The sequence below is a fragment of the Pseudophryne corroboree genome, unplaced genomic scaffold, assembly GCF_028390025.1.
Source record: "Pseudophryne corroboree isolate aPseCor3 unplaced genomic scaffold, aPseCor3.hap2 scaffold_1158, whole genome shotgun sequence".
NCBI lineage: Eukaryota > Metazoa > Chordata > Amphibia > Anura > Myobatrachidae > Pseudophryne > Pseudophryne corroboree.
In genome coordinates this window covers 38473-109307 of record NW_026967783.1, presented here as the reverse complement: position 1 = coordinate 109307, position 70835 = coordinate 38473, and the positions used below count along the sequence as shown (strand labels likewise).

Sequence of the window (70835 nt, the reverse complement as noted above, 5' to 3'; positions counted from 1 at the left end):
AAGGCTAATAAGCATACATCTAGAACGTTTCCTAGAAAAACATTAAAAAATCAATAATCTGGAGAGTTTTTGTAAGATGTTTCTTCTATCAACCAACGAAGAAACACATTGGTACTTTCCCATGATGAGTGAGTGCTTCAGGATCTCTTGCACTTACATGTGCAGCAGAGTACAGCAATGGAAGCATGCTGGGCCCATAACCCAGAGGTAGGCAGATTGAAACTATCCTCTGCTATATGCATTTTTTTTGTTAATTAAAGTAATCCAAAACTGGGATTGATATTTTGGCTCTTTTATTTTTACTTAAAGTACAATAACTTTTACCATTTTAATTTGTTTTAATAGTATATTGACAGTATTGTTTTCTTTCAAAAATCCACTTCATTTTCTTTACCCTATTATTAAAATGGTAATTGACAAAAACAAACTACATTGTCACCAGAAGAGCAATACAAAATGTACAAGTGATATATTAAAATCATCTTTCCAGCTTGAATTTCAATGATGCATTGGGGCAACGATTTTGTGAGAAACATCTTCACCCTTAAATAAAGATTTTCTTAATTCCTTACCTGTGTGCTAATTAGATATCACCTTGTTTTCACATTAAACAGACTTCCACATGAGAAAGCAGCAAGGATGCAGTGGCGTTAATGTTTCCTGGTGTCAACCTGTATTATTTCAGTAGACATTGAAATGAGGATGCATCTTGCTGCCTTTCCAATGAAGCAAGTTTAATTTAGTAATAGGTGAAAAACCATCCTTACAAAGGTGTTAATCAGAGACTTGGCTTTGTGGACACTTTTCAGAGAACAAATTTGTTAGCATAAAAATAAAGCCAGAAAATAAAGAGCTGTTTAATCACTCAATTGGATTTTTCTGCCAGCATATTTTTTTTCTCTGCAACCCACTGCTAAATTGTGCTTCCTAGCTGTTTTTATAAAATCACTGAATCAAATCTAACTCTGATTACATCAGAGAAGGCCAGGTACCCTACACCATAACAGGGGGTTTGAAATTTTGACTTGTCTACTTAAAGATCACCAAAATCTGATAACAAGGTCAATTAGGTCCCTGGGTGGGATTGAACCACCAACCTTTTGGTTAATAGCCGTACATACTAACTGATTGCGCCACAGAGACACTTTGCAAAAGTACATACTGACAAAGGCTAATAAGCATTCATCTAAAACGTTTCCTAGAAAAACTTTAAAAAGTCAATAATCTGGAGAGTTTTTGTAAGATGTTTCTTCCATCAACCAACGAAGAAACACATTGGTACTTTCCCATGATGAGTGAGTGCTTCAGGATCTCTTGCACTTACATGTGCAGCAGAGTACAGCAATGGAAGCATGCTGGGCCCATAACCCAGAGGTAGGCAGATTGAAACTATCCTCTGCTATATGCATTTTTTTGTTTGTTAATTAAAGTAATCCAAAACTGGGATTGATATTTTGGCTCTTTTATTTTTACTTAAAGTACAACAACTTTTACCATTTTAATTTATTTTAATAGTATATTGACAGTATTGTTTTCTTTCAAAAATCCACTTCATTTTCTTTACCCTATTATTAAAATGGTAATTGACAAAAACAAACTACATTGTCACCAGAAGAGCAATACAAAATGTACAAGTGATATATTAAAATCATATTTCCAGCTTGAATTTCAATGATGCATTGGGGCAACGATTTTGTGAGAAACATCTTCACCCTTAAATAAAGATTTTCTTAATTCCTTACCCGTGTGCTAATTAGATATCACCTTGTTTTCATATTAAACAGACTTCCACATGAGAAAGCAGCAAGGATGCAGTGGCGTTAATGTTTCCTGGTGTCAACTTGTATTATTTCAGTAGACATTGAAATGAGGATGCATCTTGCTGCCTTTCCAATGAAGCAAGTTTAATTTAGTAATAGGTGAAAAACCATCCTTACAAAGGTGTTAATCAGAGACTTGGCTTTGTGGACACTTTTCAGAGAACAAATTTGTTAGCATAAAAATAAAGCCAGAAAATGAAGAGCTGTTTAATCACTCAATTGGATTTTTCTGCCAGCATATTTTTTTTCTCTGCAACCCACTGCTAAATTGTGCTTCCTAGCTGTTTTTATAAAATCACTGAATCAAATCTAACTCTGATTACATCAGAGAAGGCCAGGTACCCTACACCGTAACAGGGGGTTTGAAATTTTGACTTGTCTACTTAAAGATCACCAAAATCTGATAACAAGGGAAATTAGGTCCCTGGGTGGGATTGAACCACCAACCTTATGGTAAATAGCCGTACATACTAACTGATTGCGCCACAGAGACACTTTGCAAAAGTCCTTACTGACAAAGGCTAATAAGCATTCATCTAAAACGTTTCCTAGAAAAACTTTAAAAAGTCAATAATCTGGAGAGTTTTTGTAAGATGTTTCTTCCATCAACCAATGAAGAAACACATTGGTACTTTCCCATGATGAGTGAGTGCTTCAGGATCTCTTGCACTTACATGTGCAGCAGAGTACTGCAATGGAAGCATGCTGGGCCCATAACCCAGAGGTAGGCAGATTGAAACTATCCTCTGCTATATGCATTTTTTTTGTTAATTAAAGTAATCCAAAACTGGGACTGATATTTTGTCTTTTATTTTTACTTAAAGTACAATAACTTTTACCATTTTAATTTGTTTTAATAGTATATTGACAGTATTGTTTTCTTTCAAAAATCCACTTCATTTTCTTTACCCTATTATTAAAATGGTAATTGACAAAAACAAACTACATTGTCACCAGAAGAGCAATACAAAATGTACAAGTGATATTTTAAAATCATCTTTCCAGCTTGAATTTCAATGATGCATTGGGGCAACGATTTTGTGAGAAACATCTTCACCCTTAAATAAAGATTTTCTTAATTCCTTACCTGTGTGCTAATTAGATATCACCTTGTTTTCACATTAAACAGACTTCCACATGAGAAAGCAGCAAGGATGCAGTGGCGTTAATGTTTCCTGGTGTCAACCTGTATTATTTCAGTAGACATTGAAATGAGGATACATCTTGCTGCCTTTCCAATGAAGCAAGTTTAATTTAGTAATAGGTGAAAAACCATCCCTACAAAGGTGTTAATCAGAGACTTGGCTTTGTGGACACTTTTCAGAGAACAAATTTGTTAGCATAAAAATAAAGCCAGAAAATGAAGAGCTGTTGAATCACGCAATTTGATTTTTTTGCCAGCATATTTCTTTTTCTCTGCAACCCACTGCTAAATTGTGCTTCCTAGCTGTTTTTATAAAATCACTGAATCAAATCTAACTCTGATTACATCAGAGAAGGCCAGGTACCCTACACCATAACAGGGGGTATGAAATTTGACTTGTCTACTTAAAGATCACCAAAATCTGATAACAAGGTCAATTACGTCCCTGGGTGGGATTGAACCACCAACCTTTTGGTTAATAGCCGTACACACTAACTGATTGCGCCACAGAGACACTTTTCAAAAGTACATACTGACAAATGCTAATAAGCATTCATCTAAAACGTTTCCTAGAAAAACTTAAAAAAGTCAATAATCTGGAGCGTTTTTGTAAGATGTTTCTTCTATCAACCAACGAAGAAACACATTGGTACTTTCCCATGATGAATGAGTGATTCAGGATCTCTTGCACTTACATGTGCAGCAGAGTACAGCAATGGAAGCATGCTGGGCCCATAACCCAGAGGTAGGCAGATTGAAACTATCCTCTGCTATATGCATTTTTTTTTTGTTAATTAAAGTAATCCAAAACTGGGATTGATATTTTGGCTCTTTTATTTTTACTTAAAGTACAATAACTTTTACCATTTTAATTTGTTTTAATAGTATATTGACAGTATTGTTTTCTTTCAAAAATCCACTTCATTTTCTTTACCCTATTATTAAAATGGTAATTGACAAAAACAAACTACATTGTCACCAGAAGAGCAATACAAAATGTACAAGTGATATATTAAAATCATCTTTCCAGCTTGAATTTCAATGATGCATTGGGTCAACAAATTTGTGAGAAACATCTTCACCCTTAAATAAAGATTTTCTTAATTCCTTACCTGTGTGCTAATTAGATATCACCTTGTTTTCACATTAAACAGACTTCCACATGAGAAAGCAGCAAGGAAGCAGTGGCGTTAATGTTTCCTGGTATCAACTTGTATTATTTCAGTAGACATTGAAATGAGGATGCATCTTGCTGCCTTTCCAATGAAGCAAGTTTAATTTAGTAATAGGTGAAAAACCATCCTTACAAAGGTGTTAATCAGAGACTTGGCTTTGTGGACACTTTTCAGAGAACAAATTTGTTAGCATAAAAATAAAGCCAGAAAATGAAGAGCTGTTTAATCACTGGATTGGATTTTTCTGCCAGCATATTTTTTTTCTCTGCAACCCACTGCTAAATTGTGCTTCCTAGCTGTTTTTTTATAAAATCACTGAATAAAATCTAACTCTGATTACATCAGAGAAGGCCATGTACCCTACACCATAAGAGGGGGTTTGAAATTTTGACTTGTCTACTTAAATATCACCAAAATCTGATCACAAGTTTAATTACGTCCCTAGGTGGGATTGAACCACCAACCTTTCGGTTAATAGCCAAACACACTAACCGATTGCGCCACAGAGACACTTCGCAAAAAGTGCATACTGACAAAGGCTAATAAGCATACATCTAGAACGTTTCCTAGAAAAACATTAAAAAATCAATAATCTGGAGAGTTTTTGTAAGATGTTTCTTCTATCAACCAACGAAGAAACACATTGGTACTTTCCCATGATGAGTGAGTGCTTCAGGATCTCTTGCACTTACATGTGCAGCAGAGTACAGCAATGGAAGCATGCTGGGCCCATAACCCAGAGGTAGGCAGATTGAAACTATCCTCTGCTATATGCATTTTTTTTGTTAATTAAAGTAATCCAAAACTGGGATTGATATTTTGGCTCTTTTATTTTTACTTAAAGTACAATAACTTTTACCATTTTAATTTGTTTTAATAGTATATTGACAGTATTGTTTTCTTTCAAAAATCCACTTAATTTTCTTTACCCTATTATTAAAATGGTAATTGACAAAAACAAACTACATTGTCACCAGAAGAGCAATACAAAATGTACAAGTGATATATTAAAATCATCTTTCCAGCTTGAATTTCAATGATGCATTGGGGAAACGATTTTGTGAGAAACATCTTCACCCTTAAATAAAGATTTCTTAATTCCTTACCTGTGTGATAATTAGATATCACCTTGTTTTCGCATTAAACAGACTTCCACATGAGAAAGCAGCAAGGATGCAGTGGCGTTAATGTTTCCTGGTGTCAACTTGTATTATTTCAGTAGACATTGAAATGAGGATGCATCTTGCTGCCTTTCCAATGAAGCAAGTTTAATTTAGTAATAGGTGAAAAACCATCCTTACAAAGGTGTTAATCAGAGACTTGGCTTTGTGGACACTTTTCAGAGAACAAATTTGTTAGCATAAAAATAAAGCCAGAAAATGAAGAGCTGTTTAATCACTCAATTGAATTTTTCTGCCAGCATATTTTTTTTCTCTGCAAACCACTGCTAAATTGTGCTTCCTAGCTGTTTTTATAAAATCAATGAATCAAATCTAACTCTGATTACATCAGAGAAGGCCAGGTACCCTACACCATAAGAGGGGGTTTGAAATTTTGACTTGTCAATTTAAAGATCACCAAAATCTGATAACAAGATCAATTACATCCCTGGGTGGGATTTAACCACCAACCTTTTAGTTAATAGCCGTACACACTAACTGATTGTGCCACAGAGACACTTTGCGAAAGTGCATACTGACAAAGGCTAATAAGCATTCATCTAAAACGTTTCCTAGAAAAACTTTAAAAAGTCAATAATCTGGAGAGTTTTTGTAAGATGTTTCTTCCATCAACCAACGAAGAAACACATTGGTACTTTCCCATGATGAGTGAGTGCTTCAGGATCTCTTGCACTTACATGTGCAGCAGAGTACAGCAATGGAAGCATGCTGGGCTCATAACCCAGAGGTAGGCAGATTGAAACTATCCTCTGCTGTATGCTTTTTTTTTTAATTAAAGTAATCCAAAACTGGGATTGATATTTTGGCTCTTTTATTTTTACTTAAAGTACAATAACTTTTACCATTTTAATTTGTTTTAATAGTATATTGACAGTATTGTTTTCTTTCAAAAATACAGTTAATTTTCTTTACCCTATTATTAAAATGGTAATTGACAAAAACAAACTACATTGTCACCAGAAGAGCAATACAAAATGTACAAGTGATATATTAAAATCATCTTTCCAGCTTGAATTTCAATGATGCATTGGGGCAACGATTTTGTGAGAAACATCTTCACCCTTAAATAAAGATTTTCTTAATTCCTTACCTGTGTGCTAATTAGATATCACCTTGTTTTCGCATTAAACAGACTTCCACATGAGAAAGCAGCAAGGATGCAGTGGCGTTAATGTTTCCTGGTGTCAACTTGTATTATTTCAGTAGACATTGAAATGAGGATGCATCTTGCTGCCTTTCCAATGAAGCAAGTTTAATTTAGTAATAGGTGAAAAACCATCCCTACAAAGGTGTTAATCAGAGACTTGGCTTTGTGGACACTTTTCAGAGAACAAATTTGTTAGCATAAAAATAAAGCCAGAAAATGAAGAGCTGTTTAATCACTCAATTGGATTTGTTTTGCCAGCATATTTTTTTTCTCTGCAACCCACTGCTAAATTGTGCTTCCTAGCTGTTTTTTATAAAATCACTGAATCAAATCTAACTCTGATTACATCAAAGAAGGCCAGGTACCCTACACAATAAGATGGGGTTTGAAATTTTGACTTGTCTACTTAAATATCACCAAAATCTGATCACAAGGTCAATTACGTTCCTGGGTGGGATTGAACCACCAACCTTTTGGTTATTAGCCTTACACACTAACCAATTGCACCACAGAGACACATTGCAAGAAGTACATACTGACAAAGGCTAATAAGCATTCATCAAGAACGTTTCCTAGAAAAACTTTAAAAAGTCAATAATCTGGAGAGTTTTTGTAAGATGTTTCTTCCATCAACCAACAAAGAAACACATTGGTACTTTCCCATGATAAGTGAGTGCTTCAGGATCTCTTGCACTTACATGTGCAGCAGAGTACTGCAATGGAAGCATGCTGGGCCCATAACCCAGAGATAGGCAGATTGAAACTATCCTCTGCTATATGCATTTTTTTTTGTTAATTAAAGTAATCCAAAACTGGGATTGATATTTTGTCTCTTTTATTTTTACTTAAAGTACAATAACTTTTACCATTTTAATTTGTTTTAATAGTATATTGACAGTATTGTTTTCTTTCAAAAATCCACTTCATTTTCTTTACCCTATTATTAAAATGGTAATTGACAAAAACAAACTACATTGTCACCAGAAGAGCAATACAAAATGTACAAGTGATATATTAAATTCATCTTTCCAGCATGAATTTCAATGATGCATTGGGTCAACAATTTTGTGAGAAACATCTTCACCCTTAAATAAAGATTTTCTTAATTCCTTACCTGTGTGCTAATTAGATATCACCTTGTTTTCACATTAAACAGACTTCCACATGAGAAAGCAGCAAGGATGCAGTGGCGTTAATGTTTCCTGGTGTCAACTTGTATTATTTCAGTAGACATTGAAATGAGGATGCATCTTGCTGCCTTTCCAATGAAGCAAGTTTAATTTAGTAATAGGTGAAAAACCATCCTTACAAAGGTGTTAATCAGAGACTTGGCTTTGTGGACACTTTTCAGAGAACAAATTTGTTAGCATAAAAATAAAGCCAGAAAATGAAGAGCTGTTTAATCACTCAATTGGATTTTTCTGCCAGCATATTTTTTTTCTCTGCAACCCACTGCTAAATTGTGCTTCCTAGCTGTTTTTATAAAATCACTGAATCAAATCTAACTCTGATTACATCAGAGAAGGCCAGGTACCCTACACAATAAGAGGGGGTTTGAAATTTTGACTTGTCTACTTAAATATCACCAAAATCTGACCACAAGGTCAATTACGTCCCTGGGTGGGATTGAACCACCAACCTTTTGGTTAATAGCCGAACACACTAACCGATTGCGCCACAGAGACACTTTGTGAAAAGTTCATACTGACAAAGGCTAATAAGCATACATCTAGAACGTTTCCTAGAAAAACATTAAAAAATCAATAATCTGGAGAGTTTTTGTAAGATGTTTCTTCCATCAACCAACAAATAAACACATTGGTACTTTCCCATGATGAGTGAGTGCTTCAGGATCTCTTGCACTTACATGTGCAGCAGAGTACTGCAATGGAAGCATGCTGGACCCATAACCCAGAGGTAGGCAGATTGAAACTATTCTTTGCTATATGCATTTTTTTTTGTTAATTTAAGTAATCAAAACTGGGATTGATATTTTTGCTCTTTTATTTTTACTTAAAGTACAATAACTTTTACCATTTTAATTTGTTTTAATAGTATATTGACAGTATAGTTTTCTTTCAAAAATCCACTTAATTTTCTTTACCCTATTATTAAAATGGTAATTGACAAAAAAAACTACATTGTCACCAGAAGAGCAATACAAAATGTACAAGTGATATATTAAAATCATCTTTCCAGCTTGAATTTCAATGATGCATTGGGGCAACAATTTTGTGAGAAACATCTTCACCCTTAAATAAAGATTTTCGTAATTCCTTACCTGTGTGCTAATTAGATATCACCTTGTTTTCACATTAAACAGACTTCCACATGAGAAAGCAGCAAGGATGCAGTGGCGTTAATGTTTCCTGGTTTCAACCTGTATTATTTCAGTAGACATTGAAATGAGGATGCATCTTGCTGCCTTTCCAATGAAGCAAGTTTAATTTAGTAATAGGTGAAAAACCATCCCTACAAAGGTGTTAATCAGAGACTTGGCTTTGTGGACATTTTTCAGAGAACAAATTTGTTAGCATAAAAATAAAGCCAGAAAATGAAGAGCTGTTTAATCACGCAATTTGATTTTTTTGCCAGCATATTTCTTTTTCTCTGCAACCCACTGCTAAATTGTGCTTCCTAGATGTTTTTATAAAATCACTGAATCAAATCTAACTCTGATTACATCTGAGAAGGCCAGGTACCCTACACAATAACAGGGGGTATGAAATTTGACTTGTCTACTTAAAGATCACCAAAATCTGATAACAAGGTCAATTACGTCCCTGGGTGGGATTGAACCACCAACCTTTTGGTTAATAGCCGTACACACTAACTGATTGCGCCACAGATACACTTTGCAAAAGTACATACTGACAAATGCTAATAAGCATTCATCTAAAACGTTTCCTAGAAAAACTTAAAAAAGTCAATAATCTGGAGAGTTTTTGTAAGATGTTTCTTCTATCAACCAACGAAGAAACACATTGGTACTTTCCCATGATGAGTGAGTGCTTCAGGATCTCTTGCACTTACATGTGCAGCAGAGTACAGCAATGGAAGCATGCTGGGCCCATAACCCAGAGGTAGGCAGATTGAAACTATCCTCTGCTATATGCATTTTTTTTTGTTAATTAAAGTAATCCAAAACTGGGATTGATATTTTGGCTCTTTTATTTTTACTTAAAGTACAATAACTTTTACCATTTTAATTTGTTTTAATAGTATATTGACAGTATTGTTTTCTTTCAAAAATCCACTTCATTTTCTTTACCCTATTATTAAAATGGTAATTGACAAAAACAAACTACATTGTCACCAGAAGAGCAATACAAAATGTACAAGTGATATATTAAATTCATCTTTCCAGCATGAATTTCAATGATGCATTGGGTCAACAATTTTGTGAGAAACATCTTCACCCTTAAATAAAGATTTTCTTAATTCCTTACCCGTGTGCTAATTAGATATCACCTTGTTTTCACATTAAACAGACTTCCACATGAGAAAGCAGCAAGGATGCAGTGGCGTTAATGTTTCCTGGTGTCAACTTGTATTATTTCAGTAGACATTGAAATGAGGATGCATCTTGCTGCCTTTCCAATGAAGCAAGTTTAATTTAGTAATAGGTGAAAAACCATCCTTACAAAGGTGTTAATCAGAGACTTGGCTTTGTGCACACTTTTCAGAGAACAAATTTGTTAGCATAAAAATAAAGCCAGAAAATGAAGAGCTGTTTAATCACTCAATTGGATTTTTCTGCCAGCATATTTTTTTTCTCTGCAACCCACTGCTAAATTGTGCTTCCTAGCTGTTTTTTATAAAATCACTGAATCAAATCTAACTCTGATTACATCAGAGAAGGCCAGGTACCCTACACAATAAGAGGGGGTTTGAAATTTGACTTGTCTACTTAAATATCACCAAAATCTGACCACAAGGTCAATTACGTCCCTGGGTGGGATTGAACCACCAACCTTTTGGTTAATAGCCGAACACACTAACCGATTGCGCCACAGAGACACTTTGCGAAAAGTACATACTGACAAAGGCTAATAAGCATACATCTAGAACGTTTCCTAGAAAAACATTAAAAAATCAATAATCTGGAGAGTTTTTGTAAGATGTTTCTTCCATCAACCAACAAATAAACACATTGGTACTTTCCCATGATGAGTGAGTGCTTCAGGATCTCTTGCACTTACATGTGCAGCAGAGTACTGCAATGGAAGCATGCTGGACCCATAACCCAGAGGTAGGCAGATTGAAACTATTCTTTGCTATATGCATTTTTTTTTGTTAATTTAAGTAATCAAAACTGGGATTGATATTTTTGCTCTTTTATTTTTACTTAAAGTACAATAACTTTTACCATTTTAATTTGTTTTAATAGTATATTGACAGTATTGTTTTCTTTCAAAAATCCACTTCATTTTCTTTACCCTATTATTAAAATGGTAATTGACAAAAAAAACTACATTGTCACCAGAAGAGCAATACAAAATGTACAAGTGATATATTAAAATCATCTTTCCAGCTTGAATTTCAATGATGCATTGGGGCAACAATTTTGTGAGAAACATCTTCACCCTTAAATAAAGATTTTCGTAATTCCTTACCTGTGTGCTAATTAGATATCACCTTGTTTTCACATTAAACAGACTTCCACATGAGAAAGCAGCAAGGATGCAGTGGCGTTAATGTTTCCTGGTTTCAACCTGTATTATTTCAGTAGACATTGAAATGAGGATGCATCTTGCTGCCTTTCCAATGAAGCAAGTTTAATTTAGTAATAGGTGAAAAACCATCCATACAAAGGTGTTAATCAGAGACTTGGCTTTGTGGACACTTTTCAGAGAACAAATTTGTTAGCATAAAAATAAAGCCAGAAAATAAAGAGCTGTTTAATCACTCAATTGGATTTTTCTGCCAGCATATTTCTTTTTCTCTGCAACCCACTGCTAAATTGTGCTTCCTAGCTGTTTTTATAAAATCAATGAATCAAATCTAACTCTGATTACATCAGAGAAGGCCAGGTACCCTACACCATAAGAGGGGGTTTGAAATTTTGACTTGTCTACTGAAAGATCACCAAAATCTGATAACAAGATCAATTACATCTCTGGGTGGGATTGAACCACCAACCTTTTAGTTAATAGCCGTACACACTAACTGATTGCGCCACAGAGACACTTTGCGAAAGTGCATACTGACAAAGGCTAATAAGCATTCATCTAAAACGTTTCCTAGAAAAACTTTAAAAAGTCAATAATCTGGAGAGTTTTTGTAAGATGTTTCTTCCATCAACCAACGAAGAAACACATTGGTACTTTCCCATGATGAGTGAGTGCTTCAGGATCTCTTGCACTTACATGTGCAGCAGAGTACAGCAATGGAAGCATGCTGGGCTCATAACCCAGAGGTAGGCAGATTGAAACTATCCTCTGCTGTATGCTTTTTTTTTTTAATTTAAGTAATCCAAAACTGGGATTGATATTTTGGCTCTTTTATTTTTACTTAAAGTACAATAACTTTTACCATTTTAATTTGTTTTAATAGTATATTGACAGTATTGTTTTCTTTCAAAAATCCACTTAATTTTCTTTACCCTATTATTAAAATGGTAATTGACAAAAACAAACTACATTGTCACCAGAAGAGCAATACAAAATGTACAAGTGATATATTAAAATCATCTTTCCAGCTTGAATTTCAATGATGCATTGGGGCAACGATTTTGTGAGAAACATCTTCACCCTTAAATAAAGATTTTCTTAATTCCTTACCTGTGTGCTAATTAGATATCACCTTGTTTTCGCATTAAACAGACTTCCACATGAGAAAGCAGTAAGGATGCAGTGGCGTTAATGTTTCCTGGTGTCAACCTGTATTATTTCAGTAGACATTGAAATGAGGATGCATCTTGCTGCCTTTCCAATGAAGCAAGTTTAATTTAGTAATAGGTGAAAAACCATCCCTACAAAGGTGTTAATCAGAGACTTGGCTTTGTGGACACTTTTCAGAGAACAAATTTGTTAGCATAAAAATAAACCAGAAAATGAAGAGCTGTTTAATCACTCAATTGGATTTTTTTGCCAGCATATTTTTTTCTCTGCAACCCACTGCTAAATTGTGCTTCCTAGCTGTTTTTTATAAAATCACTGAATCAAATCTAACTCTGATAACATCAGAGAAGGCCAGGTACCCTACACAATAAGAGGGGGTTTGAAATTTTGACTTGTCTACTTAAAGATCACCAAAATCTGAACACAAGGTCAATTACGTCCCTGGGTGGGATTGAACCACCAACCTTTTGGTTAATAGCCTTACACACTAACCAATTGCGCCACAGAGACACTTTGCAAAAGTACATACTGACAAAATCTAATAAGCATTCATCTAGAACGTTTCCTAGAAAAACTTTAAAAAGTCAATAATCTGGAGAGTTTTTGTAAGATGTTTCTTCCATCAACCAATGAAGAAACACATTGGTACTTTCCCATGATGAGTGAGTGCTTCAGGATCTTTTGCACTTACATGTGCAGCAGAGTACTGCAATGGAAGCATGCTGGGCCCATAATCCAGAGGTAGGCAGATTGAAACTATCCTTTGCTTAATGCATTTTTTTTGTTAATTAAAGTAATCCAAAACTGGGATTGATATTTTGGCTCTTTTATTTTTACTTAAAGTACAATAACTTTTACCATTTTAATTTGTTTTGATAGTATATTGACAGTATTGTTTTCTTTCAAAAATCCACTTAATTTTCTTTACCCTATTATTAAAATGGTAATTGACAAAAACAAACTACATTGTCACCAGAAGAGCAATACAAAATGTACAAGTGATATATTAAAATCATCTTTCCAGCTTGAATTTCAATGATGCATTAGGGCAACGATTTTGTGAGAAACATCTTCACCCTTAAATAAAGATTTTCTTAATTCCTTACCTGTGTGATAATTAGATATCACCTTGTTTTCGCATTAAACAGACTTCCACATGAGAAAGCAGCAAGGATGCAGTGGCGTTAATGTTTCCTGGTGTCAACTTGTATTATTTCAGTAGACATTGAAATGAGGATGCATCTTGCTGCCTTTCCAATGAAGCAAGTTTAATTTAGTAATAGGTGAAAAACCATCCTTACAAAGGTGTTAATCAGAGACTTGGCTTTGTGGACACTTTTCAGAGAACAAATTTGTTAGCATAAAAATAAAGCCAGAAAATGAAGAGCTGTTTAATCACTCAATTGGATTTTTCTGCCAGCATATTTTTTTTCTCTGCAAACCACTGCTAAATTGTGCTTCCTAGCTGTTTTTATAAAATCAATGAATCAAATCTAACTCTGATTACATCAGAGAAGGCCAGGTACCCTACACAATAAGATGGGGTTTGAAATTTTGACTTGTCTACTTAAATATCACCAAAATCTGATCACAAGGTCAATTACGTCCCTGGGTGGGATTGAACCACCAACCTTTTGGTTAATAGCCTTACACACTAACCAATTGCGCCACAGAGACACTTTGCGAAAGTACATACTGACAAAGGCTAATAAGCAATCATCTAGAACGTTTCCTAGAAAAACTTTAAAAAGTCAATAATCTGGAGAGTTTTTGTAAGATGTTTCTTCCATCAACCAATGAAGAAACACATTGGTACTTTCCCATGATGAGTGAGTGCTTCAGGATCTCTTGCACTTACATGTGCAGCAGAGTACTGCAATGGAAGCATGCTGGGCTCATAACCCAGAGGTAGGCAGATTGAAATTATCCTTTGCTATATGCATTTTTTTTGTTAATTAAAGTAATCCAAAACTGGGATTGATATTTTTGCTCTTTTATTTTTACTTAAAGTACAATAACTTTTACCATTTTAATTTGTTTTAATAGTATATTGACAGTATTGTTTTCTTTCAAAAATCCACTTAATTTTCTTTACCCTATTATTAAAATGGTAATTGACAAAAACAAACTACATTGTCACCAGAAGAGCAATACAAAATGTACAAGTGATATATTAAAATCATCTTTCCAGCTTGAATTTCAATGATGCATTGGGGCAACGATTTTGTGAGAAACATCTTCACCCTTAAATAAAGATTTTCTTAATTCCTTACCTGTGTGCTAATTAGATATCACCTTGTTTTCACATTAAACAGACTTCCACATGAGAAAGCAGCAAGGATGCAGTGGCGTTAATGTTTCCTGGTGTCAACCTGTATTATTTCAGTAGACATTGAAATGAGGATGCATCTTGCTGCCTTTCCAATGAAGCAAGTTTAATTTAGTAATAGGTGAAAAACCATCCTTACAAAGGTGTTAATCAGAGACTTGGCTTTGTGGACACTTTTCAGAGAACAAATTTGTTAGCATAAAAATAAAGCCAGAAAATGAAGATCTGTTTAATCACTCAATTGGATTTTTCTGCCAGCATATTTTTTTTCTCTGCAAACCACTGCTAAATTGTGCTTCCTAGCTGTTTTTATAAAATCAATGAATCAAATCTAACTCTGATTACATCAGAGAAGGCCAGGTACCCTACACAATAAGATGGGGTTTGAAATTTTGACTTGTCTACTTAAATATCACCAAAATCTGATCACAAGGTCAATTACGTCCCTGGGTGGGATTGAACCACCAACCTTTTGGTTAATAGCCTTACACACTAACCAATTGCGCCACAGAGACACTTTGCAAAAGTACATACTGACAAAGGCTAATAAGCATTCATCTAGAACGTTTCCTAGAAAAACTTTAAAAAGTCAATAATCTGGAGAGTTTTTGTAAGATGTTTCTTCCATCAACCAATGAAGAAACACATTGGTACTTTCCCATGATGAGTGAGTGCTTCAGGATCTCTTGCACTTACATGTGCAGCAGAGTACTGCAATAGAAGCATGCTGGGCCCATAACCCAGAGGTAGGCAGATTGAAACTATCCTTTGCTATATGCATTTTTTTTGTTAATTAAAGTAATCCAAAACTGGGATTGATATTTTGGCTCTTTTATTTTTACTTAAAGTACAATAACTTTTACCATTTTAATTTGTTTTGATAGTATATTGACAGTATTGTTTTCTTTCAAAAATCCACTTAATTTTCTTTACCCTATTATTAAAATGGTAATTGACAAAAACAAACTACATTGTCACCAGAAGAGCAATACAAAATGTACAAGTGATATATTAAAATCATCTTTCCAGCTTGAATTTCAATGATGCATTGGGGCAACGATTTTGTGAGAAACATCTTCACCCTTAAATAAAGATTTTCTTAATTCCTTACCTGTGTGCTAATTAGATATCACCTTGTTTTCACATTAAACAGACTTCCACATGAGAAAGCAGCAAGGATGCAGTGGCGTTAATGTTTCCTGGTGTCAACCTGTATTATATCAGTAGACATTGAAATGAGGATGCATCTTGCTGCCTTTCCAATGAAGCAAGTTTAATTTAGTAATAGGTGAAAAACCATCCCTACAAAGGTGTTAATCAGAGACTTGGCTTTGTGGACACTTTTCAGAGAACAAATTTGTTAGCATAAAAATAAACCAGAAAATGAAGAGCTGTTTAATCACTCAATTGGATTTTTTTGCCAGCATATTTTTTTTCTCTGCAACCCACTGCTAAATTGTGCTTCCTAGCTGTTTTTTATAAAACCACTGAATCAAATCTAACTCTGATAACATCAGAGAAGGCCAGGTACCCTACACAATAAGATGGGGTTTGAAATTTTGACTTGTCTACTTAAATATCACCAAAATCTGATCACAAGGTCAATTACGTCCCTGGGTGGGATTGAACCACCAACCTTTTGGTTAATAGCCTTACACACTAACCAATTGCGCCACAGAGACACTTTGCAAAAGTCCATACTGACAAAGGCTAATAAGCATTCATCTAGAACGTTTCCTAGAAAAACTTTAAAAAGTCAATAATCTGGAGAGTTTTTGTAAGATGTTTCTTCCATCAACCAATGAAGAAACACATTGGTACTTTCCCATGATGAGTGAGTGCTTCAGGATCTCTTGCACTTACATGTGCAGCAGAGTACTGCAATGGAAGCATGCTGGGCCCATAACCCAGAGGTAGGCAGATTGAAACTATCCTTTGCTATATGCATTTTTTTTTGTTAATTAAAGTAATCCAAAACTGGGATTGATATTTTTGCTCTTTTATTTTTACTTAAAGTACAATAACTTTTACCATTTTAATTTGTTTTAATAGTATATTGACAGTATTGTTTTCTTTCAAAAATCCACTTAATTTTCTTTACCCTATTATTAAAATGGTAATTGACAAAAACAAACTACATTGTCACCAGAAGAGCAATACAAAATGTACAAGTGATATATTAAAATCATCTTTCCAGCTTGAATTTCAATGATGCATTGGGGCAACGATTTTGTGAGAAACATCTTCACCCTTAAATAAAGATTTTCTTAATTCCTTACCTGTGTGCTAATTAGATATCACATTGTTTTCACATTAAACAAACTTCCACATGAGAAAGCAGCAAGGATGCAGTGGCGTTAATGTTTCCTGGTGTCAACCTGTATTATTTCAGTAGACATTGAAATGAGGATGCATCTTGCTGCCTTTCCAATGAAGCAAGTTTAATTTAGTAATAGGTGAAAAACCATCCCTACAAAGGTGTTAATCAGAGACATGGCTTTGTGGACACTTTTCAGAGAACAAATTTGTTAGCATAAAAATAAAGCCAGAAAATGAAGAGCTGTTTAATCACTCAATTGGATTTTTCTGCCAGCATATTTTTTTTATCTGCAACCCACTGCTAAATTGTGCTTCCTAGCTGTTTTTTATAAAATCACTGAATCAAATCTAACTCTGATTACATCAGAGAAGGCCAGGTACCCTACACAATAAGAGGGGGTTTGAAATTTTGACTTGTCTACTTAAATATCACCAAAATCTGATCACAAGGTCAATTACATTCCTGGGTGAGATTGAACCACCAACCTTTTGATTAATAGCTTTACACACTAACTAATTGCGCCACAGAGACACTTTGCAAAAGTACATACTGACAAAGGCTAATAAGCATTCATCTAGAACGTTTCCTAGAAAAACTTTAAAAAGTCAATAATCTGGAGAGTTTTTGTAAGATGTTTCTTCCATCAACCAACGAAGAAACACATTGGTACTTTCCCATGATGAGTGAGTGCTTCAGGATCTCTTGCACTTACATGTGCAGCAGAGTACTGCAATGGAAGCATGCTGGGCCCATAACCCAGAGGTAGGCAGATTGAAACTATCCTTTGCTATATGCATTTTTTTTTGTTAATTAAAGTAATCCAAAACTGGGATTGATATTTTTGCTCTTTTATTTTTACTTAAAGTACAATAACTTTTACCATTTTAATTTGTTTTAATAGTATATTGACAGTATTGTTTTCTTTCAAAAATCCACTTAATTTTCTTTACCCTATTATTAAAATGGTAATTGACAAAAACAAACTACATTGTCACCAGAAGAGCAATACAAAATGTACAAGTGATATATTAAAATCATCTTTCCAGCTTGAATTTCAATGATGCATTGGGGCAACGATTTTGTGAGAAACATCTTCACCCTTAAATAAAGATTTTCTTAATTCCTTACCTGTGTGCTAATTAGATATCACCTTGTTTTCACATTAAACAGACTTCCACATGAGAAAGCAGCAAGGATGCAGTGGCGTTAATGTTTCCTGGTGTCAACTTGTATTATTTCAGTAGACATTGAAATGAGGATGCATCTTGCTGCCTTTCCAATGAAGCAAGTTTAATTTAGTAATACGTGAAAAACCATCCCTACAAAGGTGTTAATCAGAGACTTGGCTTTGTGGACACTTTTCAGAGAACAAATTTGTTAGCATAAAAATAAAGCCAGAAATGAAGAGCTGTTTAATCACTCAATTGGATTTTTTTGCCAGCATATTTCTTTTTCTCTGCAACCCACTGCTAAATTGTGCTTCCTAGCTGTTTTTATAAAATCACTGAATCAAATCTAACTCTGATTACATCAGAGAAGGCTAGGTACCCTACACAATAAGAGGGGGTTTGAAATTTTGACTTGTCTACTTAAATATTACCAAAATCTGATCACAAGGTCAATTACGTCCCTGGGTAGGATTTAACCACCAACCTTTTGGTTAATAGCCGTACACACTAACCAATTGCGCCACAGAGACACTTTGCAAAAAGTACATACTGACAAAGGCTAATAAGCATTCATCTAGAACGTTTCCTAGAAAAACTTTAAAAAGTCAATAATCTGGAGAGTTTTTGTAAGATGTTTCTTCCATCAACCAACAAAGAAACACATTGGTACTTTCCCATGATGAGTGAGTGCTTCAGGATCTCTTGCACTTACATGTGCAGCAGAGTACTGCAATGGAAGCATGCTGGGCCCATAACCCAGAGGTAGGCAGATTGAAACTATCCTTTGCTATATGCATTTTTTTTGTTAATTAAAGTAATCCAAAACTGGGATGGATATTTTTGCTCTTTTATTTTTACTTAAAGTACAATAACTTTTACCATTTTAATTTGTTTTAATAGTATATTGACAGTATTGTTTTCTTTCAAAAATCCACTTAATTTTCTTTACCCTATTATTAAAATGGTAATTGACAAAAACAAACTACATTGTCACCAGAAGAGCAATACAAAATGTACAAGTGATATATTAAAATCATCTTTCCAGGTTGAATTTCAATGATGCATTGGGGCAACGATTTTGTGAGAAACATCTTCACCCTTAAATAAAGATTTTCTTAATTGCTTACCTGTGTGCTAATTAGATATCACCTTGTTTTCACATTAAACAGACTTCCACATGAGAAAGCAGCAAGGATGCAGTGCCGTTAATGTTTCCTGGTGTCAACCTGTATTATTTCAGTAGACATTGAAATGAGGATGCATCTTGCTGCCTTTCCAATGAAGCAAGTTTAATTTAGTAATAGGTGAAAAACCATCCTTACAAAGGTGTTAATCAGAGACTTGGCTTTGTGGACACTTTTCAGAGAACAAATTTGTTAGCATAAAAATAAAGCCAGAAAATGAAGAGCTGTTTATTCACTCAATTGGATTTTTCTGCCAGCATATTTTTTTTTTCTCTGCAACCTACTGCTAAATTGTGCTTCCTAGCTGTTTTTATAAAATCACTGAATCAAATCTAACTCTGATTACATCAGGGAAGGCCAGGTACCCACACCATAACAGGGGGTTTGAAATTTTGACTTGTCTACTTTAAGATCACCAAAATCTGATCACAAGGTAAATTACGTCCCTGGGTGGGATTGAACCACCAACCTTTTAGATAATAACCGAACACGCTAACTGATTGCGCCACAGAGACACTTTGCAAACTTACATTCTGACAAACGCTAATAAGCATTCATCTAGAACGTTTCCTAGAAAAACTTTAAAAAGTCAATAATCTGGAGAGTTTTTGTAAGATGTTTCTTCCATCAATCAACGAAGAACATTCATGCTGATTTCTTGCAGCAGCTGGGCACTGTAACAGCTCCAGAGCTGCTCTGTAAGGCAACTAAAAGGGTGTGGGCCCTGCAGCACTACCTGTAGTTCGCATTGTGCGTTGGAAGGCACAAAGTAAGCAGACGGGAGAAGTCAGGATAGTGCGCAAGGGCATAGAAGGGAGCGGCTCAAGAAAAGAGAAGTGGAAACTGACAGCAAACTAGGCTGGAGAGAGACCTGAGACAAAGAGATCTGAATTATACGAGAGCCGACCAGGGGAAACACAAATTATGCAGTCGAGTTTCCCACATTTGGGGAAATAGCTGGAGCAGCACACACAGAGTGCAATGGGTGAGCCTTGCCCTGGGAGAAGCACCTTCATGATCATAGTATCTCACCTGGCAGGTAAGTAGGAGTTGGGCAAGAGCTGAGGAGGGTCGCTGCTCGGGCACCCCCCTGTCAAGTGAAGGAGATCCAACTGAGGCAGCACAAGAGAACTCTCGAAAGAAGAACAAGGCTAGAGGAAGATCTGAGACACAGAAATCTGGCTTTTACCAGAGCTGACCAGAGGAAAGCACAAACACAGTCCCCCACTACCACAAATAATGCAGTCGAGTTTCCCACATTTGGGGAAATCACAGGGGTCAGCATACCCAGAATGCAATGAATGAACCTCACCCTGGGAGAACAATCTTCATGACCATGGTATCTCCTATGCAAAATAAGTATGATTTGGGATAGGGCTGGGGAGGGCCGCTGCTCAGGCACATCTCTGTCAAGTAAAGGAGATTCAACTGAGGCAGCACAAGGGAACTCTCATCTGGGGACAACAACTGCAGGGAGAACACATATTTTCAGATGAACATGGGAGGGCAGAAGGCTGCCTAATACTGAAGCACCCCCAAACAACAAACCAAATGCAACAACTAGTGCAAGCATTCCTGGGGGAAGGCCTGCAGCAGATGGATTTGCATATGGTGATGTCATCCAAGCAGTGGGTCAAAGTTGGCTTCAACCCTCGTCTGCATATGAAAAGAAAAAAGGGATGTGCAGGGCATGGCGGCCTTTTGCGGCGCTTGCATGACCCCTAATTCGCATTAAACACCTCCACCCTCCTTAGGTGTGGGGCTCATGTTGGCTATGCCCCAGCACCTGAAGCATTCAAGCTGATTTCTTGCAGCAGCTGGGCACTGTAACAGCTCCAGAGCTGCTCTGTAAGGCAAGTAAAAGGGTGTGGGCCCTGCAGCACTACCTGTAGTTCGCATTGTGCGTTGGAAGGCACAAAGTAAGCAGACGGGAGAAGTCAGGATAGTGCGCAAGGGCATAGAAGGGAGCGGCTCAAGAAAAGAGAAGTGGAAACAGACAGCAAACTAGGCTGGAGAGAGACCTGAGACAAAGAGATCTGAATTATACGAGAGCCGACCAGAGGAAACACAAATTATGCAGTCAAGTGTCCCACATTTGGGGAAATCGCAGGAGCAGCACACCCAGAGTGCAATGGGTGAGCCTTGCCCTGGGAGAAGCACCTTCCTGATCATAGTATCTCACCTGGCAGGTAAGTAGGAGTTGGGCTAGAGCTGGGGAGGGTCGCTGCTCGGGCACCCCCCTGTCAAGTGAAGGAGATCCAACTGAGGCAGCACAAGGGAACTCTCGAAAGAAGAACAAGGCTAGAGGAAGATCTGAGACAAAGAAATCTGACTTTTACCAGAGCTGACCAGAGGAAAGCACAAACACAGTCCCCCTCTACCACAAATAATGCAGTCGAGTTTCCCACATTTGGGGAAATCACAGGGGTCATCATACCCAGAATGCAATGAATGAACCTCACCCTGGGAGAACAATCTTCATGACCATGATATCTCCTATGCAAAATAAGTATGATTTGGGATAGGGCTGGGGAGGGCCGCTGCTCAGGCACATCTCTGTCAAGTAAAGGCGATTCAACTGAGGCAGCACAAGGGAACTCTCATCTGGGGACAACAACTGCAGGGAGAACACATATTTTCAGATGAACATGGGAGGGCAGAAGGCTGCCTAATACTGAAGCACCCCCAAACAACAAACCAAATGCAACAACTAGTGCAAGCATTCCTGGGGGAAGGCCTGCAGCAGATGGATTTGCATATGGTGATGTCATCCAAGCAGTGGGTCAAAGTTGGCTTCAACCCTCGTCTGCATATGAAAAGAAAAAAGGGATGTGCAGGGCATGGCGGCCTTTTGCGGCGCTTGCATGACCCCTAATTCGCATTAAACACCTCCACCCTCCTTAGGTGTGGGGCTCATGTTGGCTATGCCCCAGCACCTGAAGCATTCAAGCTGATTTCTTGCAGCAGCTGGGCACTGTAACAGCTCCAGAGCTGCTCTGTAAGGCAACTAAAAGGGTGTGGGCCCTGCAGCACTACCTGTAGTTCGCATTGTGCGTTGGAAGGCACAAAGTAAGCAGACAGGAGAAGTCAGGATAGTGCGCAAGGGCATAGAAGGGAGCGGCTCAAGAAAAGAGAAGTGGAAACAGACAGCAAACTAGGCTGGAGAGAGACCTGAGACAAAGAGATCTGAATTATACGAGAGCCGACCAGAGGAAACACAAATTATGCAGTCAAGTGTCCCACATTTGGGGAAATCGCAGGAGCAGCACACCCAGAGTGCAATGGGTGAGCCTTGCCCTGGGAGAAGCACCTTCCTGATCATAGTATCTCACCTGGCAGATAAGTAGGAGTTGGGCTAGAGCTGGGGAGGGTCGCTGCTCGGGCACCCCCCTGTCAAGTGAAGGAGATCCAACTGAGGCAGCACAAGGGAACTCTCGAAAGAAGAACAAGGCTAGAGGAAGATCTGAGACAAAGAAATCTGACTTTTACCAGAGTTGACCAGAAGAAAGCACAAACACAGTCCCCCACTACCACAAATAATGCAGTCGAGTTTCCCACATTTGGGGAAATCACAGGGGTCAGCATACCCAGAATGCAATGAATGAACCTCACCCTGGGAGAACAATCTTCATGACCATGGTATCTCCTATGCAAAATAAGTATGATTTGGGATAGGGCTGGGGAGGGCCGCTGCTCAGGCACATCTCTGTCAAGTAAAGGAGATTCAACTGAGGCAGCACAAGGGAACTCTCATCTGGGGACAACAACTGCAGGGAGAACACATATTTTCAGATGAACATGGGAGGGCAGAAGGCTGCCTAATACTGAAGCACCCCCAAACAACAAACCAAATGCAACAACTAGTGTAAGCATTCCTGGGGGAAGGCCTGCAGCAGATGGATTTGCATATGGTGATGTCATCCAAGCAATGGGTCAAAGTTGGCTTCAACCCTCGTCTGCATATGAAAAGAAAAAAGGGATGTGCAGGGCATGGCGTCCTTTTGTGGCGCTTGGATGACCCTTAATTCGCATTAAACATCTCCACCCTCCTTCGGTGTGGGGCTCATGTTGGCTTTGCCCCAGCCCCTGAAGCATTCAAGATGATTTCTTGCAGCAGCTGGGCACTGTAACAGCTCCAGAGCTGTTCTTTAAAGCATGTAAAAGGGTGTGGGCCCTGCAGCACTACCTGTAGTATGCATTGTGCGTTGGAAGGCACAAAGTAAGCAGACGGGAGAGGTCAGGATAGTGCGCAAGGGCATAGAAGGGAGCGGCTCAAGAAAAGAGAAGTGGAAACAGACAGCAAACTAGGCTGGAGAAAGACCTGAGACAAAGAGATCTGAATTATACGAGAGCCGACCAGAGGAAACACAAATTATGCAGTCAAGTTTCCCACATTTGGGGAAATCGCAGTAGCAGCACACCCAGAGTGCAATGGGTGAGCCTTGCCCTGGGAGAAGCACCTTCCTGATCATAGTATCTCACCTGGCAGGTAAGTAGGAGTTGGGCTAGAGCTGGGGAGGGTCGCTGCTCGGGCACCCCCCTGTCAAGTGAAGGAGATCCAACTGAGGCAGCACAAGGGAACTCTCGAAAGAAGAACAAGGCTAGAGGAAGATCTGAGACAAAGAAATCTGACTTTTACCAGAGCTGAGCAGAGGAAAGCACAAACACAGTCCCCCACTACCACAAATAATGCAGTCGAGTTTCCCACATTTGGGGAAATCACAGGGGTCAGCATACCCAGAATGCAATGAATGAACCTCACCCTGGGAGAACAATCTTCATGACCATGGTATCTCCTATGCAAAATAAGTATGATTTGGGATAGGGCTGGGGAGGGCCGCTGCTCAGGCACATCTCTGTCAAGTAAAGGAGATTCAACTGAGGCAGCACAAGGGAACTCTCATCTGGGGACAACAACTGCAGGGAGAACACATATTTTCAGATGAACATGGGAGGGCAGAAGGCTGCCTAATACCGAAGCACCCCCAAACAACAAACCAAATGCAACAACTAGTGCAAGCATTCCTGGGGGAAGGCCTGCAGCAGATTGATTTGCATATGGTAATGCCATCCAAGCAGTGGGTCAAAGTTGGCTTCAACCCTCGTCTGCATATGAAAAGAGAAAAGGGGCGTGCAGGGCATGGCGGCCTTTTGCGGCGCTTGGGTGACCCTTAGTTCGCATTAAACACCTCCACCCTCCTTCGGTGTGGGGCTCATGTTGGCAATGCCCCAGCCCCTGAAGCATTCAAGCTGATTTCTTGCAGCAGCTGGGTACTGTAACAGCTCCAGAGCTGCTCTGTGAGGCAAGTAAAAGGGTGTGGGCCCTGCAGCACTACCTGTAGTTTGCATTGTGTGTTGGAAGGCACAAAGTAAGCAGACGGGAGAAGTCAGGATAGTGCGCAAGGGCATAGAAGGGAGCGGCTCAAGAAAAGAGAAGTGGAAACAGACAGCAAACTAGGCTGGAGAGAGACCTGAGACAAAGAGATCTGAATTATACGAGAGACGACCAGGGGAAACACAAATTATGCAGTCAAGTTTCCCACATTTGGGGAAATCACAGGGGCAGCACACCCAGAGTGCAATGGGTGAGCCTTGCCCTGGGAGAAGCACCTACATGATCATAGTATCTCACCTGGCAGGTAAGTAGGAGTTGGGCTAGAGCTGGGGAGGGTCGCTGCTCGGGTACCCCCCTGTCAAGTGAAGGAGATCCAACTGAGGCAGCACAAGGGAACTCTCGAAAGAGGAACAAGGCTAGAGGAAGATCTGAGACAAAGAAATCTGATTTTTACCAGAGTTGACCAGAAGAAAGCACAAACACAGTCCCCCACTACCACAAATAATGCAGTCGAGTTTCCCACATTTGGGGTAATCACAGGGGTCATCATACCCAGAATGCAATGAATGAACCTCACCCTGGGAGAACAATCTTCATGACCATGGTATCTCCTATGCAAAATAAGTATGATTTGGGATAGGGCTGGGGAGGGCCGCTGCTCAGGCACATCTCTGTCAAGTAAAGGAGATTCAACTGAGGCAGCACAAGGGAACTCTCATCTGGGGACAACAACTGCAGGGAGAACACATATTTTCAGATGAACATGGGAGGGCAGAAGGCTGCCTAATACTGAAGCACCCCCAAACAACAAACCAAATGCAACAACTAGTGCAAGCATTCCTGGGGGAAGGCCTGCAGCAGATGGATTTGCATATGGTGATGTCATCCAAGCAGTGGGTCAAAGTTGGCTTCAACCCTCGTCTGCATATGAAAAGAAAAAAGGGATGTGCAGGGCATGGCGGCCTTTTTCGGCGCTTGCATGACCCCTAATTCGCATTAAACACCTCCACCCTCCTTAGGTGTGGGGCTCATGTTGGCTATGCCCCAGCACCTGAAGCATTCAAGCTGATTTCTTGCAGCAGCTGGGCACTGTAACAGCTCCAGAGCTGCTCTGTAAGGCAACTAAAAGGGTGTGGGCCCTGCAGCACTACCTGTAGTTCGCATTGTGCGTTGGAAGGCACAAAGTAAGCAGACGGGAGAAGTCAGGATAGTGCGCAAGGGCATAGAAGGGAGCGGCTCAAGAAAAGAGAAGTGGAAACAGACAGCAAACTAGGCTGGAGAGAGACCTGAGACAAAGAGATCTGAATTATACGAGAGCCGACCAGAGGAAACACAAATTATGCAGTCAAGTGTCCCACATTTGGGGAAATCGCAGGAGCAGCACACCCAGAGTGCAATGGGTGAGCCTTGCCCTGGGAGAAGCACCTTCCTGATCATAGTATCTCACCTGGCAGGTAAGTAGGAGTTGGGCTAGAGCTGGGGAGGGTCGCTGCTCGGGCACCCCCCTGTCAAGTGAAGGAGATCCAACTGAGGCAGCACAAGGGAACTCTCGAAAGAAGAACAAGGCTAGAGGAAGATCTGAGACAAAGAAATCTGACTTTTACCAGAGTTGACCAGAAGAAAGCACAAACACAGTCCCCCACTACCACAAATAATGCAGTCGAGTTTCCCACATTTGGGGAAATCACAGGGGTCAGCATACCCAGAATGCAATGAATGAACCTCACCCTGGGAGAACAATCTTCATGACCATGGTATCTCCTATGCAAAATAAGTATGATTTGGGATAGGGCTGGGGAGGGCCGCTGCTCAGGCACAGCTCTGTCAAGTAAAGGAGATTCAACTGAGGAAGCACAAGGGAACTCTCATCTGGGGACAACAACTGCAGGGAGAACACATATTTTCAGATGAACATGGGAGGGCAGAAGGCTGCCTAATACTGAAGCACCCCCAAACAACAAACCAAATGCAACAACTAGTGTAAGCATTCCTGGGGGAAGGCCTGCAGCAGATGGATTTGCATATGGTGATGTCATCCAAGCAGTGGGTCAAAGTTGGCTTCAACCCTCGTCTGCATATGTAAACAAAAAAGGGATGTGCAGGGCATGGCGTCCTTTTGTGGCGCTTGGATGACCCTTAATTCGCATTAAACATCTCCACCCTCCTTCGGTGTGGGGCTCATGTTGGCTTTGCCCCAGCCCCTGAAGCATTCAAGATGATTTCTTGCAGCAGCTGGGCACTGTAACAGCTCCAGAGCTGTTCTGTAAAGCATGTAAAAGGGTGTGGGCCCTGCAGCACTACCTGTAGTATGCATTGTGCGTTGGAAGGCACAAAGTAAGCAGACGGGAGAGGTCAGGATAGTGCGCAAGGGCATAGAAGGGAGCGGCTCAAGAAAAGAGAAGTGGAAACAGACAGCAAACTAGGCTGGAGAAAGACCTGAGACAAAGAGATCTGAATTATACGAGAGCCGACCAGAGGAAACACAAATTATGCAGTCAAGTTTCCCACATTTGGGGAAATCACAGGAGCAGCACACCCAGAGTGCAATGGGTGAGCCTTGCCCTGGGAGAAGCACCTTCCTGATCATAGTATCTCACCTGGCAGGTAAGTAGGAGTTGGGCTAGAGCTGGGGTGGGTCGCTGCTCGGGCACCCCCCTGTCAAGTGAAGGAGATCCAACTGAGGCAGCACAAGGGAACTCTCGAAAGAAGAACAAGGCTAGAGGAAGATCTGAGACAAAGAAATCTGACTTTTACCAGAGCTGAGCAGAGGAAAGCCCAAACACAGTCCCCCACTACCACAAATAATGCAGTCGAGTTTCCCACATTTGGGGAAATCACAGGGGTCAGCATACTCAGAATGCAATGAATGAACCTCACCCTGGGAGAACAATCTTCATGACCATGGTATCTCCTATGCAAAATAAGTATGATTTGGGATAGGGCTGGGGAGGGCCGCTGCTCAGGCACATCTCTGTCAAGTAAAGGAGATTCAACTGAGGCAGCACAAGGGAACTCTCATCTGGGGACAACAACTGCAGGGAGAACACATATTTTCAGATGAACATGGGAGGGCAGAAGGCTGCCTAATACTGAAGCACCCCCAAACAACAAACCAAATGCAACTACTAGTACAAGCATTCCTGGGGGAAGGCCTGCAGCAGATGGATTTGCATATGGTGATGTCATCCAAGCAGTGGGTCAAAGTTGGCTTCAACCCTCATCTGCATATGAAAAGAGAAAAGGGGCGTGCAGGGCATGGCGGCCTTTTGCGGCGCTTGGATGACCCCTAGTTCGCATTAAACACCTCCACCCTCCTTCGGTGTGGGGCTCATGTTGGCTATGCCCCAGCCCCTGAAGCATTCAAGCTGATTTCTTGCAGCAGCTGGGCACTGTAACAGCTCCAGAGCTGCTCTGTAAGGCAAGTAAAAGGGTGTGGGCCCTGCAGCACTACCTGTAGTTCGCATTGTGCGTTGGAAGGCACAAAGTAAGCAGATGGGAGAAGTCAGGATAGTGCGCAAGGGCATAGAAGGGAGCGGCTCAAGAAAAGAGAAGTGGAAACAGACAGCAAACTAGGCTGAAGAGAGACCTGAGACAAAGAGATCTGAATTATATGAGAGCCGACCAGGGGAAACACAAATTATGCAGTCAAGTTTCCCACATTTGGGGAAATCAAAGGGGCAGCACACCCAGAGTGCAATGGGTGAGCCTTGCCCTGGGAGAAGCACCTACATCATCATAGTATCTCACCTGGCAGGTAAGTAGGAGTTGGGCTAGAGCTGGGGAGGGTCGCTGCTCGGGCACCCCCCTGTCAAGTGAAGGAGATCCAACTGAGGCAGCACAAGGGAACTCTCGAAAGAAGAACAAGGCTAGAGGAAGATCTGAGACAAAGAAATCTGACTTTTACCAGAGCTGACCAGAGGAAAGCACAAACACAGTCCCCCACTACCACAAATAATGCAGTCGAGTTTCCCACATTTGGGGAAATCACAGGGGTCATCATACCCAGAATGCAATGAATGAACCTCACCCTGGGAGAACAATCTTCATGACCATGATATCTCCTATGCAAAATAAGTATGATTTGGTATAGGGCTGGGGAGGGCCGCTGCTCAGGCACATCTCTGTCAAGTAAAGGCGATTCAACTGAGGCAGCACAAGGGAACTCTCATCTGGGGACAACAACTGCAGGGAGAACACATATTTTCAGATGAACATGGGAGGGCAGAAGGCTGCCTAATACTGAAGCACCCAAAAAACAACAAACCAAATGCAACAACTAGTGCAAGCATTCCTGGGGGAAGGCCTGCAGCAGATGGATTTGCATATGGTGATGTCATCCAAGCAGTGGGTCAAAGTTGGCTTCAACCCTCGTCTGCATATGAAAAGAAAAAAGGGATGTGCAGGGCATGGCGGCCTTTTGCGGCGCTTGCATGACCCCTAATTCGCATTAAACACCTCCACCCTCCTTCGGTGTGGGGCTCATGTTGGCTATGCCCCAGCACCTGAAGCATTCAAGCTGATTTCTTGCAGCAGCTGGGCACTGTAACAGCTCCAGAGCTGCTCTGTAAGGCAAGTAAAAGGGTGTGGGCCCTGCAGCACTACCTGTAGTTCGCATTGTGCGTTGGAAGGCACAAAGTAAGCAGACGGGAGAAGTCAGGATAGTGCGCAAGGGCATAGAAGGGAGCGGCTCAAGAAAAGAGAAGTGGAAACAGACAGCAAACTAGGCTGGAGAGAGACCTGAGACAAAGAGATCTGAATTATACGAGAGCCGACCAGAGGAAACACAAATTATGCAGTCAAGTGCCCCACATTTGGGGAAATCGCAGGAGCAGCACACCCAGAGTGCAATGGGTGAGCCTTGCCCTGTGAGAAGCACCTTCCTGATCATAATATCTCACCTGGCAGGTAAGTAGGAGTTGGGCTAGAGCTGGGGAGGGTCGCTGCTAGGGCACCCCCCTGTCAAGTGAAGGAGATCCAACTGAGGCAGCACAAGGGAACTCTCGAAAGAAGAACAAGGCTAGAGGAAGATCTGAGACAAAGAAATCTGACTTTTACCAGAGCTGAGCAGAGGAAAGCACAAACACAGTCCCCCACTACCACAAATAATGCAGTCGAGTTTCCCACATTTGGGGAAATCACAGGGGTCAGCATACCCAGAATGCAATGAATGAACCTCACCCTGGGAGAACAATCTTCATGACCATGGTATCTCCTATGCAAAATAAGTATGATTTGGGATAGGGCTGGGGAGGGCCGCTGCTCAGGCATATATCTGTCAAGTAAAGGAGATTCATCTGAGGCAGCACAAGGGAACTCTCATCTGGGGACAACAACTGCAGGGAGAACACATATTTTCAAATGAACATGGGAGGGCAGAAGGCTGCCTAATACTGAAGCACCCCCAAACAACAAACCAAATGCAACAACTAGTACAAGCATTCCTGGGGGAAGGTCTGCAGAAGACGGATTTGCATACAGTGATGTCATCCAAGCAGTGGGCCAAAGTTGGCTGGAACCCTCATCTGCATATGAAAAGAGAAAAGGGGTATGCAGGGCATGGCGGCCTTTTGCGGCGCTTGGATGACCCTCAGTTCGCATTAAACACCCCCACCCTCCTTCGGTGTGGGGCTCATGTTGGCAATGCCCCAGCCCCTGAAGCATTCCAGCTGATTTCTTGCAGCAGCTGGGCACTGTAACAGCTCCAGAGCTGCTCTGTAAGGCAACTAAAAGGGTGTGGGCCCTGCAGCACTACCTGTAGTTCGCATTGTGCGTTGGAAGGCACAAAGTAAGCAGACGGGAGAAGTCAGGATAGTGCGCAAGGGCATAGAAGGGAGCGGCTCAAGAAAAGAGAAGTGGAAACAGACAGCAAACTAGGCTGGAGAGAGACCTGAGACAAAGAGATCTGAATTATACGAGAGCCGACCAGAGGAAACACAAATTATGCAGTCAAGTGTCCCACATTTGGGGAAATCGCAGGAGCAGCACACCCAGAGTGCAATGGGTGAGCCTTGCCCTGGGAGAAGCACCTTCCTGATCATAGTATCTCACCTGGCAGGTAAGTAGGAGTTGGGCTAGAGCTGGGGAGGGTCGCTGCTCGGGCACCCCCCTGTCAAGTGAAGGAGATCCAACTGAGGCAGCACAAGGGAACTCTCGAAAGAAGAACAAGGCTAGAGGAAGATCTGAGACAAAGAAATCTGACTTTTACCAGAGCTGACCAGAGGAAAGCACAAACACAGTCCCCCACTACCACAAATAATGCAGTCGAGTTTCCCACATTTGGGGAAATCACAGGGGTCAGCATACCCAGAATGCAATGAATGAACCTCACCCTGGGAGAACAATCTTCATGACCATGGTATCTCCTATGCAAAATAAGTATGATTTGGGATAGGGCTGGGGAGGGCCGCTGCTCAGGCATATCTCTGTCAAGTAAAGGAGATTCAACTGAGGCAGCACAAGGGAACTCTCATCTGGGGACAACAACTGCAGGGAGAACACATATTTTCAAATGAACATGGGAGGGCAGAAGGCTGCCTAATACTGAAGCACCCCCAAACAACAAACCAAATGCAACAACTAGTACAAGCATTCCTGGGGGAAGGTCTGCAGAAGACGGATTTGCATACAGTGATGTCATCCAAGCAGTGGGCCAAAGTTGGCTGGAACCCTCATCTGCATATGAAAAGAGAAAAGGGGTATGCAGGGCATGGCGGCCTTTTGCGGCGCTTGGATGACCCTTAGTTCGCATTAAACACCCCCACCATCCTTCGGTGTGGGGCTCATATTGGCAATGCCCCAGCATTCAAGCTGATTTCTTGCAGCAGCTTGGCACTGTAACAGCTCCAGAGCTGCTCTGTAAGGCAAGTAAAAGGTTGTGGGCCCTGCAGCACTACCTGTAGTTTGCATTGTGCATTGGAAGGCACAAAGTAAGCAGACAGGAGTAGAAGTCAGGATAGTGCACAAGGGTATAGAAGGGAGGGGCTCAAAAAAAAAGAAGTGGAAACAGACAGCAAACTAGGCTGGAGAGAGACCTGAGACAAAGAGATCTGAATTATATGAAAGCCGACCAGTGGAAACACAAATTATGCAGTCAAGTTTCCCACATTTGGGGAAATCACAGGAGCAGCACACCCAGAGTGCAATGGATGAGCCTTGCCCTGGGAGAAGCACCTTCATGATCATAGTATCTCACCTGGCAGGTAAGTAGGAGTTGGGCTAGAGCTGGGGAGGGTCGCTGCTCGGGCACCCCCCTGTCAAGTGAAGGAGATCCAACTGAGGCAGCACAAGGGAACTCTCGAAAGAAGAACAAGGCTAGAGGAAGATCTGAGACAAAGAAATCTGACTTTTACCAGAGCTGACCAGAGGAAAGCACAAACACAGTCCCCCACTACCACAAATAATGCAGTCGAGTTTCCCACATTTGGGGAAATCACAGGGGTCAGCATACCCAGAATGCAATGAATGAACCTCACCCTGGGAGAACAATCTTCATGACCATGGTATCTCCTATGCAAAATAAGTATGATTTGGGATAGGGCTGGGGAGGGCCGCTGCTCAGGCACATCTCTGTCAAGTAAAGGAGATTCAACTGAGGCAGCACAAGGGAACTCTCATCTGGGGACAACAACTGCAGGGAGAACACATATTTTCAGATGAACATGGGAGGGCAGAAGGCTGCCTAATACTGAAGCACCCCCAAACAACAAACCAAATGCAACAACTAGTGCAAGCATTCCTGGGGGAAGGCCTGCAGCAGATGGATTTGCATATGGTGATGTCATCCAAGCAGTGGGTCAAAGTTGGCTTCAACCCTCGTCTGCATATGAAAAGAGAAAAGGGGCATGCAGGGCATGGCGGCCTTTTGCGGCGCTTGGATGACCCCTAGTTCGCATTAAACACCTCCACCCTCCTTCGGTGTGGGGCTCATGTTGGCTATGCCCCAGCCCCTGAAGCATTCAAGCTGATTTCTTGCAGCAGCTGGGCACTGTAACAGCTCCAGAGCTGCTCTGTAAGGCAAGTAAAAGGGTGTGGGCCCTGCAGCACTACCTGTAGTTCGCATTGTGCGTTGGAAGGCACAAAGTAAGCAGATGGGAGAAGTCAGGCTAGTGTGCAAGGGCATAGAAGGGAGCGGCTCAAGAAAAGAGAAGTGGAAACAGACAGCAAACTAGGCTGAAGAGAGACCTGAGACAAAGAGATCTGAATTATATGAGAGCCGACCAGGGGAAACACAAATTATGCAGTCAAGTGTCCCACATTTGGGGAAATCAAAGGGGCAGCACACCCAGAGTGCAATGGGTGAGCCTTGCCCTGGGAGAAGCACCTTCCTGATCATAGTATCTCACCTGGCAGGTAAGTAGGAGTTGGGCTAGAGCTGGGGAGGGTCGCTGCTCGGGCACCCCCCTGTCAAGTGAAGGAGATCCAACTGAGGCAGCACAAGGGAACTCTCGAAAGAAGAACAAGGCTAGAGGAAGATCTGAGACAAAGAAATCTGACTTTTACCAGAGCTGACCAGAGGAAAGCACAAACACAGTCCCCCACTACCACAAATAATGCAGTCGAGTTTCCCATATTTGGGGAAATCACAGGGGTCATCATACCCAGAATGCAATGAATGAACCTCACCCTGGGAGAACAATCTTCATGACCATGATATCTCCTATGCAAAATAAGTATGATTTGGGATAGGGCTGGGGAGGGCCGCTGCTCAGGCACATCTCTGTCAAGTAAAGGCGATTCAACTGAGGCAGCACAAGGGAACTCTCATCTGGGGACAACAACTGCAGGGAGAACACATATTTTCAAATGAACATGGGAGGGCAGAAGGCTGCCTAATACTGAAGCACCCCCAAACAACAAACCAAATGCAACAACTAGTACAAGCATTCCTGGGGGAAGGTCTGCAGAAGACGGATTTGCATACAGTGATGCTGGGCCCATAACCCAGAGGTAGGCAGATTGAAACTATCCTCTGCTATATGCATTTTTTTTGTGTTAATTAAAGTAATCCAAAACTGGGATTGATATTTTGTCTCTTTTATTTTTACTTAAAGTACAATAACTTTTACCATTTTAATTTGTTTTAATAGTATATTGACAGTATTGTTTTCTTTCAAAAATCCACTTCATTTTCTTTACCCTATTATTAAAATGGTAATTGACAAAAACAAACTACATTGTCACCAGAAGAGCAATACAAAATGTACAAGTGATATATTAAAATCATCTTTCCAGCTTGAATTTCAATGATGCATTGGGGCAACGATTTTGTGAGAAACATCTTCACCCTTAAATAAAGATTTTCTTAATTCCTTACCTGTGTGCTAATTAGATATCACCTTGTTTTCACATTAAACAGACTTCCACATGAGAAAGCAGCAAGGATGCAGTGGCGTTAATGTTTCCTGGTGTCAACCTGTATTATTTCAGTAGACATTGAAATGAGGATGCATCTTGCTGCCTTTCCAATGAAGCAAGTTTAATTTAGTAATAGGTGAAAAACCATCCTTACAAAGGTGTTAATCAGAGACTTGGCTTTGTGGACACTTTTCAGAGAACAAATTTGTTAGCATAAAAATAAAGCCAGAAAATAAAGAGCTGTTTAATCACTCAATTGGATTTTTCTGCCAGCATATTTTTTTTCTCTGCAACCCACTGCTAAATTGTGCTTCCTAGCTGTTTTTATAAAATCACTGAATCAAATCTAACTCTGATTACATCAGAGAAGGCCAGGTACCCTACACCATAAAAGGGGGTATGAAATTTTGACTGTCTACTTAAAGATCACCAAAATCTGATAACAAGGTCAATTACGTCCCTGGATGGGATTGAACCACCAACCTTTTGGTTAATAGCCGTACACACTAACTGATTGCGCCACAGAGACACTTTGCAAAAGTACATACTGACAAATGCTAATAAGCATTCATCTAAAACGTTTCCTAGAAAAACTTAAAAAAGTCAATAATCTGGAGAGTTTTTGTAAGATGTTTCTTCTATCAACCAACGAAGAAACACATTGGTACTTTCCCATGATGAGTGAGTGCTTCAGGATCTCTTGCACTTACATGTGCAGCAGAGTACAGCAATGGAAGCATGCTGGGCCCATAACCCAGAGGTAGGCAGATTGAAACTATCCTCTGCTATATGCATTTTTTTGTTTGTTAATTAAAGTAATCCAAAACTGGGATTGATATTTTGGCTCTTTTATTTTTACTTAAAGTACAATAACTTTTACCATTTTAATTTGTTTTAATAGTATATTGACAGTATTGTTTTCTTTCAAAAATCCACTTAATTTTCTTTACCCTATTATTAAAATGGTAATTGACAAAAACAAACTACATTGTCACCAGAAGAGCAATACAAAATGTACAAGTGATATATTAAAATCATCTTTCCAGCTTGAATTTCAATGATGCATTGGGGCAACGATTTTGTGAGAAACATCTTCACCCTTAAATAAAGATTTTCTTAATTCCTTACCTGTGTGCTAATTAGATATCACCTTGTTTTCACATTAAACAGACTTCCACAAGAGAAAGCAGCAAGGATGCAGTGGCGTTAATGTTTCCTGGTGTCAACCTGTATTAATTCAGTAGACATTGAAATGAGGATGCATCTTGCTGCCTTTCCAATGAAGCAAGTTTAATTTAGTAATAGGTGAAAAACCATCCTTACAAAGGTGTTAATCAGAGACTTGGCTTTGTGGACACTTTTCAGAGAACAAATTTGTTAGCATAAAAATAAAGCCAGAAAATAAAGAGCTGTTTAATCACTCAATTGGATTTTTCTGCCAGCATATTTTTTTTCTCTGCAACCCACTGCTAAATTGTGCTTCCTAGCTGTTTTTATAAAATCACTGAATCAAATCTAACTCTGATTACATCAGAGAAGGCCAGGTACCCTACACCATAACAGGGGGTTTGAAATTTTGACTTGTCTACTTAAAGATCACAAAAATCTGATAACAAGGTCAATTAGGTCCCTGGGTGGGATTGAACCACCAACCTTATGGTTAATAGCCGTACATACTAACTGATTGCGCCACAGAGACACTTTGCAAAAGTCCATACTGACAAAGGCTAATAAGCATTCATCTAAAACGTTTCCTAGAAAAATTTTCAAAAGTCAATAATCTGGAGAGTTTTTGTAAGATGTTTCTTCCATCAACCAACGAAGAAACACATTGGTACTTTCCCATGATGAGTGAGTGCTTCAGGATCTCTTGAACTTACATGTGCAGCAGAGTACTGCAATGGAAGCATGCTGGGCCCATAACCCAGAGGTAGGCAGATTGAAACTATCCTCTGCTATATGCATTTTTTTTTTTGTTAATTAAAGTAATCCAAAACTGGGATTGATATTTTGTCTCTTTTATTTTTACTTAAAGTACAATAACTTTTACCATTTTAATTTGTTTTAATAGTATATTGACAGTATTGCTTTCTTTCAAAAATCCACTTCATTTTCTTTACCCTATTATTAAAATGGTAATTGACAAAAACAAACTACATTGTCACCAGAAGAGCAATACAAAATGTACAAGTGATATATTAAAATCATCTTTCCAGCTTGAATTTCAATGTTGCATTGGGTCAACAATTTTGTGAGAAACATCTTCACCCTTAAATAAAGATTTTCTTAATTCCTTACCTGTGTGCTAATTAGATATCACCTTGTTTTCACATTAAACAGACTTCCACATGAGAAAGCAGCAAGGATGCAGTGGCATTAATGTTTCCTGGTGTCAACTTGTATTATTTCAGTAGACATTGAAATGAGGATGCATCTTGCTGCCTTTCCAATGAAGCAAGTTTAATTTAGTAATAGGTGAAAAACCATCCTTACAAAGGTGTTAATCAGAGACTTGGCTTTGTGGACACTTTTCAGAGAACAAATTTGTTAGCATAAAAATAAAGCCAGAAAATGAAGAGCTGTTTAATCACTCGATTGGATTTTTCTGCCAGCATATTTTTTTTCTCTGCAACCCACTGCTAAATTGTGCTTCCTAGCTGTTTTTTATAAAATCACTGAATCAAATCTAACTCTGATTACATCAGAGAAGGCCATGTACCCTACACCATAAGAGGAGGTTTGAAATTTTGACTTGTCAACTTAAATATCACCAAAATCTGATCACAAGGTTAATTACGTCCCTGGGTGGGATTGAACCACCAACCTTTTGGTTAATAGCCAAACACACTAACCGATTGCGCCACAGAGACACTTTGCAAAAGTCCATACTGACAAAGGCTAATAAGCATTCATCTAAAACGTTTCCTAGAAAAACTTTAAAAAGTCAATAATCTGGAGAGTTTTTGTAAGATGTTTCTTCCATCAACCAACGAAGAAACACATTGGTACTTTCCCATGATAAGTGAGTGCTTCAGGATCTCTTGCACTTACATGTGCAGCAGAGTACTGCAATGGAAGCATGCTGGGCCCATAACCCAGAGGTAGGCAGATTGAAACTATCCTCTGCTATATGCATTTTTTTGTTTGTTAATTAAAGTAATCCAAAACTGGGATTGATATTTTGGCTCTTTTATTTTTACTTAAAGTACAATAACTTTTACCATTTTAATTTGTTTTAATAGTATATTGACAGTATTGTTTTCTTTCAAAAATCCACTTAATTTTCTTTACCCTATAATAAAATGGTAATTGACAAAAACAAACTACATTGTCACCAGAAGAGCAATACAAAATGTACAAGTGATATATTAAAATCATCTTTCCAGCTTGAATTTCAATGATGCATGGGGGCAACGATTTTGTGAGAAACATCTTCACCCTTAAATAAAGATTTTCTTAATTCCTTACCTGTGTGCTAATTAGATATCACCTTGTTTTCACATTAAACAGACTTCCACATGAGAAAGCAGCAAGGATGCAGTGGCGTTAATGTTTCCTGGTGTCAACTTGTATTATTTTAGTAGACATTGAAATGAGGATGCATCTTGCTGCCTTTCCAATGAAGCAAGTTTTATTTAGTAATAGGTGAAAAACCATCCTTACAAAGGTGTTAATCAGAGACTTGGCTTTGTGGACACTTTTCAGAGAACAAATTTGTTAGCATAAAAATAAAGCCAGAAAATAAAGAGCTGTTTAATCACTCAATTGGATTTTTCTGCCAGCATATTTTTTTTCTCTGCAACCCACTGCTAAATTGTGCTTCCTAGCTGTTTTTATAAAATCACTGAATCAAATCTAACTCTGATTACATCAGAGAAGGCCAGGTACCCTACACCATAACAGGGGGTTTGAAATTTTGACTTGTCTACTTAAAGATCACCAAAATCTGATAACAAGGTCAATTAGGTCCCTGGGTGGGATTGAACCACCAACCTTTTGGTTAATAGCCGTACATACTAACTGATTGCGCCACAGAGACACTTTGCAAAAGTCCATACTGACAAAGGCTAATAAGCATTCATCTAAAACGTTTCCTAGAAAAACTTTAAAAAGTCAATAATCTGGAGAGTTTTTGTAAGATGTTTCTTCCATCAACCAACGAAGAAACACATTGGTACTTTCCCATGATGAGTGAGTGCTTCAGGATCTCTTGAACTTACATGTGCAGCAGAGTACTGCAATGGAAGCATGCTGGGCCCATAACCCAGAGGTAGGCAGATTGAAACTATCCTCTGCTATATGCATTTTTTTTTTGTTAATTAAAGTAATCCAAAACTGGGATTGATATTTTGTCTCTTTTATTTTTACTTAAAGTACAATAACTTTTACCATTTTAATTTGTTTTAATAGTATATTGACAGTATTGTTTTCTTTCAAAAATCCACTTCATTTTCTTTACCCTATTATTAAAATGGTAATTGACAAAAACAAACTACATTGTCACCAGAAGAGCAATACAAAATGTACAAGTGATATATTAAAATCACATTTCCAGCTTGAATTTCAATGATGCATTGGGGCAACGATTTTGTGAGAAACATCTTCACCCTTAAATAAAGATTTTCTTAATTCCTTACCTGTGTGCTAATTAGATATCACCTTGTTTTCATATTAAACAGACTTCCACATGAGAAAGCAGCAAGGATGCAGTGGCGTTAATGTTTCCTGGTGTCAACTTGTATTATTTTAGTAGACATTGAAATGAGGATGCATCTTGCTGCCTTTCCAATGAAGCAAGTTTAATTTAGTAATAGGTGAAAAACCATCCTTACAAAGGTGTTAATCAGAGACTTGGCTTTGTGGACACTTTTCAGAGAACAAATTTGTTAGCATAAAAATAAAGCCAGAAAATGAAGAGCTGTTTAATCACTCAATTGGATTTTTCTGCCAGCATATTTTTTTTCTCTGCAACCCACTGCTAAATTGTGCTTCCTAGCTGTTTTTATAAAATCACTGAATCAAATCTAACTCTGATTACATCAGAGAAGGCCAGGTACCCTACACCATAACAGGGGGTTTGAAATTTTGACTTGTCTACTTAAAGATCACCAAAATCTGATAACAAGGTCAATTAGGTCCCTGGGTGGGATTGAACCACCAACCTTTTGGTTAATAGCCGTACACACTAACTGATTGCGCCACAGAGACACTTTGCAAAAGCACATACTGACAAAGGCTAATAAGCATTCATCTAAAACGTTTCCTAGAAAAACTTTCAAAAGTTAATAATCTGGAGAGTTTTTGTAAGATGTTTCTTCCATCAACCAACGAAGAAACACATTGGTACTTTCCCATGATGAGTGAGTGCTTCAGGATCTCTTGCACTTACATGTGCAGCAGAGTACTGCAATGGAAGCATGCTGGGCCCATAACCCAGAGGTAGGCAGATTGAAACTATCCTCTGCTATATGCATTTTTTTTTTGTTAATTAAAGTAATCCAAAACTGGGATTGATATTTTGTCTCTTTTATTTTTACTTAAAGTACAATAACTTTTACCATTTTAATTTGTTTTAATAGTATATTGACAGTATTGTTTTTTTTCAAAAATCCACTTCATTTTCTTTACCCTATTATTAAAATGGTAATTGACAAAAACAAACTACATTGTCACCAGAAGAGCAATACAAAATGTACAAGTGATATATTAAAATCATCTTTCCAGCTTGAATTTCAATGTTGCATTGGGTCAACAATTTTGTGAGAAACATCTTCACCCTTAAATAAAGATTTTCTTAATTCCTTACCTGTGTGCTAATTAGATATCACCTTGTTTTCACATTAAACAGACTTCCACATGAGAAAGCAGCAAGGATGCAGTGGCGTTAATGTTTCCTGGTGTCAACCTGTATTATTTCAGTAGACATTGAAATGAGGATACATCTTGCTGCCTTTCCAATGAAGCAAGTTTAATTTAGTAATAGGTGAAAAACCATCCCTACAAAGGTGTTAATCAGAGACTTGGCTTTGTGGACACTTTTCAGAGAACAAATTTGTTAGCATAAAAATAAAGCCAGAAAATGAAGAGCTGTTTAATCACGCAATTTGATTTTTTTGCCAGCATATTTCTTTTTCTCTGCAACCCACTGCTAAATTGTGCTTCCTAGATGTTTTTATAAAATCACTGAATCAAATCTAACTCTGATTACATCAGAGAAGGCCAGGTACCCTACACCATAACAGGGGGTATGAAATTTGACTTGTCTACTTAAAGATCACCAAAATCTGATAACAAGGTCAATTACGTCCCTGGGTGGGATTGAACCACCAACCTTTTGGTTAATAGCCGTACACACTAACTGATTGCGCCACAGAGACACTTTGCAAAAGCACATACTGACAAATGCTAATAAGCATTCATCTAAAACGTTTCCTAGAAAAACTTAAAAAAGTCAATAATCTGGAGAGTTTTTGTAAGATGTTTCTTCTATCAACCAACGAAGAAACACATTGGTACTTTCCCATGATGAGTGAGTGCTTCAGGATCTCTTGCACTTACATGTGCAGCAGAGTACAGCAATGGAAGCATGCTGGGCCCATAACCCAGAGGTAGGCAGATTGAAACTATCCTCTGCTATATGCATTTTTTTGTTTGTTAATTAAAGTAATCCAAAACTGGGATTGATATTTTGGCTCTTTTATTTTTACTTAAAGTACAATAACTTTTACCATTTTAATTTGTTTTAATAGTATATTGACAGTATTGTTTTCTTTCAAAAATCCACTTAATTTTCTTTACCCTATTATTAAAATGGTAATTGACAAAAACAAACTACATTGTCACCAGAAGAGCAATACAAAATGTACAAGTGATATATTAAAATCATCTTTCCAGCTTGAATTTCAATGATGCATTGGGGCAACGATTTTGTGAGAAACATCTTCACCCTTAAATAAAGATTTTCTTAATTCCTTACCTGTGTGCTAATTAGATATCACCTTGTTTTCACATTAAACAGACTTCCACAAGAGAAAGCAGCAAGGATGCAGTGGCGTTAATGTTTCCTGGTGTCAACCTGTATTAATTCAGTAGACATTGAAATGAGGATGCATCTTGCTGCCTTTCCAATGAAGCAAGTTTAATTTAGTAATAGGTGAAAAACCATCCTTACAAAGGTGTTAATCAGAGACTTGGCTTTGTGGACACTTTTCAGAGAACAAATTTGTTAGCATAAAAATAAAGCCAGAAAATAAAGAGCTGTTTAATCACTCAATTGGATTTTTCTGCCAGCATATTTTTTTTCTCTGCAACCCACTGCTAAATTGTGCTTCCTAGCTGTTTTTATAAAATCACTGAATCAAATCTAACTCTGATTACATCAGAGAAGGCCAGGTACCCTACACCATAACAGGGGGTTTGAAATTTTGACTTGTCTACTTAAAGATCACAAAAATCTGATAACAAGGTCAATTAGGTCCCTGGGTGGGATTGAACCACCAACCTTATGGTTAATAGCCGTACATACTAACTGATTGCGCCACAGAGACACTTTGCAAAAGTCCATACTGACAAAGGCTAATAAGCATTCATCTAAAACGTTTCCTAGAAAAATTTTCAAAAGTCAATAATCTGGAGAGTTTTTGTAAGATGTTTCTTCCATCAACCAACGAAGAAACACATTGGTACTTTCCCATGATGAGTGAGTGCTTCAGGATCTCTTGAACTTACATGTGCAGCAGAGTACTGCAATGGAAGCATGCTGGGCCCATAACCCAGAGGTAGGCAGATTGAAACTATCCTCTGCTATATGCATTTTTTTTTTTGTTAATTAAAGTAATCCAAAACTGGGATTGATATTTTGTCTCTTTTATTTTTACTTAAAGTACAATAACTTTTACCATTTTAATTTGTTTTAATAGTATATTGACAGTATTGCTTTCTTTCAAAAATCCACTTCATTTTCTTTACCCTATTATTAAAATGGTAATTGACAAAAACAAACTACATTGTCACCAGAAGAGCAATACAAAATGTACAAGTGATATATTAAAATCATCTTTCCAGCTTGAATTTCAATGTTGCATTGGGTCAACAATTTTGTGAGAAACATCTTCACCCTTAAATAAAGATTTTCTTAATTCCTTACCTGTGTGCTAATTAGATATCACCTTGTTTTCACATTAAACAGACTTCCACATGAGAAAGCAGCAAGGATGCAGTGGCGTTAATGTTTCCTGGTGTCAACTTGTATTATTTCAGTAGACATTGAAATGAGGATGCATCTTGCTGCCTTTCCAATGAAGCAAGTTTAATTTAGTAATAGGTGAAAAACCATCCCTACAAAGGTGTTAATCAGAGACTTGGCTTTGTGGACACTTTTCAGAGAACAAATTTGTTAGCATAAAAATAAAGCCAGAAAATGAACAGCTGTTTAATCACGCAATTTGATTTTTTTTGCCAGCATATTTCTTTTTCTCTGCAACCCACTGCTAAATTGTGCTTCCTAGATGTTTTTATAAAATCACTGAATCAAATCTAACTCTGATTACATCAGAGAAGGCCAGGTACCCTACACCATAACAGGGGGATATGAAATTTGACTTGTCTACTTAAAGATCACCAAAATCTGATAACAAGGTCAATTAGGTCCCTGGGTGGGATTGAACCACCAACCTTTTGGTTAATAGCTGTACATACTAACTGATTGCGCCACAGAGACACTTTGCAAAAGTCCATACTGACAAAGGCTAATAAGCATTCATCTAAAACGTTTCCTAGAAAAACTTTAAAAAGTCAATAATCTGGAGAGTTTTTGTAAGATGTTTCTTCCATCAACCAACGAATAAACACATTGGTACTTTCCCATGATGAGTGAGTGCTTCAGGATCTCTTGCACTTACATGGGCAGCAGAGTACTGCAATGGAAGCATGCTGGACCCATAACCCAGAGGTAGGCAGATTGAAACTATCCTTTGCTATATGCATTTTTTTTGTTAATTTAAGTAATCAAAACTGGGATTGATATTTTTGCTCTTTTATTTTTACTTAAAGTACAATAACTTTTACCATTTTAATTTGTTTTAATAGTATATTGACAGTATAGTTTTCTTTCAAAAATCCACTTAATTTTCTTTACCCTGTTATTAAAATGGTAATTGACAAAAAAACTACATTGTCACCAGAAGAGCAATACAAAATGTACAAGTGATATATTAAAATCATCTTTCCAGCTTGAATTTCAATGATGCATTGGGGCAACAATTTTGTGAGAAACATCTTCACCCTTAAATAAAGATTTTCGTAATTCCTTACCTGTGTGCTAATTAGATATCACCTTGTTTTCACATTAAACAGACTTCCATGTGAGAAAGCAGCAAAGATGCAGTGGCGTTAATGTTTCCTGGTGTCAACCTGTATTATTTCAGTAGACATTGAAATGAGGATGCATCTTGCTGCCTTTCCAATGAAGCAAGTTTAATTTAGTAATAGGTGAAAAACCATCCTTACAAAGGTGTTAATCAGAGACTTGGCTTTGTGGACACTTTTCAGAGAACAAATTTGTTAGCATAAAAATAAATTCCAGAAAATGAAGAGCTGTTTAATCACTCAATTGGATTTTTCTGCCAGCATATTTTTTTTCTCTGCAACCCACTGCTAAATTGTGCTTCCTAGCTGTTTTTTATAAAATCACTGAATCAAATCTAACTCTGATTACATCAGAGAAGGCCAGGTACCCTACACAATAAGAGGGGGTTTGAAATTTTGACTTGTCTACTTAAATATCACCAAAATCTGATCACAAGGTCAATTACGTCCCTGGGTGGGATTGAACCACCGACCTTTTGGTTAATAGCCGAACACACTAACCGATTGCGCCACCGAGACACTTTGCAAACAGTACATACTAACAAAGGCTAATAAGCATACATCTAGAACGTTTCCTAGAAAAATATTAAAAAATCAATAATCTGGAGAGTTTTTGTAAGATGTTTCTTCCATCAACCAATGAATAAACACATTGGTACTTTCCCATGATGAGGGAGTGCTTCAGGATCTCTTGCACTTACATGTGCAGCAGAGTACTGCAATGGAAGCATGCTGGACCCATAACCCAGAGGTAGGCAGATTGAAACTATCCTTTGCTATATGCATTTTTTTTTGTTAATTTAAGTAATCAAAACTGGGATTGATATTTTTGCTCTTTTATTTTTACTTAAAGTACAATAACTTTTACCATTTTAATTTGTTTTAATAGTATATTGACAGTATAGTTTTCTTTCAAAAATCCACTTAATTTTCTTTACCCTATTATTAAAATGGTAATTGACAAAAAAAACTACATTGTCACCAGAAGAGCAATACAAAATGTACAAGTGATATATTAAAATCATCTTTCCAGCTTGAATTTCAATGATGCATTGGGGCAACAATTTTGTGAGAAACATATTCACCCTTAAATAAAGATTTTCGTAATTTCTTACCTGTGTGCTAATTAGATATCACCTTGTTTTCACATTAAACAGACTTCCACATGAGAAAGCAGCAAGGATGCAGTGGCGTTAATGTTTCCTGGTGTCAACCTGTATTATTTCAGTAGACATTGAAATGAGGATGCATCTTGCTGCCTTTCCAATGAAGCAAGTTTAATTTAGTAATAGGTGAAAAACCATCCCTACAAAGGTGTTAATCAGAGACTTGGCTTTGTGGACACTTTTCAGAGAACAAATTTGTTAGCATAAAAATAAAGCCAGAAAATGAAGAGCTGTTTAATCACGCAATTTGATTTTTTTGCCAGCATATTTCTTTTTCTCTGCAACCCACTGCTAAATTGTGCTTCCTAGATGTTTTTATAAAATCACTGAATCAAATCTAACTCTGATTACATCAGAGAAGGCCAGGTACCCTACACCATAACAGGGGGTATGAAATTTGACTTGTCTACTTAAAGATCACCAAAATCTGATAACAAGGTCAATTAGGTCCCTGGGTGGAATTGAACCACCAACCTTTTGGTTAATAGCCGTACATACTAACTGATTGCGCCACAGAGACACTTTGCAAAAGTTCATACTGACAAAGGCTAATAAGCATTCATCTAAAACGTTTCCTAGAAAAACTTTAAAAAGTCAATAATCTGGAGAGTTTTTGTAAGATGTTTCTTCCATCAACCAACGAAGAAACACATTGGTACTTTCCCATGATGAGTGAGTGCTTCAGGATCTCTTGCACTTACATGTGCAGCAGAGTACTGCAATGGAAGCATGCTGGGCCCATAACCCAGAGGTAGGCAGATTGAAACTATCCTCTGCTATATGCATTTTTTTTTGTTAATTAAAGTAATCCAAAACTGGGATTGATATTTTGGCTCTTTTATTTTTACTTAAAGTACAATAACTTTTACCATTTTAATTTGTTTTAATAGTATATTGACAGTATTGTTTTCTTTCAAAAATCCACTTCATTTTCTTTACCCTATTATTAAAATGGTAATTGACAAAAACAAACTACATTGTCACCAGAAGAGCAATACAAAATGTACAAGTGATATATTAAAATCATCTTTCCAGCTTGAATTTCAATGATGCATTGGGGCAACGATTTTGTGAGAAACATCTTCACCCTTAAATAAAGATTTTCTTAATTCCTTACCTGTGTGCTAATTAGATATCACCTTGTTTTCATATTAAACAGACTTTTACATGAGAAAGCAGCAAGGATGCAGTGGCGTTAATGTTTCCTGGTGTCAACCTGTATTATTTCAGTAGACATTGAAATGAGGATGCATCTTGCTGCCTTTCCAATGAAGCAAGTTTAATTTAGTAATAGGTGAAAAACCATCCTTACAAAGGTGTTAATCAGAGACTTGGCTTTGTGGACACTTTTCAGAGAACAAATTTGTTAGCATAAAAATAAAGCCAGAAAATAAAGAGCTGTTTAATCACTCAATTGGATTTTTCTGCCAGCATATTTTTTTTCTCTGCAACCAACTGCTAAATTGTGCTTCCTAGCTGTTTTTATAAAATCACTGAATCAAATCTAACTCTGATTACATCAGAGAAGGCCAAGTACCCTACACCTTAACAGGGGGTTTGAAATTTTGACTTGTCTACTTAAAGATCACCAAAATCTGATAACAAGGTCAATTAGGTCCCTAGGTGGGATTAAACCACCAACCTTTTGGTTAAAAGCCGTACATACTAACTGATTGCGCCACAGAGACACTTTGCAAATTTCCATACTGACAAAGGCTAATAAGCATTCATCTAAAACGTTTCCTAGCAAAACTTTAAAAAGTCAATAATCTGGAGAGTTTTTGTAAGATGTTTCTTCCATCAACCAACGAAGAAACACATTGGTACTTTCCCATGATGAGTGAGTGCTTCAGGATCTCTTGAACTTACATGTGCAGCAGAGTACTGCAATGGAAGCATGCTGGGCCCATAACCCAGAGGTAGGCAGATTGAAACTATCCTCTGCTATATGCATTTTTTTTTTGTTAATTAAAGTAATCCAAAACTGGGATTGATATTTTGTCTCTTTTATTTTTACTTAAAGTACAATAACTTTTACCATTTTAATTTGTTTTAATAGTATATTGACAGTATTGTTTTCTTTCAAAAATCCACTTAATTTTCTTTACCCTATTATTAAAATGGTAATTGACAAAAACAAACTACATTGTCACCAGAAGAGCAATACAAAATGTACAAGTGATATATTAAAATCATCTTTCCAGCTTGAATTTCAATGATGCATTGGGTCAACAATTTTGTGAGAAACATCTTCACCCTTAAATAAAGATTTTCTTAATTCCTTACCTGTGTGCTAATTAGATATCACCTTGTTTTCACATTAAACAGACTTCCACATGAGAAAGCAGCAAGAATGCAGTGGCGTTAATGTTTCCTGGTGTCAACTTGTATTATTTCAGTAGACATTGAAATGAGGATGCATCTTGCTGCCTTTCCAATGAAGCAAGTTTAATTTAGTAATAGGTGAAAAACCATCCTTACAAAGGTGTTAATCAGAGATTTGGCTTTGTGGACACTTTTCAGAGAACAAATTTGTTAGCATAAAAATAAAGCCAGAAAATGAAGAGCTGTTTAATCACTCGATTGGATTTTTCTGCCAGCATATTTTTTTTCTCTGCAACCCACTGCTAAATTGTGCTTCCTAGCTGTTTTTTATAAAATCACTGAATCAAATCTAACTCTGATTACATCAGAGAAGGCCATGTACCCTACACCATAAGAGGAGGTTTGAAATTTTGACTTGTCTACTTAAATATCACCAAAATCTGATCACAAGGTTAATTACGTCCCTGGGTGGGATTGAACCACCAACCTTTTGGTTAATAGCCGAACACACTAACCGATTGCGCCACAGAGACACTTTGCAAACAGTACATACTGACAAAGGCTAATAAGCATACATCTAGAACGTTTCCTAGAAAAACATTAAAAAATCAATAATCTGGAGAGTTTTTGTAAGATGTTTCTTCCATCAACCAATTAATAAACACATTGGTACTTTCCCATGATGAGTGAGTGCTTCAGGATCTCTTGCACTTACATGTGCAGCAGAGTACTGCAATGGAAGCATGCTGGACCCATAACCCAGAGGTAGGCAGATTGAAACTATCCTTTGTTATATGCACTTTTTTTGTTAATTTAAGTAATCAAAACTGGGATTGATATTTTTGCTCTTTTATTTTTACTTAAAGTACAATAACTTTTACCATTTTAATTTGTTTTAATAGTATATTGACAGTATAGTTTTCTTTCAAAAATCCGCTTAATTTTCTTTACCCTATTATTAAAATGGTAATTGACAAAAAAAACTACATTGTCACCAGAAGAGCAATACAAAATGTACAAGTGATATATTAAAATCATCTTTCCAGCTTGAATTTCAAAGATGCATTGGGGCAACAATTTTGTGAGAAACATCTTCACCCTTAAATAAAGATTTTCGGAATTTCTTACCTGTGTGCTAATTAGATATCACCTTGTTTTCACATTAAACAGACTTCCACATGAGAAAGCAGCAAGGATGCAGTGGCGTTAATGTTTCCTGGTGTCAACTTGTATTATTTCAGTAGACATTGAAATGAGGATGCATCTTGCTGCCTTTCCAATGAAGCAAGTTTAATTTAGTAATAGGTGAAAAACCATCCCTACAAAGGTGTTAATCAGAGACTTGGCTTTGTGGACACTTTTCAGAGAACAAATTTGTTAGCATAAAAATAAAGCCAGAAAATGAAGAGCTGTTTAATCACGCAATTTGATTTTTTTGCCAGCATATTTCTTTTTCTCTGCAACCCACTGCTAAATTGTGCTTCCTAGATGTTTTTATAAAATCACTGAATCAAATCTAACTCTGATTACATCAGAGAAGGCCAGGTACCCTACACCATAACAGGGGGTATGAAATTTGACTTGTCTACTTAAATATCACCAAAATCTGATAACAAGGTCAATTGGTGGGATTGAACCACCAACCTTTTGGTTAATAGCCGTACATACTAACTGATTGCGCCACAGAGACACTTTGCAAAAGTTCATACTGACAAAGGCTAATAAGCATTCATCTAAAACGTTTCCTAGAAAAACTTTAAAATGTCAATTATCTGGAGAGTTTTTGTAAGATGTTTCTTCCATCAACCAACGAAGAAACACATTGGTACTTTCCCATGATGAGTGAGTGCTTCAGGATCTCTTGCACTTACATGTGCAGCAGAGTACTGCAATGGAAGCATGCTGGGCCCATAACCCAGAGGTAGGCAGATTGAAACTATCCTCTGCTATATGCATTTTTTTTTGTTAATTAAAGTAATCCAAAACTCGGATTGATATTTTGTCTCTTTTATTTTTACTTAAAGTACAATAACTTTTACCATTTTAATTTGTTTTAATAGTATATTGACAGTATTGTTTTCTTTCAAAAATCCACTTCATTTTCTTTACCCTATTATTAAAATGGTAATTGACAAAAACAAACTACATTGTCACCAGAAGAGCAATACAAAATGTACAAGTGATATATTAAAATCATCTTTCCAGCTTGAATTTCAATGATGCATTGGGTCAACAATTTTGTGAGAAACATCTTCACCCTTAAATAAAGATTTTCTTAATTCCTTACCTGTGTGCTAATTAGATATCACCTTGTTTTCACATTAAACAGACTTCCACATGAGAAAGCAGCAAGGATGCAGTGGCGTTAATGTTTCCTGGTGTCAACCTGTATTATTTCAGTAGACATTGAAATGAGGATGCATCTTGCTGCCTTTCCAATGAAGCAAGTTTAATTTAGTAATAGGTGAAAAACCATCCCTACAAAGGTGTTAATCAGAGACTTGGCTTTGTGGACACTTTTCAGAGAACAAATTTGTTAGCATAAAAATAAAGCCAGAAAATGAAGAGCTGTTTAATCACTCGATTGGATTTTTCTGCCAGCAAATTTTTTTTCTCTGCAACCCACTGCTAAATTGTGCTTCCTAGCTGTTTTTTATAAAATCACTGAATCAAATCTAACTCTGATTACATCAGAGAAGGCCATGTACCCTACACCATAAGAGGAGGTTTGAAATTTTGACTTGTCTACTTAAATATCACCAAAATCTGATCACAAGGTTAATTACATCCCTGGGTGGGATTGAACCACCAACCTTTTGGTTAACAGCCAAACACACTAACCGATTGCGCCACAGAGACACTTTGCAAAAAGTACATACTGACAAAGGCTAATAAGCATACATCTAGAACGTTTCCTAGAAAAACATTAAAAAATCAATAATCTGGAGAGTTTTTGTAAGATGTTTCTTCCATCAACCAACGAATAAACACATTGGTACTTTCCCATGATGAGTGAGTGCTTCAGGATCTCTTGCACTTACATGGGCAGCAGAGTACTGCAATGGAAGCATGCTGGACCCATAACCCAGAGGTAGGCAGATTGAAACTATCCTTTGCTATATGCATTTTTTTTGTTAATTTAAGTAATCAAAACTGGGATTGATATTTTTGCTCTTTTATTTTTACTTAAAGTACAATAACTTTTACCATTTTAATTTGTTTTAATAGTATATTGACAGTATAGTTTTCTTTCAAAAATCCACTTAATTTTCTTTACCCTGTTATTAAAATGGTAATTGACAAAAAAACTACATTGTCACCAGAAGAGCAATACAAAATGTACAAGTGATATATTAAAATCATCTTTCCAGCTTGAATTTCAATGATGCATTGGGGCAACAATTTTGTGAGAAACATCTTCACCCTTAAATAAAGATTTTCGTAATTCCTTACCTGTGTGCTAATTAGATATCACCTTGTTTTCACATTAAACAGACTTCCATGTGAGAAAGCAGCAAAGATGCAGTGGCGTTAATGTTTCCTGGTGTCAACCTGTATTATTTCAGTAGACATTGAAATGAGGATGCATCTTGCTGCCTTTCCAATGAAGCAAGTTTAATTTAGTAATAGGTGAAAAACCATCCTTACAAAGGTGTTAATCAGAGACTTGGCTTTGTGGACACTTTTCAGAGAACAAATTTGTTAGCATAAAAATAAATTCCAGAAAATGAAGAGCTGTTTAATCACTCAATTGGATTTTTCTGCCAGCATATTTTTTTTCTCTGCAACCCACTGCTAAATTGTGCTTCCTAGCTGTTTTTTATAAAATCACTGAATCAAATCTAACTCTGATTACATCAGAGAAGGCCAGGTACCCTACACAATAAGAGGGGGTTTGAAATTTTGACTTGTCTACTTAAATATCACCAAAATCTGATCACAAGGTCAATTACGTCCCTGGGTGGGATTGAACCACCAACCTTTTGGTTAATAGCCGAACACACTAACCGATTGCGCCACCGAGACACTTTGCAAACAGTACATACTGACAAAGGCTAATAAGCATACATCTAGAACGTTTCCTAGAAAAATATTAAAAAATCAATAATCTGGAGAGTTTTTGTAAGATGTTTCTTCCATCAACCAATGAATAAACACATTGGTACTTTCCCATGATGAGGGAGTGCTTCAGGATCTCTTGCACTTACATGTGCAGCAGAGTACTGCAATGGAAGCATGCTGGACCCATAACCCAGAGGTAGGCAGATTGAAACTATCCTTTGCTATATGCATTTTTTTTTTGTTAATTTAAGTAATCAAAACTGGGATTGATATTTTTGCTCTTTTATTTTTACTTAAAGTACAATAACTTTTACCATTTTAATTTGTTTTAATAGTATATTGACAGTATAGTTTTCTTTCAAAAATCCACTTAATTTTCTTTACCCTATTATTAAAATGGTAATTGACAAAAAAAACTACATTGTCACCAGAAGAGCAATACAAAATGTACAAGTGATATATTAAAATCATCTTTCCAGCTTGAATTTCAATGATGCATTGGGGCAACAATTTTGTGAGAAACATCTTCACCCTTAAATAAAGATTTTCGTAATTTCTTACCTGTGTGCTAATTAGATATCACCTTGTTTTCACATTAAACAGACTTCCACATGAGAAAGCAGCAAGGATGCAGTGGCGTTAATGTTTCCTGGTGTCAACCTGTATTATTTCAGTAGACATTGAAATGAGGATGCATCTTGCTGCCTTTCCAATGAAGCAAGTTTAATTTAGTAATAGGTGAAAAACCATCCCTACAAAGGTGTTAATCAGAGACTTGGCTTTGTGGACACTTTTCAGAGAACAAATTTGTTAGCATAAAAATAAAGCCAGAAAATGAAGAGCTGTTTAATCACGCAATTTGATTTTTTTGCCAGCATATTTCTTTTTCTCTGCAACCCACTGCTAAATTGTGCTTCCTAGATGTTTTTATAAAATCACTGAATCAAATCTAACTCTGATTACATCAGAGAAGGCCAGGTACCCTACACCATAACAGGGGGTATGAAATTTGACTTGTCTACTTAAAGATCACCAAAATCTGATAACAAGGTCAATTAGGTCCCTGGGTGGGATTGAACCAACAACCTTTTGGTTAATAGCCGTACATACTAACTGATTGCGCCACAGAGACACTTTGCAAAAGTTCATACTGACAAAGGCTAATAAGCATTCATCTAAAACGTTTCCTAGAAAAACTTTAAAAAGTCAATAATCTGGAGAGTTTTTGTAAGATGTTTCTTCCATCAACCAACGAAGAAACACATTGGTACTTTCCCATGATGAGTGAGTGCTTCAGGATCTCTTGCACTTACATGTGCAGCAGAGTACTGCAATGGAAGCATGCTGGGCCCATAACCCAGAGGTAGGCAGATTGAAACTATCCTCTGCTATATGCATTTTTTTGTTTGTTAATTAAAGTAATCCAAAACTGGGATTGATATTTTGTCTCTTTTATTTTTACTTAAAGTACAATAACTTTTACCATTTTAATTTGTTTTAATAGTATATTGACAGTATTGTTTTCTTTCAAAAATCCACTTCATTTTCTTTACCCTATTATTAAAATGGTAATTGACAAAAACAAACTACATTGTCACCAGAAGAGCAATACAAAATGTACAAGTGATATATTAAAATCATCTTTCCAGCTATAATTTCAATGATGCATTGGGGCAACGATTTTGTGAGAAACATCTTCACCCTTAAATAAAGATTTTCTTAATTCCTTACCTGTGTGCTAATTAGATATCACCTTGTTTTCACATTAAACAGACTTCCACATGAGAAAGCAGCAAGGATGCAGTGGCGTTAATGTTTCCTGGTGTCAACCTGTATTATTTCAGTAGACATTGAAATGAGGATGCATCTTGCTGCCTTTCCAATGAAGCAAGTTTAATTTAGTAATAGGTGAAAAACCATCCTTACAAAGGTGTTAATCAGAGACTTGGCTTTGTGGACACTTTTCAGAGAACAAATTTGTTAGCATAAAAATAAAGCCAGAAAATAAAAAACTGTTTAATCACTCAATTGGATTTTTCTGCCAGCATATTTTTTTTCTCTGCAACCCACTGCTAAATTGTGCTTCCAAGCTGTTTTTATAAAATCACTGAATCAAATCTAACTCTGATTACATCAGAGAAGGCCAAGTACCCTACACCATAACAGGGGGTTTGAAATTTTGACTTGTCTACTTAAAGATCACCAAAATCTGATAACAAGGTCAATTAGGTCCCTGGGTGGGATTGAACCACCAACCTTTTGGTTAATAGCCGTACATACTAACTGATTGCGCCACAGAGACACTTTGCAAAAGTCCATACTGACAAAGGCTAATAAGCATTCATCTAAAACGTTTCCTAGCAAAACTTTAAAAAGTCAATAATCTGGAGAGTTTTTGTAAGATGTTTCTTCCATCAACCAACGAAGAAACACATTGGTACTTTCCCATGATGAGTGAGTGCTTCAGGATCTCTTGCACTTACATGTGCAGCAGAGTACTGCAATGGAAGCATGCTGGACCCATAACCCAGAGGTAGGCAGATTGAAACTATCCTCTGCTGTATGCTTTTTTTTTTTGTTAATTAAAGTAATCCAAAACTGGGATTGATATTTTGTCTCTTTTATTTTTACTTAAAGTACAATAACTTTTACCATTTTAATTTGTTTTAATAGTATATTGACAGTATTGTTTTCTTTCAAAAATCCACTTCATTTTCTTTACCCTATTATTAAAATGGTAATTGACAAAAAAAACTACATTGTCACCAGAAGAGCAATACAAAATGTACAAGTGATATATTAAAATCATCTTTCCAGCTTGAATTTCAATGATGCATTGGGGCAACAATTTTGTGAGAAACATCTTCACCCTTAAATAAAGATTTTCGTAATTTCTTACCTGTGTGCTAATTAGATATCACCTTGTTTTCACATTAAACAGACTTCCACATGAGAAAGCAGCAAGGATGCAGTGGCGTTAATGTTTCCTGGTGTCAACCTGTATTATTTCAGTAGACATTGAAATGAGGATGCATCTTGCTGCCTTTCCAATGAAGCAAGTTTAATTTAGTAATAGGTGAAAAACCATCCTTACAAAGGTGTTAATCAGAGACTTGGCTTTGTGGACACTTTTCAGAGAACAAATTTGTTAGCATAAAAATAAAGCCAGAAAATGAAGAGCTGTTTAATCACGCAATTTGATTTTTTTGCCAGCATATTTCTTTTTCTCTGCAACCCACTGCTAAATTGTGCTTCCTAGATGTTTTTATAAAATCACTGAATCAAATCTAACTCTGATTACATCAGAGAAGGCCAGGTACCCTACACCATAACAGGGGGTATGAAATTTGACTTGTCTACTTAAAGATCACCAAAATCTGATAACAAGGTCAATTAGGTCCCTGGGTGGGATTGAACCACCAACCTTTTGGTTAATAGCCGTACATACTAACTGATTGCGCCACAGAGACACTTTGCAAAAGTTCATACTGACAAAGGCTAATAAGCATTCATCTAAAACGTTTCCTAGAAAAACTTTAAAAAGTCAATAATCAGGAGAGTTTTTGTAAGATGTTTCTTCCATCAACCAACGAAGAAACACATTGGTACTTTCCCATGATGAGTGAGTGCTTCAGGATCTCTTGCACTTACATGTGCAGCAGAGTACTGCAATGGAAGCATGCTGGGCCCATAACCCAGAGGTAGGCAGATTGAAACTATCCTCTGCTATATGCATTTTTTTGTTTGTTAATTAAAGTAATCCAAAACTGGGATTGATATTTTGTCTCTTTTATTTTTACTTAAAGTACAATAACTTTTACCATTTTAATTTGTTTTAATAGTATATTGACAGTATTGTTTTCTTTCAAAAATCCACTTCATTTTCTTTACCCTATTATTAAAATGGTAATTGACAAAAACAAACTACATTGTCACCAGAAGAGCAATACAAAATGTACAAGTGATATATTAAAATCATCTTTCCAGCTATAATTTCAATGATGCATTGGGGCAACGATTTTGTGAGAAACATCTTCACCCTTAAATAAAGATTTTCTTAATTCCTTACCTGTGTGCTAATTAGATATCACCTTGTTTTCACATTAAACAGACTTCCACATGAGAAAGCAGCAAGGATGCAGTGGCGTTAATGTTTCCTGGTGTCAACCTGTATTATTTCAGTAGACATTGAAATGAGGATGCATCTTGCTGCCTTTCCAATGAAGCAAGTTTAATTTAGTAATAGGTGAAAAACCATCCTTACAAAGGTGTTAATCAGAGACTTGGCTTTGTGGACACTTTTCAGAGAACAAATTTGTTAGCATAAAAATAAAGCCAGAAAATAAAAAACTGTTTAATCACTCAATTGGATTTTTCTGCCAGCATATTTTTTTTCTCTGCAACCCACTGCTAAATTGTGCTTCCTAGCTGTTTTTATAAAATCACTGAATCAAATCTAACTCTGATTACATCAGAGAAGGCCAAGTACCCTACACCATAACAGGGGGTTTGAAATTTTGACTAGTCTACTTAAAGATCACCAAAATCTGATAACAAGGTCAATTAGGTCCCTGGGTGGGATTGAACCACCAACCTTTTGGTTAATAGCCGTACATACTAACTGATTGCGCCACAGAGACACTTTGCAAAAGTCCATACTGACAAAGGCTAATAAGCATTCATCTAAAACGTTTCCTAGCAAAACTTTAAAAAGTCAATAATCTGGAGAGTTTTTGTAAGATGTTTCTTCCATCAACCAACGAAGAAACACATTGGTACTTTCCCATGATGAGTGAGTGCTTCAGGATCTCTTGCACTTACATGTGCAGCAGAGTACTGCAATGGAAGCATGCTGGACCCATAACCCAGAGGTAGGCAGATTGAAACTATCCTCTGCTGTATGCTTTTTTTTTTGTTAATTAAAGTAATCCAAAACTGGGATTGATATTTTGGCTCTTTTATTTTTACTTAAAGTACAATAACTTTTACCATTTTAATTTGTTTTAATAGTATATTGACAGTATTGTTTTCTTTCAAAAATCCACTTAATTTTATTTACCCTATTATTAAAATGGTAATTGACAAAAACAAACTACATTGTCACCAGAAGAGCAATACAAAATGTACAAGTGATATATTAAAATCATCTTTCCAGCTTGAATTTCAATGATGCATTGGGGCAACGATTTTGTGAGAAACATCTTCACCCTTAAATAAAGATTTTCTTAATTCCTTACCTGTGTGCTAATTAGATAATTAGATATCACCTTGTTTTCACATTAAACAGACTTCCACATGAGAAAGCAGCAAGGATGCAGTGGCGTTAATGTTTCCTGGTGTCAACCTGAATTATTTCAGTAGACATTGAAATGAGGATGCATCTTGCTGACAGCCAACATCCCGAAGGCGAGTATTGGAGGGAGGGTTAGGACCGGGGGAGGGGGTGTTAGGGAAGGCACTAGGGGGGGGGGGTTAGTCCTAGCTGCCACCCCCTGAGGGTTAGCCCTATCCGCCACCCCCCCAGAGGGTTAGGATTAGGTATCATATGACTGCTGGAATCCCGAGCGCCGGATGCCATACCCAACCCCCTTTACTTTTTCAGGCATTTCTATCTCTCCTCTCTCTATGGTGTTCCGATTGCCCACTTTCCCTTGTGCTTTTCTCTCTCTCTCTCTCTCCTTTGTTTAGAGCATCAGTTTCTGTAGTCCACTTTATCCTTATTTTTTCCAGTGTTTCACTATCTCTCTGATGTAATGAGGATGTATGGTCTAGAGGGATCAGTAATGCATTGTACTGTATAGAGGCGTCAGGGATGTAGCGTAGGGTATAGAGGCGTCAGGGATGTAGCGTAGGTTATAGAGGCATCAGGAATGTAGCGTAGGGAATAGAGGCATCAGGGATGTAGCGTAGGGTATAGAGGCGTCAGGGATGTAGCATAGGGAATAGAGGCGTCAGGGATGTAGCGTAGGGAATAGAGGCGTCAGGGATTTAGCTTAGGAAATATAGGCATCAGGGATGTACTAGCAGGTATATAGAGGTCAGTGTACTGTATAGAGGGTAGAGATGAGCGGGTTCGGTTCCTCGGAATCCGAACCCGCCCGAACTTCAGGTTTTTTTACACGGGGCCGAGCGACTCGGATCTTCCCGCCTTGCTCGGTTAACCCGAGCGCGCCCGAACGTCATCATCCCGCTGTCGGATTCTCGCGAGGCTCGTATTCTATCGCGAGACTCGGATTCTATATAAGGAGCCGCGCGTCGCCGCCATTTTCACACGTGCATTGAGATTGATAGGGAGAGGACGTGGCTGGCGTCCTCTCCGTTTAGACTAGAGTACTAGAGAGAGACACAAATTTTGGGGAGCATATTATTAGGAGGAGTACTACTTGCTGCTGATAGTGTGACCAGTGACCACCAGTTTAATTAATCCGTTCTCTGCCTGAAAAAAAACGATACACAGTGTGACACAGTCACATACCATATCTGTGCTCAGCCCAGTGTGCTGCATTATATGTAATACTGTATATCATTATCTGACTGTGCTGAGTGCTCACTGCTCACACAGCTTAATTGTGGGGGAGACTGGGGAGCAGTTATAGCAGGAGTACATATTTTAAGTACAGTGCACACTTTTGCTGCCAGAGTGCCACTGCCAGTGTGACTGACCAGTGACCACTGACCACCAGTATTGTGATTGTCTGCTGACCACCAGTATATTGTGATTGTCTGCCTGAAAAAGTTAAACACTCGTCGTGTGGTGTTTTTATAAACGCATTCTGCAGACAGTGTCCAGCAGGTCCGTCATTACATAATATATACCTGTCCGGCTGCAGTACTAGTGTGATATATATATATATTTTAATTTTATCTCACTATCATCCAGTCTATATTAGCAGCAGACACAGTACGGTAGTCCACGGCTGTAGCTACCTCTGTGTCGGCAGTCGCTCGTCCATCCATAATTGTATACCACCTACCCGTGGTTTTTTTTTTCTATCTTCTTGATACTAGTAGCTTACTTTAGGAGTCTGCAGTGCTGAGTCTGACAGACAGTGTCCAGCAGGTCCGTCATTACATAATATATACCTGTCCGGCTGCAGTACTAGTGTGATATATAATATATATATATTTTAATTTTATCTCATTATCATCCAGTCTATATTAGCAGCAGACACAGTACGGTAGTCCACGGCTGTAGCTACCTCTGTGTCGGCAGTCGCTCGTCCATCCATAATTGTATACCACCTACCCGTGTTTTTTCTTTTCTTCTATCTTCTTGATACTAGTAGCTTACTTTAGGAGTCTGCAGTGCTGACAGACAGTGTCCAGCAGGTCCGTCATTACATAATATATACCTGTCCGGCGCCAGTACTAGTGTGATATATATATATATATATATATTTTAATTTTATCTCATTATCATCCAGTCTATATTAGCAGCAGACACAGTACGGTAGTCCACGGCTGTAGTAGCTACCTCTGTGTCGGCAGTCGCTCGTCCATCCATAATTGTATACCACCTACCCGTGTTTTTTTTTTTTTCTATCTTCTTGATACTAGTAGCTTACTTTAGGAGTCTGCAGTGCTGACAGACAGTGTCCAGCAGGTCCGTCATTACATAATATATACCTGTCCGGCTGCAGTACTAGTGTGATATATATATATATTTTAATTTTATCTCATTATCATCCAGTCTATATTAGCAGCAGACACAGTACGGTAGTCCACGGCTGTAGCTACCTCTGTGTCGGCAGTCGCTCGTCCATCCATAATTGTATACCACCTACCCGTGTTTTTTTTTTTTCTATCTTCTTGATACTAGTAGCTTACTTTAGGAGTCTGCAGTGCTGACAGACAGTGTCCAGCAGGTCCGTCATTACATAATATATACCTGTCCGGCTGCAGTACTAGTGTGATATATATATATATATATTAATTTTATCTCATTATCATCCAGTCTATATTAGCAGCAGACACAGTACGGTAGTCCACGGCTGTAGTTACCTCTGTGTCGGCAGTCGCTCGTCCATCCATAATTGTATACCACCTACCCGTGGTTTTTTTTTTTCTATCTTCTTGATACTAGTAGCTTACTTTAGGAGTCTGCAGTGCTGACAGACAGTGTCCAGAAGGTCCGTCATTACATAATATATACCTGTCCGGCTGCAGTACTAGTGTGATATATATATATATATTTTAATTTTATCTCATTATCATCCAGTCTATATTAGCAGCAGACACAGTACGGTAGTCCACGGCTGTAGCTACCTCTGTGTCGGCAGTCGCTCGTCATCCATAAGTATACTAGTATCCATCCATCTCCATTGTTTACCTGAGGTGCCTTTTAGTTGTGCCTATTAAAATATGGAGAACAAAAATGTTGAGGTTCCAAAAATAGGGAAAGATCAAGATCGACTTCCACCTCGTGCTGAAGCTGCTGCCACTAGTCATGGCCGAGACGATGAAATGCCAGCAACGTTGTCTGCCAAGGCCGATGCCCAATGTCATAGTACAGAGCATGTAAAATCCAAAACACCAAATATCAGTAAAAAAAGGACTCAAAAATCTAAAATAAAATTGTCGGAGGAGAAGCGTAAACTTGCCAATATGCCATTTACCACACGGAGTGGCAAGGAACGGCTGAGGCCCTGGCCTATGTTCATGGCTAGTGGTTCAGCTTCACATGAGGATGGAAGCACTCAGCCTCTCGCTAGAAAAATGAAAAGACTCAAGCTGGCAAAAGCACAGCAAAGAACTGTGCGTTCTTTGAAATCCCAAATCCACAAGGAGAGTCCAATTGTGTCGGTTGCGATGCCTGACCTTCCCAACACTGGACGTGAAGAGCATGCGCCTTCCACCATTTGCACGCCCCCTGCAAGTGCTGGAAGGAGCACCCGCAGTCCAGTTCCTGATAGTCAGATTGAAGATGTCAGTGTTGAAGTACACCAGGATGAGGAGGATATGGGTGTTGCTGGCGCTGGGGAGGAAATTGACCAGGAGGATTCTGATGGTGAGGTGGTTTGTTTAAGTCAGGCACCCGGGGAGACACCTGTTGTCCGTGGGAGGAATATGGCCATTGACATGCCTGGTGAAAATACCCCAAAAATCAGCTCTTCGGTGTGGAAGTATTTCAACAGAAATGCGGACAACAGGTGTCAAGCCGTGTGTTGCCTTTGTCAAGCTGTAATAAGTAGGGGTAAGGACGTTAACCACCTCGGAACATCCTCCCTTATACGTCACCTGCAGCGCATTCATAATAAGTCAGTGACAAGTTCAAAAACTTTGGGCGACAGCGGAAGCAGTCCACTGACCAGTAAATCCCTTCCTCTTGTAACCAAGCTCACGCAAACCACCCCACCAACTCCCTCAGTGTCAATTTCCTCCTTCCCCAGGAATGCCAATAGTCCTGCAGGCCATGTCACTGGCAATTCTGACGAGTCCTCTCCTGCCTGGGATTCCTCCGATGCATCCTTGCGTGTAACGCCTACTGCTGCTGGCGCTGCTGTTGTTGCTGCTGGGAGTCGATGGTCATCCCAGAGGGGAAGTCGTAAGCCCACTTTTACTACTTCCACCAAGCAATTGACTGTCCAACAGTCCTTTGCGAGGAAGATGAAATATCACAGCAGTCATCCTGTTGCAAAGCGGATAACTGAGGCCTTGACAACTATGTTGGTGTTAGACGTGCGTCCGGTATCCGCCGTTAGTTCACAGGGAACTAGACAATTTCTTGAGGTAGTGTGCCCCCGTTACCAAATACCATCTAGGTTCCACTTCTCTAGGCAGGCGATACCGAGAATGTACACGGACGTCAGAAAAAGACTCACCAGTGTCCTAAAAAATGCAGTTGTACCCAATGTCCATTTAACCACGGACATGTGGACAAGTGGAGCAGGGCAGGGTCAGGACTATATGACTGTGACAGCCCACTGGGTAGATGTATGGACTCCCGCCGCAAGAACAGCAGCGGCGGCACCAGTAGCAGCATCTCGCAAACGCCAACTCTTTCCTAGGCAGGCTACGCTTTGTATCACCGGTTTCCAGAATACGCACACAGCTGAAAACCTCTTACGGCAACTGAGGAAGATCATCGCGGAATGGCTTACCCCAATTGGACTCTCCTGTGGATTTGTGGCATCGGACAACGCCAGCAATATTGTGTGTGCATTAAATATGGGCAAATTCCAGCACGTCCAATGTTTTGCACATACCTTGAATTAGAGATGAGCGGGTTCGGTTCCTCGGAATCCGAACCCGCCCGAACTTCAGCTTTTTTTACACGGATCCGAGCGACTCGGATCTTCCCGCCTTGCTCGGTTAACCCGAGCGCGCCCGAACGTCATCATGACGCTGTCGGATTCTCGCGAGGCTCGGATTCTATCGCGAGACTCGGATTCTATATAAGGAGCCGCGCGTCGCCGCCATTTTCACACGTGCATTGAGATTGATAGGGAGAGGACGTGGCTGGCGTCCTCTCCATTTAGATTAGGGTTGAGAGAGAGAGAGAGAGATTGACCTGAGGCTGTGATACTGTAGAAGAGAGTGCAGAGTTTAGTGACTGACGACCACAGTGACCACCAGACAGTGCAGTTGTTTGTTTTATTTAATATATCCGTTCTCTGCCTGAAAAAAACGATACACACAGTGACTCAGTCACATACCATATCTGTGTGCACTGCTCAGCCCAGTGTGCTGCATCAATGTATATATATATCTGACTGTGCTCAGCTCACACAGCTTATAATTGTGGGGGAGACTGGGGAGCACTGCAGTGCCAGTTATAGGTTATAGCAGGAGCCAGGAGTACATAATATTATATTAAAATTAAACAGTGCACACTTTTGCTGCAGGAGTGCCACTGCCAGTGTGACTAGTGACCAGTGACCTGACCACCAGTATATATAATATTAGTAGTATACTATCTCTTTATCAACCAGTCTATATTAGCAGCAGACACAGTACAGTGCGGTAGTTCACGGCTGTGGCTACCTCTGTGTCGGCACTCGGCAGCCCGTCCATAATTGTATATACCACCTAACCGTGGTTTTTTTTTCTTTCTTTATAGTCATACTAGTTACGAGTATACTATCTCTTTATCAACCAGTCTATATTAGCAGCAGACACAGTACAGTGCGGTAGTTCACGGCTGTGGCTACCACTGTGTCGGCACTCGGCAGCCCGTCCATAATTGTATATACCACCTAACCGTGGTTTTTTTTTCTTTCTTTATACATACATACTAGTTACGAGTATACTATCTCTTTATCAACCAGTCTATATTAGCAGCAGACACAGTACAGTGCGGTAGTTCACGGCTGTGGCTACCTCTGTGTCGGCACTCGGCAGCCCGTCCATAATTGTATATACCACCTAACCGTGGTTTTTTTTTCTTTCTTTATACATACATACTAGTTACGAGTATACTATCTCTTTATCAACCAGTCTATATATTAGCAGCAGACACAGTACAGTGCGGTAGTTCACGGCTGTGGCTACCTCTGTGTCAGCTCAGCCAATTGCTGCGCGAACTACAGGTCATGCTGGAGGTATTCAGCGTGCCTATCGCACCAGAAAAACTGAGGGCCCAAGACAGTTTTAGCATCCAAGGGTTCAAAGCATCGATGTTGGTATACAATAGGAGGCTAGGAAGGTTTTTCCTAACTAACTGCTTTGAAGCGTTGGGCCACGGTCTGCCGGCAGCGGAGATGCATAGAGGCAGCTGGTTCCCGAGGGTTCGTAACCATTGAGGTTCGCATTTAGCGTGCTACTGGTTTTGTTAGCAGAAGTCAATGGAAATGCAGCAGGATCCAATGGGGGGCAACCATTGATGTTAGCATCAGATGTTAGGAGGATAGAACCGTTTGCCTCTTCTAGCTATTTCTCGTGAGTTAGGCCCGGGCGGGGGCAGGGAGATAAGCTGCGACAGCATGAAATTTATCACTGCGGTTTCTTAGTCAGGAACAGTGCAAGGCACATTCAGAAACAGCCAGGGCACCTGGTCAGGTTTGGCAGTTTGGTGACATTTGAAGCACAGGCAGCTGGCAGAGATGCAGGAATCAGGGAGTGTCCAGCAGGGGACAAAGCAGTTTATCTGGCCAAGAAGCTGGCCGGGAGAAGGCGGCATGATGGTGGCCGTCAACAGGCGGGCTGGCGGCATAAGGGGCCACAGGCTGGCCAGCTTGTATGGCGAAGCCAGACAGAGGAACAAGGGAGCCAAGTGCCAGCAAGCGAGGAGGGGGCTGGCGGCAGGGCGCCTGCGCAGCAGCATCAAGTTCAGTGTGAATCAAATACTTGAACTGGCAGGTTGGGAACCAGGGCAGTCGGAGTGTGTCCCCTTCCCCCCCCCCCCCATCCCGGGTAAGGAAACTGGACTCCCGCAGGAGAGAGCGCGGCGGTGCCAAGTAATGGGAATCCCACCCACCCCTTTTTTGAATGTATAATTTCTACATTATGCCAATCAATGAGCTAACCAAGGATGTGGCGATAGTAGATGTGTTCTCAGTAGCAGAGGCCATGGGAATATGGGCCCACAGGATGGCCAACAGGAATATCCAATTATGCTACAGGAGTGTGAGGGGAGTGCAGGTGGTAAACAAGCAGCGTGCATCACCCCGCCGGTAGGCAAACTGCTTAGAAGGCTAGCGTTGGTGCCACAGTATCACGATCAGGACAAAGTCCATTCAAGAGGACAGTAGGATACGGAAAAAGTATGCGACTCTGGAAAAGGCACCAGTTCCAATCTACGGGGAGGGTAAGCCCTGACCCCTCCCCTCCCAAAAAACAGCAGAGTACAGTCGAGCAACACGTGACTGCAGCAGCCATGTTGGTAGCTGGACACATCCAGCTGCCCAGGGACAATTGTCAGGTCATAATATGGTGCTCGATCGCTTGGGACTGAGGCTGCAATATCAGCAGCTAGAAAGGGATGCTAGGTAGAGGATTACAGCATTCGGGCGGAGTGCAATATTTACATAGCAGGCGACAGGTCCGCACCAAAGGTCCTGTGGCATGATTGCAAGGGGCTTTAGCGGTAGCGGTACAGGCAGAAAAAGGAGGTTATTGCTATACCTACGGGAGGCGACCTTAGGAGAGTCCCTGGACCTAATCGGTTATAAGGGGGGACCAGGATCGTGGGAAAAGAGTAAGGGCATGCTGCAAAATGGTTTACGGTGCACCATGACTCCAGGTTGCCTTGGCAGGGAGCCTGGAGAGGAGCGGGCTGAGAGGGAGCCCAGAAAAAAATAGGGGGTGCAGCCGTAAAATGAGGTGCAGCGCTGCCAGGAATGCAAAGGGGCGTACCGCACAAAGACATCAGAAATAAAACATAGGGCAGGTACAGGGGGGTCAGGGGGCATTTGTCAGATACTGGCACTGACAAGTAAAATAACCCGAGGCAGGAAGTGCAAGAAGGCAGAGGGGTAGGGCGGGTTGCAGGGTGGGGGCTTCGGTGCTCAGGCATGTCTGAGAACCTTGTGTGGCGGGAAAAAGCGGTGCGCAAGGCATGGTGAAGGGGGGAGCCAGCTGAGGTATGCAGATTCACCCTCGGTGAATGGACGCACGCCCGGCTCCAGCCGTGGACGGTTGGGCCCGTGGGCTGCACGCCAGGCGAGCGTGATATGCACCACAGGGGCTGGTTCCCAAGGGGGGCGTTGCCGCGGTGCCTACTGGGTAGGCAGGGCACGCCCCAGGAAAAATGGAATGAGTGGGTAACACATTCCACCTTGCCCACCACTTTCTGTCCATGCCCTGCAACCTAGTAAGGTGGTATATTAATAAACTGTGGCCAGTGATTTTACCCAAAGCTGGCACTGCAGTAGTGCTCCCCAGTCTCCCCCACAATTATAAGCTGTGTGAGCTGAGCAGTCAGACAGATATATATAATATTATATATAGATAATAGATGATGCAGCACACTGGCCTGAGCCTGAGCAGTGCACACAGATATGGTATGTGACTGACTGAGTCACTGTGTGTATCTCTTTTTTCAGGCAGAGAACGGATATATTAAATAAACTGCACTGTGTGTCTGGTGGTCACTCACTATATAATATATTATGTACTCCTGGCTCCTGCTATAACCTATAACTGGCACTGCAGTAGTGCTCCCCAGTCTCCCCCACAATTATAAGCTGTGTGAGCTGAGCAGTCAGACAGATATATATAATATTATATATAGATAATAGATGATGCAGCACACTGGCCTGAGCCTGAGCAGTGCACACAGATATGGTATGTGACTGACTGAGTCACTGTGTGTATCGCTTTTTTCAGGCAGAGAACGGATATATTAAATAAACTGCACTGTGTGTCTGGTGGTCACTCACTATATAATATATTATGTACTCCTGGCTCCTGCTATAACCTATAACTGGCACTGCAGTAGTGCTCCCCAGTCTCCCCCACAATTATAAGCTGTGTGAGCTGAGCAGTCAGACAGATATATATAATATTATATATAGATAATAGATGATGCAGCACACTGGCCTGAGCCTGAGCAGTGCACACAGATATGGTATGTGACTGAGTCACTGTGTGCTGTGTATCGCTTTTTTCAGGCAGAGAACGGATTATAAAGTAAACTGCACTGTCCTCACTAGTAAACTCTCTCCACTCAGTCTCTACACTTCTACAGTAACAGTACTCCTCCTAGTCAGCTCCAGTAAATCTCTCTCAGTCTCTTATAATCTAAATGGAGAGGACGCCAGCCACGTCCTCTCCCTATCAATCTCAATGCACGTGTGAAAATGGCGGCGACGCGCGGCTCCTTATATAGAATCCGAGTCTCGCGATAGAATCCGAGCCTCGCGAGAATCCGACAGCGTCATGATGACGTTCGGGCGCGCTCGGGTTAACCGAGCAAGGCGGGAAGATCCGAGTCTGCTCGGACCCGTGAAAAAAACCATGAAGTTCTGGCGGGTTCGGATTCAGAGAAACCGAACCCGCTCATCTCTAATACTAACACCGTTCTCTTGATGCATTCCATTTTGAAACATTGGGGCAGATCTATTAAGCCTGGTGAACTGATAAAGTGCAAGGTGATAAAGTACCAGCCAGTCAGCTCCTAACTGTCATTTTTCAAACCCAGCCTGTGACATGGCAATTAGGAGCTGATTGGCTGGTACTTTATCACCATGCAAATTATCATTTCACCAGGTTTAATAAATCGGCTGCTTACTCATTTATGTACGAGTAGTTAGAAGTAGAAGAACTCTAACAGAAACCACTAAGCTCATCTACAGCCACACCACACTGTATATGCCCAATATCACCTGATTTTAGGCCTGGTTTGTTCTTGGATGTGAGACCACCTGGGAATACCAGGTGCTGTAGGTAGTTTTATACTACCAACACCGTTCTCTTGATGCATTATATTTTGAAACTTATTCATTGATGTACCAGTAGTTAGAAGTAGAAGTTAGAAACAGCAAAAATCATCTACAGCCGCATCACACTGGATATGTCCAATCTCATCTGATGTTGGAAGCTAAGCAGTGTTGTGCCTGGTTAGTTTTTGGATTTCAGGTCCTGCCTTCTGGTTTGGCCATGGCACCTCGGAAATTCACCAAGGTCATGGCCGTGATGACGACCCTTCACCATCGGTGGACCAGGGAGGAATCTCTCCTCCCGATAAACATTCTGGAATTGCGGGCAGTGTTCAATTCATTGACACTGGCCCTGCCTCTAGTACAGAACAGGCCTGTTCAAGTACAATCGGACAACGACACCACGGTAGTGTACACAAATCATCAAGGCGGCACTCGAAATTGCATGGCAAAGCTGGAAGTATCAAAAATCCTCAGTTGGGTAGAACGTCATCTGCCAGCAATATCGGCAGTGTTCATTCCCGGAGTCCTCAACTGGGAAGCGGATTTCCTCAGTCGTCAGTACGTTCACGCTGGAGAGTGGAGAGGCCGCAGCAGAAATGTCTGCACTGGTGTCAGTAGGTGACTGAGGCAGGGATGACTGGGAGATAGTGGGTGACTGAAGCATGTATGACTGGGAGATAGTGGGTGACTGAGGCCGGGGTGACTGGGAGATAGTCAGTGACTAAGGCAGGGGTGATAGGGATATAGTGGATGACTGTGGCAGGGGTGACAGGGACAGTAGGAGACTGAGGCAGGGGTGACAGGGATAGTGGGTGACTGAGGCAGGGGTGATAGAGTGACAGTGGGTGACTGAGGCAGAGGTGACAGGGATAGTGGGTGACTGAGGTAGGGGTGATATGGAGATAGTGGTTGACTGAGGCAGGGGTGACAGAGATAGTGGGTGACTAAAGCAGGGGTGACTGGTATAGTGGGTGACTGAGGCAGGGGTCGCAGGTATAGTGGTTAACTGAGGCAGCGGTGACTGGGAGATAGTGGGTAACTGGGGCAGGGGTGACAGGGAAAGTGTGTGACTCAGGCAGGGGTGATAGGGAGATAGTGGGCAGCAGATCACTGCCTCGCTGACAGCAGCACATCCCTGCTTCACTGACAGCAGCACATCCCTGCCTCATTGACAGCAGCACATACCTGCCTCACTTATAGCAGCACATCCCTGCCTCACTGGCAGCAGCAGATCCCTGCCTCACTGGCAGCAGCAGATCACTGCTTCACTGACATCAGCACATCCCTGCCTCACTGGCAGCAGCAGATCCCTGCCTTACTGACAGCTGTATTCAGACCTGATCTCTGCTGTGCATATTCACACAACAGGAGATCAGGTCTGAAGTGTGTGTGTGTGTGCTGGTGCCGCAGTGCACCTGCACATGCCAGAGATGCGATCAGCATCTCTGCCCAGTGAGCGCCTCTGCCAACACATACTTATCTTGCATATGAGATCTCTTGATCATGAAGATAGTTCTCACAGGGTGAGGTTCATCCATTACATTTTAAAGTAGGAAGGTACAAATTACATATTCAAATTACATATATGTGCTGGATTCAAATGTTTTCCCCCCTTCCTTTCTCAATTGTGCCCATCAGCAGCTATTCTAATGTTGCTGCCAATGGGTGTGACACATTCATTTCTTCTGTGGGGTACACTGGACTCCGCAAGGATTCACATTGTGGTGTAGAGTAGGATCTTGATCTGAGGCACCAACAGGCTCAAAGCTTTTGACTGTTCCCAAGATGCTCAGCGCCCCCTGCTCTATAACCTCGCTTCCATGAACAGGGAGCTCAGTTTGTAGTTGGTGCCTTCAGTAGCAGGACACTTAACAGGGGGCTGCCTCAGGCAGCCTATACTTAGCTATTAATTTTGACAAGAAAAGAAGAACTTTTTTTATAAGAATGTACAAGGGCTGCAGCAGGCTAGGTCTAATAGACATCTTTACTGCAGCTCCGTCACTCCCAGCGGCGCAGTATACTCCCGTGCCCTGGTTGCTGGGTCACTGCAGCGGAGGCTCCGGTTTCTTCCTAAGGTCAGTCACACACACACCGCCCTCCGGGATCACGAGGCCGCTGATGAAAGGGAGGTAAGGGGCTTCTGTGCCCACACTATACCGTGATCCAGCATGGCTGTAGGGGGCGGGCCGTGTGCGCACTGGCGTGGACACTGATTACTGGGCAGCCGCTCCACTAGCCACCAGGGACAGTTAAGGAGCACAGCTCTGGGGGGTTTTCTCCTATATTAACCCCATTTTGTACTACCTGCAGTGCATTGTGATAGGTAATAGAGCCTGATTCAGGTTGGATTGCAATCACAATAAGCAATTCAACTGCAAAAATTGCTAAGAGCATACGCATGCGCCTGCATTTTCTGTGACTGTCAATCGGTGCGGGGGGGGGTCAGCAACACTCCATTTCAAAGTCGGAGATGGAGCGGTGCGGGGGCAGGGCTTCAACGGAGAAACAGGAGGCGTGGTCAGAGCGGCTGCATGACATCACATGCAGCCGTTGCGATCACAAAAATGGTGGCGGCTTCCTGCGCACACGTACAGTCTGCACCAACAGGAGGCTAACCCATTTTTTATGATCACGCTGAACTGCACTGGGACTGCAATTTCAGCGTGGTCAAGAAGGGAGGCGGCATGCTGGGTGGCCATGCCCTGTGATGGGTGGCCCCAGCATGCGAACCAAAGGATTGCAAATTCTGTTACTTAGCAGAATTTGCAGTTATAGGTTATAGCAGGAGCCAGGAGTACATAATATATTATATAGTGAGTGACCACCAGACACACAGTGCAGTTTATTTAATATATCCGTTCTCTGCCTGAAAAAAGCGATACACACAGTGACTCAGTCAGTCACATACCATATCTGTGTGCACTGCTCAGGCTCAGGCCAGTGTGCTGCATCATCTATTATCTATATATAATATTATATATATCTGTCTGACTGCTCAGCTCACACAGCTTATAATTGTGGGGGAGACTGGGGAGCACTACTGCAGTGCCAGTTATAGGTTATAGCAGGAGCCAGGAGTACATAATATATTATATAGTGAGTGACCACCAGACACACAGTGCAGTTTATTTAATATATCCGTTCTCTGCCTGAAAAAAGCGATACACACAGTGACTCAGTCAGTCACATACCATATCTGTGTGCACTGCTCAGGCTCAGGCCAGTGTGCTGCATCATCTATATATATTATATATCTGTCTGACTGCTCAGCTCACACAGCTTATAATTGTGGGGGAGACTGGGGAGCACTACTGCAGTGCCAGTTATAGGTTATAGCAGGAGCCAGGAGTACATATTATATTAAAATTAAACAGTGCACACTTTTGCTGCAGGAGTGCCACTGCCAGTGTGACTGACCAGTGACCTGACCACACTGACCACCAGTATAGTTAGTAGTATACTTATATTGTGATTGCCTGAAAAAGTTAAACACTCGTCGTGTGACTTCACTTGTGTGTTTTTTTTTTTTTATTCTATAAAAATAAAACTCATTCTGCTGACAGACAGTGTCCAGCAGGTCCGTCATTATATAATATATAATATATACCTGTCCGGCTGCAGTAGTGATATATATATATTTTTTATATCATTTATCATCCAGTCGCAGCAGACACAGTACGGTAGTTCACGGCTGTGGCTACCTCTGTGTCTCTGCACTCGGCAGGCAGTCCGTCCATAATTGTAATACCACCTAACCGTGGATTTTTTCCATTCTTCTTTATACATACATAGTTACATAGACATCTTCTCTTTATCAACCAGTCTATATTAGCTGCAGACACAGTACAGTACGGTAGTTCACGGCTGTGGCTACCTCTGTGTCTGCACTCGGCAGGCAGTCCGTCCATAATTGTATACCACCTAACCGTGGTTTTTTTTCATTCTTCTTTATACATACATAGTTACATAGACATCTTCTCTTTATCAACCAGTCTATATTAGCTGCAGACACAGTACAGTACGGTAGTTCACGGCTGTGGCTACCTCTGTGTCTGCACTCGGCAGGCAGTCCGTCCATAATTGTATACCACCTAACCGTGGATTTTTTTCAGTCTTCTTTATACATACATAGTTACATAGACATCTTCTCTTTATCAACCAGTCTATATTAGCTGCAGACACAGTACAGTACGGTAGTTCACGGCTGTGGCTACCTCTGTGTCTGCAGTCGGCAGGCAGTCCATAATTGTATACTAGTATCCATCTCCATTGTTTACCTGAGGTGCCTTTTAGTTGTGCCTATTAAAATATGGAGAACAAAAATGTTGAGGTTCCAAAATTAGGGAAAGATCAAGATCCACTTCCACCTCGTGCTGAAGCTGCTGCCACTAGTCATGGCCGAGACGATGAAATGCCAGCAACGTCGTCTGCCAAGGCCGATGCCCAATGTCATAGTACAGAGCATGTCAAATCCAAAACACCAAATATCAGAAAAAAAAGGACTCCAAAACCTAAAATAAAATTGTCGGAGGAGAAGCGTAAACTTGCCAATATGCCATTTACCACACGGAGTGGCAAGGAACGGCTGAGGCCCT

At 40.3% G+C, this 70835-nt stretch overlaps 23 non-coding genes and 2 pseudogenes across 23 annotated transcripts; all 25 read right to left on the bottom strand.

The window, feature by feature from the left end:
• Positions 1 to 20196: 20196 nt before the first annotated feature.
• On the bottom strand, positions 20197 to 20359 carry LOC134990296 (U1 spliceosomal RNA). Its single transcript, XR_010195149.1, has one exon. It is a non-coding gene; the product is annotated as a U1 spliceosomal RNA (small nuclear RNA).
• A 152-nt stretch (positions 20360 to 20511) lies between these two features.
• On the bottom strand, positions 20512 to 20675 carry LOC134990277 (U1 spliceosomal RNA). The gene has a single exon (XR_010195132.1). It is a non-coding gene; the product is annotated as a U1 spliceosomal RNA (small nuclear RNA).
• Positions 20676 to 21346: 671 nt separating this feature from the next.
• On the bottom strand, positions 21347 to 21509 carry LOC134990289 (U1 spliceosomal RNA). The gene has a single exon (XR_010195143.1). It is a non-coding gene; the product is annotated as a U1 spliceosomal RNA (small nuclear RNA).
• A 152-nt stretch (positions 21510 to 21661) lies between these two features.
• LOC134990282 (U1 spliceosomal RNA) lies at positions 21662 to 21825 on the bottom strand. The gene has a single exon (XR_010195137.1). It is a non-coding gene; the product is annotated as a U1 spliceosomal RNA (small nuclear RNA).
• Positions 21826 to 22496: 671 nt separating this feature from the next.
• LOC134990292 (U1 spliceosomal RNA) lies at positions 22497 to 22659 on the bottom strand. Its single transcript, XR_010195146.1, has one exon. It is a non-coding gene; the product is annotated as a U1 spliceosomal RNA (small nuclear RNA).
• Positions 22660 to 22811: 152 nt separating this feature from the next.
• LOC134990280 (U1 spliceosomal RNA) lies at positions 22812 to 22975 on the bottom strand. The gene has a single exon (XR_010195135.1). It is a non-coding gene; the product is annotated as a U1 spliceosomal RNA (small nuclear RNA).
• Positions 22976 to 23646: 671 nt separating this feature from the next.
• LOC134990291 (U1 spliceosomal RNA) lies at positions 23647 to 23809 on the bottom strand. Its single transcript, XR_010195145.1, has one exon. It is a non-coding gene; the product is annotated as a U1 spliceosomal RNA (small nuclear RNA).
• Positions 23810 to 23961: 152 nt separating this feature from the next.
• LOC134990276 (U1 spliceosomal RNA) lies at positions 23962 to 24125 on the bottom strand. Its single transcript, XR_010195131.1, has one exon. It is a non-coding gene; the product is annotated as a U1 spliceosomal RNA (small nuclear RNA).
• Positions 24126 to 24796: 671 nt separating this feature from the next.
• LOC134990294 (U1 spliceosomal RNA) lies at positions 24797 to 24959 on the bottom strand. The gene has a single exon (XR_010195148.1). It is a non-coding gene; the product is annotated as a U1 spliceosomal RNA (small nuclear RNA).
• Positions 24960 to 25111: 152 nt separating this feature from the next.
• LOC134990284 (U1 spliceosomal RNA) lies at positions 25112 to 25275 on the bottom strand. The gene has a single exon (XR_010195139.1). It is a non-coding gene; the product is annotated as a U1 spliceosomal RNA (small nuclear RNA).
• Positions 25276 to 25946: 671 nt separating this feature from the next.
• On the bottom strand, positions 25947 to 26109 carry LOC134990288 (U1 spliceosomal RNA). The gene has a single exon (XR_010195142.1). It is a non-coding gene; the product is annotated as a U1 spliceosomal RNA (small nuclear RNA).
• A 152-nt stretch (positions 26110 to 26261) lies between these two features.
• Positions 26262 to 26425, bottom strand: LOC134990279 (U1 spliceosomal RNA). Its single transcript, XR_010195134.1, has one exon. It is a non-coding gene; the product is annotated as a U1 spliceosomal RNA (small nuclear RNA).
• Positions 26426 to 27096: 671 nt separating this feature from the next.
• LOC134990290 (U1 spliceosomal RNA) lies at positions 27097 to 27259 on the bottom strand. The gene has a single exon (XR_010195144.1). It is a non-coding gene; the product is annotated as a U1 spliceosomal RNA (small nuclear RNA).
• A 152-nt stretch (positions 27260 to 27411) lies between these two features.
• Positions 27412 to 27575, bottom strand: LOC134990278 (U1 spliceosomal RNA). Its single transcript, XR_010195133.1, has one exon. It is a non-coding gene; the product is annotated as a U1 spliceosomal RNA (small nuclear RNA).
• A 692-nt stretch (positions 27576 to 28267) lies between these two features.
• LOC134990297 (U1 spliceosomal RNA) lies at positions 28268 to 28409 on the bottom strand (annotated as a pseudogene).
• Positions 28410 to 28561: 152 nt separating this feature from the next.
• Positions 28562 to 28725, bottom strand: LOC134990281 (U1 spliceosomal RNA). Its single transcript, XR_010195136.1, has one exon. It is a non-coding gene; the product is annotated as a U1 spliceosomal RNA (small nuclear RNA).
• Positions 28726 to 29397: 672 nt separating this feature from the next.
• On the bottom strand, positions 29398 to 29560 carry LOC134990286 (U1 spliceosomal RNA). Its single transcript, XR_010195140.1, has one exon. It is a non-coding gene; the product is annotated as a U1 spliceosomal RNA (small nuclear RNA).
• A 152-nt stretch (positions 29561 to 29712) lies between these two features.
• LOC134990275 (U1 spliceosomal RNA) lies at positions 29713 to 29876 on the bottom strand. Its single transcript, XR_010195130.1, has one exon. It is a non-coding gene; the product is annotated as a U1 spliceosomal RNA (small nuclear RNA).
• A 671-nt stretch (positions 29877 to 30547) lies between these two features.
• LOC134990287 (U1 spliceosomal RNA) lies at positions 30548 to 30710 on the bottom strand. The gene has a single exon (XR_010195141.1). It is a non-coding gene; the product is annotated as a U1 spliceosomal RNA (small nuclear RNA).
• Positions 30711 to 30862: 152 nt separating this feature from the next.
• On the bottom strand, positions 30863 to 31026 carry LOC134990274 (U1 spliceosomal RNA). Its single transcript, XR_010195129.1, has one exon. It is a non-coding gene; the product is annotated as a U1 spliceosomal RNA (small nuclear RNA).
• Positions 31027 to 31691: 665 nt separating this feature from the next.
• On the bottom strand, positions 31692 to 31854 carry LOC134990293 (U1 spliceosomal RNA). Its single transcript, XR_010195147.1, has one exon. It is a non-coding gene; the product is annotated as a U1 spliceosomal RNA (small nuclear RNA).
• Positions 31855 to 32006: 152 nt separating this feature from the next.
• Positions 32007 to 32170, bottom strand: LOC134990273 (U1 spliceosomal RNA). The gene has a single exon (XR_010195128.1). It is a non-coding gene; the product is annotated as a U1 spliceosomal RNA (small nuclear RNA).
• A 692-nt stretch (positions 32171 to 32862) lies between these two features.
• LOC134990295 (U1 spliceosomal RNA) lies at positions 32863 to 33004 on the bottom strand (annotated as a pseudogene).
• A 152-nt stretch (positions 33005 to 33156) lies between these two features.
• LOC134990283 (U1 spliceosomal RNA) lies at positions 33157 to 33320 on the bottom strand. The gene has a single exon (XR_010195138.1). It is a non-coding gene; the product is annotated as a U1 spliceosomal RNA (small nuclear RNA).
• Positions 33321 to 36797: 3477 nt separating this feature from the next.
• TRNAN-AUU (transfer RNA asparagine (anticodon AUU)) lies at positions 36798 to 36871 on the bottom strand. Its single transcript has one exon. It is a non-coding gene; the product is annotated as a tRNA-Asn (tRNA).
• Positions 36872 to 70835: the final 33964 nt, after the last annotated feature.